At 39.4% G+C, this 72,089-nt stretch overlaps 1 protein-coding gene and 1 non-coding gene across 2 annotated transcripts; one reads left to right on the top strand and one right to left on the bottom strand.

Moving 5' to 3' along the window:
- Nucleotides 1–30,687: 30,687 nt before the first annotated feature.
- LOC145093936 (DNA repair protein XRCC4-like) lies at nt 30,688–32,357 on the bottom strand. The gene is made up of 5 exons (XM_079032185.1): nt 32,070–32,357; nt 31,851–31,993; nt 31,388–31,516; nt 31,174–31,296; nt 30,688–31,050 (listed from the first exon to the last, which is right to left on the bottom strand). The coding sequence occupies exons 1-5, from the start codon at nt 32,203–32,205 to the stop codon at nt 30,811–30,813; spliced, it is 771 nt and encodes a 256-aa protein (XP_078888311.1). The 5' UTR covers nt 32,206–32,357; the 3' UTR covers nt 30,688–30,810.
- Nucleotides 32,358–49,650: 17,293 nt separating this feature from the next.
- Nucleotides 49,651–49,757, top strand: LOC145096666 (small nucleolar RNA R71). Its single transcript, XR_013704038.1, has one exon. It is a non-coding gene; the product is annotated as a small nucleolar RNA R71 (small nucleolar RNA).
- Nucleotides 49,758–72,089: the final 22,332 nt, after the last annotated feature.

Raw genomic sequence — 72,089 nt, 5'->3', positions numbered from 1 at the left:
ATATGTCGGAAGTAGGTATGAATCAAGACTGTCATGATTGGTTGCAGAGGTCTAAGGTGTTGGACAAGGCTACAACAATCATGAGTTCTCATAAGTTCTAAGCATTGGACTCAACCCACGCTCACTGGAATCACTTCATGGAATTCTATCTCGAGTGATCGTGAGACGGTAATATCATATAAGTCTTCAAACCTAGAGATATGATTTGTTACTTACAAGTTGGTTATGCATTGATTGTACGAAAACGCATTGGTAACTCGATGTTATAAAACGTGCTTTTGTGTATAATTCAATGAGTGGTAGAACAAACATATGAGTCGAAGTTTATCTGTTCCTTCTTGGATTAGAAGCTGATATCTAGGCCCCTCGATGATTTTGTTTTGACCTATGTACCGGGCCCAGTCAGAACTAATTTGATGTGTTCAATTAAGTTCTTTGTCAAACAAATCGGAAATCAAGAAACAAACTGTTGGACAATAAGTAAGACATTGTTCCATGTATTTGTCCGGCTGATATCTAGAATAGAGGATTATATGATCACTTATCTTAAATGGCGTATCAACATCTTCTCAGTTCCGAGAGACCTTGAAAGAGCTACGATTGTCGGTCGGTTCCTGAAGTACTGGAGTTATAGTTATTAGACTTATCCAAGTGGGAGACTGTTGGATAAGGTGTCTAAGTCCATAACTATTTCTGGTTAGTACTTAACCCGACCCGGCATGGTCCATTTGGGTTGCATGGCACCATGCAATTGGATAGACTAAATGAGAGGAATAACACTTGGAGATTATTAATATATTATAAGTTCTAATATATTAATAATATTATTTGATTAGTTTGATCAAAGAATTAATTTGGAATTAATTAAGTGATCAAAAGATAACTAATTAAATATATGGGTTGATTATTTAAATCATTCATATCTTGTATAGTGGGCTAAGAGGCTCCATGGATTATCAAGTTGGGTTCTACCCATAGGATGCTCCATGGATGCTCCATGGGAGTTACAAACCCATGGGTCATGGAAATGAAAAGTCATGACACATTAGGGTTTACATGGTGTAACCCTAGATGTGTCAACACTATATAAGAGTCCCATTCTCCACCAAAATCGGCTACACATAAGAGAAACAAGAGGGCTAGGCCGATTTCAAGTAGTGTGTATTCTCTCAAAAGTCTTTCCAAGAGCATTTGGTGTTGTGTGAAGCATTTGAGGCATCACACTTGGGGTGCTAGGCTCACAAGGTTCCAAGGAACATAAGCAACAACAAGGTAAGTTATTCTATCTTTCATTCAAGTTAGAAATTGTTCCCCATGTATGCTAGATAGGAATATAACCTTGGAATTCAACTTTGCATGATAATTAGACAAACATAGATCCAAGGTTATTAAGGTTGCATGTACACTTAGGAAGTGTTAGAATGCTCAAAACCCATCAATAGTTCTGTCAAAATTTTCCCTATATGGTTTGATGTAAGACCTACTATCAGGTCATTATTCTCGAACTCGTTTACATCATTAATACCAGTAATTTTGACAGTTGTCTAATGGACAGTCTCTACTCTTGTGTTTCCCTACTCTATTTTTGTGTCTCTATCTCAAGCATACACTTATTCTAACGTTTGGGCTATGGTGATTTAGTCCATGAATCACTCTCATTGTACTTACAATTGAATTCTTACCATTATGTTCATCTGTTAAACTTATAGTTGAAAGATGCCTCCTCACAAATCCACAAGGCGTAATCCGCCGATCGTTGAAACAACTCCACCACCTCCTCCACTAATCGATACGGCAGCTCTAAATGTTGCAGTAGCTACGGTTGTGGCAACAGCCATGGCTCAATATCACTCTACTAGTACCAGTGCTTCCATGTTGTTTAAGCAGATCACTTCCATTGAGGACAAAACCAAAATCAAATTTAGCTTTCATGGACTGAACTTTGCTTATTCTTAATTTCTTGCCCTCTGGCTGTACAAGGGCCTACCAGTGCTTCCATGTTGTTTAAGCATATCACTTCCATTGACCAATGTACCATCACTGACCAACGTGCTCTGCCTTTTGTAGTCAAGTGAGAACCATAGAACTCATAAGAATTGCCAACTCAACTAGAAGGTGCACAAAAACAAGAATGTTTCAACACGACAAGTTATAAACCTCCGGTTGTGTGCTAGTGATTACTAACAAGTTTATTGTTAATTGACTCTTGAAATTCTTCAAGATCAATAAGACTTCCACTATCTTCTTGACATATAAGTTTCTTTCTTCAAGGAACATTCCTTGACGAACTAAAACAAATATTCAAAAAGTTAGTGTGGATTCTTTTCAAGATAACACTTCATTTAATTGGTCTTAGTGTATCTTTGTGTTAACCAAAACATCGCAACTACCAATTTCAAATGTGCTAGAGTAAGAAAACTTTTCTACTCCACATACCATGAGGTGTTATAAACCTACTTAGATTGAAATAAGCTTCAAGATACGATTTGAAGTTACCAAAGTGTGACTCTAAAACTTGATTTGAAACGAAGTATGACTCATCTCTTGATCAAACCATTCCAACAATATCATATTTCTCTTCTTAGTCAAAGCAATTGCACTAAGATGTTCTTAGAGGATCAATTGTGACATGGTTCCACAATCATGAAGATGATCATAAAACATGATACTAAAGTACTCTCCTTTCCTTTTAGATCGGAGAAACTTTTATCTTTCTGCCTAATAGATTCTTCATATTCGTTCTGCTACTCTTTGAAACTTTTCAAAGAATCAAAATTACACTTAATCTTATAAGCATAACCATATTTACTGAATCATCAGTAAACCATGACAAATAGAATTATGTCCTTTGTGGTGGATCTAAATAGTCCACATCAATGTGTATTAGATCCTTTAGTCCTTCACTTGATTCACATAAACATGTGATCAACGAATTAGTCATGATCTTCCAACGATCAAGGTCCTCATACACCACCCATTTCAAATTGTATGACTCCAAGTTTCTATCCAACTGAAACTTGGGTGATGAGAATTCCTTTTCACTTGGTTGATTATGACATTTCCATAAACGACATAACTAAGAATCAAATCCATATTTAACATTCCTAATAATAGAAATATCATCACCAATTTTCATAAATGTCATTGCAAGGAAATATAAAGTAGCAAAAATTCTCTTTATTGATAAAATGCGGAAAAATTTGTCCTTTCAATGCAAATATAAAAACTATGTTTCTAGACATTTCCTAATCAATCTATTAATCTATCATAACTTAGCAGCAACTCAAAAATTTGATCACCATGCGATCGAAATCCATCTCTCATGATCAGATTCAGCTTACTCTTCTTAAGCTTCCTTCTTTTTCTTAAATCCTGAAAAACATCAAAATGAGACTACCGCATCATGTATTAAAAATATATGAATAGGGACTTAATTTAGTTAGATAGTGGATTTACCTGAAGTAGAGTCATACAACTTGACTTTACTATCTCTATGATCTTTCAGGTAAACATGGCAACATCGAATCCAATGTCCTCTTGCTTTCCTGCATGATCTCTTTCGGTTGCATGATTTCATAACATCGTAATTCTCTTGGCGGCGTTGCCAAGACCATCCCTGGTCCTTCCACTATGCTGAATTTTATTACTCCATGCATTGTCGATGGGACTGCGCCGAATTGGAGTAGGGTCGTCTGTCCTAGGATGATGTTATATTATGTTGGGTGCCTTATCACAACAAAATCTATAAGGATTATCTTCTTCTTCACTTTGTCGTGGCTGGTCAGTGTGAAGGGCAGGTGGATCGTGCCTAAGGGCCACAGGCTGTGCCCTGTGAAGCCTGTTAACCGCCATGTTGTAGGTTTGAGTCTCTCATTCCACTTGTATGGTAGGAGACAGAAACAATGCTCTTATACAATGTCCCCTGAACTGCCAGTATCGATGTATACCCAGTGAATAGTAATATCTTTGATGGACCCTTGAATTATTAGTGGGTCGTCTCCTCGCCAGCCTATCGGCGAAGGGTCTTTCGCTGAAAACGTCAAAGCTTGCATGGATCTGGTGAGGTTGTCTACACCATCGTGTTCCTCCTACTTTCCCCTCTTTGAGCTGATCATTAAGATTTTGCGAGGTTGGTCACACTCCTTAATTGTATGCTTCGCATTCTCGGCATTAAACTTAGCACAGAGACTTCGTTCCACCTCCACGAGGTTCCATTTCAGGTTTTTGTCTTCCATTTCCCTTTTTAACACTGAACAGTTGACGGTATTGTGCGTCTTGCTCTTATGGTACTCACAATACCATCCTTTTCCTCCCTTCACAGATTGCTTTTCAGAGACTGTACCGACGTCTGGTCGCCTGTATCTTTTTTTGTCTCTTTGGAATGGCCTAAAACATCCTTGCGGGTGCTTTCCTTGCCCGAAGTGTCTGCCCCCACCCGGGGGTTCCGGGTGGTGAGATGGTGAGTTGTGGCGCTTTGTGGCTGAGGCGGTCATGACATTTACGTATGCTTGCTTCGTTGCTTCCCCTCCTATTGTCTTAGGTAGCGTTCGACTTTCTCTTTTAGCTCAGCCCTCGTCTGGGGTTTCTTCCCCATGAGTTTCTAGGACATCGGCCCCGGGAGGAGGCCCCACGTGAAGGCGCCTGCTATTAGCCCTTCGTCGTGGCCTGGGACGTATAATGTGGCGTTAGTAAACTTGGTGAAGTATTCTCGCATTGTCTCTCCTTCCTTCTAAATGATCGAGTGTGAATCTCCCTTGTATTCACACAGTTGCATGAAATTCGTCAGGAATGGATACTTTAGCTGGCCGAAATTGTAGATGCTCCCTGGTCACAACGTCTTGAACCATGTTCCTGCTTTACCGTCTAAGGTTGTCGGGAAATACATACACCAGAATCGATCGTCTAGTTTGAGTGAGGTCATCGTCCACTCTTAAATATCAATGTGGCTGTCTGGATCTGTGGTTCCATTGTAAGTCTTGAGGTGTGGCAACTTTGCTGTGTTTGGAATTTCATAGTCTAAGAGCTCTTTGGTGAATGAGTATGTTACACTTCGCGATAGAAAGTCTTGTTTTGGGATGGGGAAGTCACCCTGTGGGTTCTACTGTTGGCTGGTGAGGTAAGGTTGCATTAGCATGCTGTTGTATGCCGGGAGGTGGTCGGGGTTTGGTCCGTAGAAGGTTTGTTGTTGAAACGGGAAGGTTAGCGTTTGGGTGGACAAAAGAGGTTGGTTTTTCACGAGTGATGTTAGACATGAATGGATGATGGTGTGGGATTGTGTTATTGAAAGGCATATTTGCCACAAATGGAGGTGTTCGGAAAGCCATTGTTTGTTCTCTCACCATCTGGTTCAGCGGTGGCGTTTGAAAAACTCTCGGTTGTTCTCCCACCATTTGGTATAGCGGTGGTGTTTGTGAGAAGAATGGTGTGCCGCTGAGACATTGACATTGTCCACCGTTGGTGGTGTTGTACTGCTTGAGATCACTGTCAGCTATGGTGTTTGCACGGAGGTGCTTTGTGCTATTGCGGCGGAGGAGGAAACTGGTCCCTCGACGGTCGACCGTTCGTAATTCGTTTGTTGGAGCAGTGATTATCGTCAAGCCGTCCTGTTGTGATGTTTCACCGGTGGCTGGTGTGAGAACTGGGCAATAGCTGGTTCCAACAACATCATAGGTCTGATGGAGCTTATAGGTGTCCCATCGGTTCTGCCGCTGTCGTCAGATGCCATCTTCAAACACTGATAAGTGTGCTTTTTGGTTTGTTGTTCGTCACACTGCGGATGACGCCAAATGAAGCGACATGGTCATCGGATGTCCACGCCGTATGTCTGGGACGATTCTGATGAGCCTACAAGGTCACAATGAGAGGAAACTATCAGCCGTTCTCCGGGAGGAGGCTCCCAGGAAAACGCTCGGACGGTCAAGTCAATTGATAGACTTGGGTATATTCTTGGGAGAATTGGAGAGAACGACTTACTTTCCAAGGCCCCAGGGATGGCCTTTTATACTGAATCTTTCTGCTAGTTCGTATAGGACAAGGGCGTCAGACCTGACAGGATCAGGGACGATGATTGGATAATCGTGCTCCTTAATCTGTCAGAGCCAACGATTGGTTCAGGTGGTAATGCTCTGAGCATCTGCCTTGTCGCCTAGAGTCGTTACACTTTTGTTGCAGAGCAGAAGGCGGCCCTGGCGGGGTCGGGCCTTCTCTGTGGCCGTCCTGCTCTTAGGGGCGCTAGCAGGCGCTAAGTTCCGTCGGATTCGTTTCGCTAGGCGCGGCATGCCTTAGGGAATTCTTTGGCGCGTCTAAGCACGGCTCTTCGTTCGTGCCAATGACACGTCATCAGTGACCAAATATGTAGAAAGCGAAAAATATATTACCATCTCTTTTTAAGTCATTATCCCACTAAAATTTCAAAGTTGTTTAAACTAGTTGGTTTGCCCCGTGCGTGATATAGCGGAAAGTTTATATATGTGTATTAGGTAAAAGATAATTTAAAAAAAATTAAATTCGTCTTCATTTATACATGGAAACCAAATATGATACATTGGTGTTTTGATTACAAAAGCAATATTTCAACATATATATATATATATATATATATATATATATATATATATATATATATATATATATATATATATATATATATATATATATATATATATATATATATATAAAAGGCGGGATGTCAATTTGTAAGAACATAAGAAAATTTCAAAAAACCATGTAAAAATAAATATGTTGCAAAAAATATACTAAAGAAGTCATTCAATTAAACAAACTAATTTTTATATGCCTAAAAAAAATCAAAGTTATAAAAAAATATTGGAAAATTTTGTAAAATTGATTTTGTAGGAAATCACATTTAATAAAAAAGAGAACCAAAATTGTAAAAATTGATATTAAAAGAAGCTGTAAACTTTTATCGTATCATCAATTGTATAAACATATAGACACCGACATAATATCAACAATGAATAATAATTCATTTATCAGTCAAATCATTCAACAAACGGGTATTAATAATGGGGTGTGAGTAGTTGTTCAAAAAAACTTACAAGTTATATACATTATGACAAGTTACAAGCAAAATCAATCTCACTTGATAAGTATCTTATCCTGTTAACTGAAACGATTACATTAACAACATGAATGATGAATGAGTGAGATATTTAATTTTTTTTTTTCATTAATTCGGCTCGTAGAAAAAAAAATCAACATCTTAGTAATTCGCAACACCAGTACTCCAAAACAAACCAGTGATACCCCCAATAGACAACACAATTAATGTTGATGGGGGGAATGAGAAGGGGTTTGAGGAGAAGTATGGGCATGGATATGGGTTTGTATGTTGATGGGGCTAATTAGATAATTGGTAATAACAAACCATAATAAATATAAAATAAAAAAGTGAATTAGTCATTTTACATAATTAAAGAACATATTTACAATCGCGAGAATTATATACCAAAACGAAAAGAAAATTATACCATAATTACCTACCACTAACCATAAATATCATGATTATCACCTCGTTACAATTGAGATATATCCATTACTCAACATCATATCTCTTTTTTCCACCTTTCTTAAGAATACATTATGGGTATGTGTTGTAAAACTAAAAGGTTGCTTGAAGCTGAAAGTTATAAAATATTTTGTGGATTGTTCGGCATATGTAATTGTAAGATTTTGGAATGCGTTAAAATAAAAAAAAATAAAAAAATAAAAAAAACGCTCCTAATGATTATTTAAAATACTTTCGGGGTGTTTGGCATTGAGTTTTTGAAAACATTTAAGAACTTCTAGTTTTTAGCTTTTGAGAAAATGCTTCAATTTAAAGAAAAAGTTTCGTTTGATAATACGAGCGTTTAACTTTTAATTTAAACAAAACGTTCCAATTCTAAAAGCTACTTTATCTACGTTTAACGAAACACTACTGAACTTTTGAAATTAATTTACATAACTACCCTTAAAAATATATTTATATATTTATTTATTTTTAATCAATTGTCGTTTTATGTAATTTTATATATTTCAAAAGTTTCTGGCTGCTTTTGTCAAACATTCATATAACAAATAAAAGTTACAGCTTCCTGCTACCAGCTACACGCTAAGGTAGTGTTTGTTTTTTGTCTGCAGATCTGCGTGGCCTCTTCTGTCTGCGCCGCGCAGATCACGCGCAGACATTAGCCTTCGCAGATTGTTTGTTTTTTTGAAGACTGCAGACCTAAAAATGTCTGCGCGCCCTCTTCTTGGTGCAGATGTGGACCAAAGTTTTCTAATATCTTCAGACATCTTCTAGCCTAAAAAAACATATATATCTTTATTTTTTTTAAGTTTTTTTTTTTAATTTATATTTTTTCCAATTTTATTAATGATAAACAATTTGAAAAAAAAATTACAAAACTAAAAAAAACGTTTGACAATACAAACATGATATTTTTAACAAATTTATAAATAAAGATTTATTACAATAATAGTCGTTGAAGTTGTTTATATAAATATGAAAAAAATCATAATATATTCTTATATTTTTTTTGCCAAATTTTGTAAAACATTATTTAATACAGTATCTTCAATTTCTCGAAAAAATATTTATGCTACGTTTTTAATGGATTTAATTGAAAAAATTGAAGTTTATTTTCATCCATTTATGTATCAAATTCTTTGATCACTAATTGTAATGTTTAGTTATAACTTTGCAACCAAAGTTATTGGTTTTTATCAAATATATACGTTAATTCATACAATTTTTTTTATTTTTTATACAATAATACATAAAAGTTGATCTAGATTCATTACTTATTTATAACAAAGTCATAAAAATATTAAAAAATCACTTTGAAATTTAAAAAAAATCAGTTTATTTTAGTAGCCCGCGGATGTTAAAAAAACAAACAATCTTCTTTTTTCAGACTGCAGACGTTTGGTCCACCTTTTCTACTGCAGAGATCTACAGATGTGGTCCGCAAACTGCAGACATTTTGTCTCAGAAAAAACAAACAGCACCTAACTGTTTTCGGCTAACAACTACTGTTGCCAAACACACCATTTTTAGATTTTTTGTTTATATTTAAAATAAAAAGTATAAACCCGTACTCCTAATCAAAATAATTTGTTTAGTCCAAAGTTTTTTCTTAAACTAAAAGTTAAAAACTTTTCAAATATCCAACGCATATACATATAAGACAAACACACCAGCCTTAGTCTACTATAAAATTAAGTTTATTACTCTGTTACTTAAATAGTTATGAACAAATAATTAAATTTAACTTAGAATCATACTAAAAAGGTTACGCTTAACGTTTGTTAACAATCCAAAAAATAATTGTTTATCTTTTTATATGAATGAAATACGATTTTGTTTAAGTAGTTGTATGGGAAAGAAATTAAGTGTGCCCAAAATACACTATCCGTCATTGTAATTTTAATTATACACGATGGATACTTAAAGAGAATACCTTTGAACAAAAAATACCACTTTATTGCATGTTTGTCAAAAACAAACTACTTATCGTTTGATAAAAGGTTATTGTCATTGTAGCCCAATAAAGTTACGTATAACGGTATAATGGTTTAAATGGTCCCTCGTGTTTATTTTTTGCGTTTTAAGGGCTTAAACTTCTTATTTCTTGTTTTAAAATGGCAATTTTGGAAAAATGACAGGGTCACCCGGTGACCCCATCTTACCTGGCAAATTTTTTTCCACGTTATATTAAATTAGCTTTCATTGTCATGTGTGCACAATAGTTAATGAGAGATACTGTACGTTTAAACCCCTCAACTGTCCCCTTCTATCACTTTCGTCTTTAACTTCCGCATCGAATTTTGTTGTTGATTTGTTCTTTGGTCTTATCCTTTTCTTCAAGTGTTAGTCACTCAAATCGGGGAACTTTGTTGTTGCTATGGCCGTTTTCATGAAGATTGATCTACATTTTGCTGGAATTTTTACCAGGTACCCTTCTATTACTTACACAGATGGAGCAGAGCAACGGTTTGATGATGTTGATTTTGCTGGAATGGACAAGAAGGAATTTGTCGAGTTCCTTGAAAGATTCGCATGTGAGATATGTGTGAATGTGTACTTTTGCATGCTCGATATTGTTTTTCCTGATGGTTTAAGGTTAATCTCAAACGACATGGATTACATGGAACTAATCGAAGTAGGGTATGCTTCTGATTGTGTAATCGATGTATATATGGACCATCTTGGTGTTAATGTACATCAATGGATTCTTGAAGAGCAAGCAGAAGTTGGCAGTTCTTTAGACCAATTATCTAGTACAAATGAAGATCGTGAAGAAGTTCACAGTCGTATGGATATGGATGATGGTATCGACATGCAAGATTTACATGGTGGAATGGATGATATCCCACGTCCAAACGAGGATTTGCAAGGAGAGCAAGATGATGACATTCACATGGAAGGGGAAAGTTATCATGATGAGTGCATTCCTATGAACAAGACAAAGGAGCATGAGTTTCTGAGTAAGTTGTGCCCAAAGGAGCAAGTCACCCCAGACAGTCCACCTCGTGAAGATACATATGATCCACCAGAAGAAGTTGAGGTAATTTCTACTGACCAGGCTATTTACAATGAGAATGTTCATTGGAAAAAGCAAAAACCTATATTAAGTATGAGATTTGTTAGTCCTAAACAACTGAAACATATGATGTGTAACTATGCTGTAGCAAATAGTTATCAATTGTGTTACAAAAAAATGATAGTAGGAGGCTGTTAGTGAAATGTTGTTCTGGGCAGTGCAAGTTTAGGATGTGAGTTTCTTGGATGAATGAGGAAAAGTCTTTCCAGATAAAAAGTCTTATAAATGAGCATAGTTGTGCAAGAAACTTCAAGTTAGGTTCAATTGTCAGTTATTCATGGATAGGTACCCATTACACAACATAATTCTTACAGAAACAAAAGGTTAGTGTGAGGCTACTTAAGGATGAGGTTAAACAGAAATTTGGTATAAATGTGAGTATGGGACAGTGTAGAAGAGCAAAGAAGTATGCAATTGAACTGATTGAAGGAACACTAGTGGAGCACTATGCAAAGTTTGTGTTCATATGGTGAGGAGATTAGAAGATCAAATCTAGGATCAACAATCAAAATTGATGTGAATTCTATGCCAGATGGTAAGAATTATTTTAGCAAACTTTACTTGTGTTTTGATGGGCTTAAGCAAGGGTGGAGAAGGAGTTGTAGAAGGGTTATAAATTTGGATGGATGTTTCTTAAAGGGCTTATGTAGTGGTGAGCTCATATCTGTTGTAGGAAGAGATGCCAATAATCACATATTTCCAATTGCATGGGTATTTGTCTGTGTAGAGAACAAAGAAAATTGGAAATGGTTTTTGGAAAAACTTAGAGATGAATTGCAACTGAATTATGGTTTTGGTATAACATTAATGTTAGATCAGCATAAGGTTAGTATTTTTACTTCCTAATTTAATAAATTCTAGTTTCATACCCTTTATATAATTTGTTACCATTGTTGCACAGGGGATGTTAGAGTTTGTGAAGGAAATGTTGCTTATTGCTGAACATAGGCAGTGTGCAAGGCATATTGTTGCCAACTTTAGGAAAAGATTCAGTGGTGTGCATTATGAAAACATGTTTTGGAAGGCAAGCAAGGCATCCACTGAGCCTTTATTCAATGCTGCCATGAAAGAGATTGAAGTGCTTAACCCTGCAGCATTTGCTTATCTTATACACACAAACCCCAAATCTTGGAGTAGAGCATTTTTTCAAGAGGGAAAGATGTGTGATGCAGTGGAGAATGGGTTATCTGAGAGCTTCAACAGTGTGATAATCGATGCTAGGAAAAAGCCAATCATCACCATGTTAGAGGAGATTAGATTGTATGTTATGGAGAGAATATACAATTTAAAGATTAAAGGTAGTTCATGGTCTGATTACAAGCCTTGCCCAACAATTACACTCCTTCTGAATCAATTAAAAAAAGCACAAAGGTACTTTCTAATCTCTAAACTCATAAATTAATATAATTACTTATGTTATGTCTACACTAGGTATTGGCAGGTTTTACCAAGTGGTCTAAACCAATTTGACACAAGAAACATGGATGGGTCCTATGATGTTGACCTAGACAAGAAGACTTGCACTTGTAGAGTGTGGCAACTTAATGGGTATGGATGTGTGCATTCAGTTGCAACTATATCATTCCTCAATAGAGATGTTGGTGGTTATGTTGATACAATGATCTATGGAGCAGTCTACAAGAACACCTATAAGTATCTAATTCAGGGGATGAATGGTAGCAACATGTGGCCACCTACTGACTTCATACCACCTCTTCCACCAATAAAGAGAAGAATGCCAGGTAGACCAAAGGTTAAAAGAAGAAGAGATGCATCAGAGAAGTGTCACAACTGGAAATTTTGTGTCATGTAATCTATACACTCAAGTTAATGTAAATCAAAAACATAAGAACATGTGTGACACCTATGATTATGACATCAAAAACTTCAATCAAATACATTATACAAGTACTACAAATAGTCATCAAACAATTGGAAACCCTAGAAGTTCTTATTTAGGTCCACCTTGGACTAGAACTCCCTTATTGGATCCAAATGGACCAATAAGCTTCCAATTTGACTATCATGGGCTTAGAACCCTTAATTGGGCTCTAATTGGACCCACATTAATTTATTTCAACATTTTGGGCCATATTGAGCCTAGAATGAAATGAATTAAAAGCTTTGATCCATGAATAACCTAAACTAGTCCAACAAAAATGTAAAAATCCTACCACATTCTTTTAGGCTTAAAACATACCCAAACAAACTCTAATATTGGGCTTAGGGCAAAAAGCCCAAATTTTTCCTTTTCCCTTCTAAACTCTCGGCCCAAGGCCCAAGTCCAAGAAGAAATGGAAGAGTTGACTATTTGCTTGCCACCTCACTATTAACCAAAGGACTTCCATGCAAGAAACTCATACCTCCATGCAAACATCACCTCAAATATCACTTCTTCTTCCTCTCTCTCTTGCTCTCGGCCATATGCAAACACACACACATTCACAAAAATCTCTCAAACTCCCTCAAGAACACTCCTCCCTCTCCACTCAAAAATCTCGAAAATTTAGGAAGCTTCAAGTGGATCTTTCAAGATAATCATCATCTTAGGTAAGTTTTTACTTATATCCATGATCTAGCTACTTCATTCCATCAAAAATCTCTTCTAAATCTATTCCAACTTGTGATCATGCACCTTAGAAGTCACCAAACTCGAGATCTACCAAGGAAAGGTGCTAGGGCCGAAAATCACTTCATTTCTCTTCCATCTTCTCTCCAAAACCGAAAGCTTCAAACAAGGTGAGCTTCATACCCCCTATTTTCTGTTTTTATGAGTTTTGTGGGGGGGGGGGGAATACAAGTGAAAGTGTAGATCTATATGTGTTTTGTATGCCTTGTATGATTTCCATGCTTATATGTGTGTTTTTTGTGTGTTATAATGTTGGATCTAGCCATAAAACCCCTCAAAACTGAGATATACCTTATGTTAAATGATACTAGCATCAAGTATATTCCTACATACAAAGTGTTCCAAGAAAAATAGCTAAATGGCTTAGTAACATTTTCTTTGGGCTAAAAACTCAATTTTTGGACATAAAATGCTAAAAATATAAAGTTATAGGGCCCAAATTGAAATATTTCGAAATCTGATGGGGTAGATGAGCCAAAACAGTTTCCATAATGTATTTTCTGAAAATATGCTTGTTGGAGGATTAAAAACATAAATTTCAAGCTTAATGGGCTAAAAATGACAATTTCGGCCCAATAAGGCCCATTATGCGAAATTTTCTGTTTTGGAGGGCCAAAACTGTGCTTTTCTTTAAAACAGTGGACTATTAGTGTTCCAAGTCCTTTCCAAAGGTTTGAAATGCTTTTTAAATTTAAAAAGGACCAAAGTTGCAAAAATTTTCCAATTTGGGCCAAAATTGTCAAAATTGCGAAAAAGAGGTGTTATAACCGAGAAAACTGCGTTTTCAGGGACTTAAACTGTTTTCAATGAAAAATATGCTGAAAAATATTAATTTCAATAATTTTTGGTGTTAAAATGTCAAGAAAAATGATTTATGGACCAAACCGGAAAGTTATTTAATTAAAGGGTTGAAAAAGTAAATTTTACAAACAATGAGGGGCTGAAAACAGAAAACTTCCAAGGCTAATTCAATACACACAATTTGATCAAATAATGGCACCGCGACTATCGACGAAATACAATACACAACAATACCAAAAGTCGTTGTTAAACGAATTGGTTCGGTCTCGAACCAATAAAAATCCGAAACTACTAACACGACGATACTACGATTCATACAAGTAACGTTTGGGAATTCAATATACATGCGAGTGTGCACAGACGTCTACGCACCATCTTTGGGCCCCAAAGTGTAAAATATTGCTTGTTGGGCCTAGCTAGCCCACTGACCTGATCTTAAGGCCCGAAGACCTCTACCTTACGAAGTGTTGGGTTTTACCGATCTAACACAACGTAAAAGGACTTTCAATGGCTTGTATACTATTGGTCCCCAAGGGTCCTTTGGTATTGCTAGTAAAGTCGATATTTCATGCGAGGCGGGTCAGGGACCCCTCGTACATTTTTTTTATCCCTAACCGGTTAATGGAGTCATCGGGGTCTTCGTGTCCTCTTTCTCTTCGGATGTGGGATTACACGTAGTCAGGGCGGTTGGATAACGTGATTAGTACGGACGACGCCTACGGGATCGTTAGTATAGCTATAAACTGGTCGTTTGTGTAACGCGTGTTTGTAGCAATTAATCATGCTCAAAAATAATCCAACGTCGCCTGGGATTGATACTACACGCTTTGCAATGGTTTCAATGTAACTTCATGGAATTCAAAGAATTAGGAAAACATCGGGTTTTCCTAGGGTTTTTCAATACATACGGATTCGAAATGTATACAAATTTAATGAACAATTTTTTTTACAAGTATAGAAACAAACAAGCATACCTATGGATCTTCACAAACGTTTTCAAAAGCTTTTCTTTTCAGAAAATATCGGATTTTCTGGTGGTTTGCAAACGATACGAAACATGGTTTTTCAAATACCGCTTATGAACTCACCAACATTTCACATGTTGACGTTTTTCAAAATACTTGTATTCTCAGGTAACCAGTGAATTCAAGGAAAATGTACTCAGTGATGGCTTGCAGTTTACTTATTAACGAACCGAACAATTTATTTTTGGGAATGTAATGTTTAAACAATGTACTTCATGTAAACTTTATTGGTTGTATTATATTAATGCATGGTGACGAATGTTGTTACGTTTCATATATATTCAATGTTATGGTATTCAATTGAGTCACGACAGCTCCCGAACGTTTCCGCCGCCTGGTTCGGGGGTGTGACAGGTTGGTATCAGAGCTTTGTTTATAGTGAACTAGCATGTCGAGCCACACATTGATATGCAACTATAAACCAAAAAGAGGGACTAACATAACTCTGAACAAAACAACTAAATAAAACACGCTTGCTTGCATTAGGAATAAGAACATAACGCCGAATCAAACACAATAATGCTGGTATCTCGGTTAACTTGGGACTGTTCTTAGTGATACCAAGGAGTGAATGTAGCCTGATCAACTACATTCTCTCCAAAGTAAAACTAACACACGTCTTGATGAGATCGGGATAGCTAGGGAACCTAAAACTATACCCTTTATCACTAAAAAGAGAACGCTTGTTTAGTCCGTACAATAGTCATAGCATCCTAGGAATAATGTTAGCATAATTACATACTCGCGCAGACAGCATGGCTGGTTTTCATCACCCTGGAGACCCCTATTTCCCTAATCAGGGAAACAACGGGTGGCTAGAGGAGGAGGAGCCTGAGGAAGAGCAGCAGGGTATCCAGTTTCATCAGGTCCTAGTAGCTCACGGGATGCTTGAGGATGAACTGGGAGAGAATCCAGGGGAAGCGCACGACGTCGGACCCGACGAATACGTAGACACTGACTACGAATTTGGAGAGATCGACGACGACGACGAGGAAGGTCAGGTCGGGGACCAGGACCCCGTCCCGCCATGCGAGAACGAAGCACAACCAGATCACCCCGCTCCACCAGTGAACCCCCCAAGAGAGAACCGTTCCCTCGAAGCTGAGATCGCCGCACTGCAACAACAGCTGTATGCTATGGAAGCTCGGGCAGTGCGAGCAGAGCATGAGAGGGATGAGGTTATTGGAGACATGGCAGAGATGGCGCAGTTACTGGCGCAACATTTCGGCATATGACCTCGGCACCACCTCCCGACGCAGCTCATCACGGTTAGGGATAGACTTATCATAGTAGGTCATTAGGAACTATGCTATGTACTCCGGCTCTATGTGTAACGCCCGTGTTTCTAGGCTAGGCATTAATATTGACATAATGGTCTAGGTTAACCTTTGTAACTCATTTAGAAGAAATGAAAAGAAATTATGTGAATTTTATGTGAATTATGTGTTTTATGCTTAATTATTAGGGTTTAATTAATTAAAAATAAAAATAAGCGTCAAAATTAAAGTGTGAGATAAGCCCGATATCTTTACATAAAGCTGTAGTGGTCGAAACAAGGATTTCGGGGATATAAAGAATACCAAAATCCGAGTTATAGCGAAGAAGTTATGACCTGTCGAAGTTTCGCAACAAAACCGGCACGGTGCTGAATGTCGTAAAAAGTGAGTTTTTGATAAACTACTTTTTAGCCTTAGTAATCTAAACGAAAGTCATAGTATTCGTTAAACCGAGAAGTTCGATAAAAAGAACGCCCAAATCTGACTTCGTATGAGGAAGTTATGATTTTTCAAAGTTTCAGCGTAACAGCAGACAGCTAAAAACTCGAATTTTAGATCGAGCGATTTTTAGCCGACACAACCTAAACGAGAATTGAAGGTCTCGTCATTAGGAGCACAACGGTAAAAAGTCTGACGAAAACGGACGTCGGATGAAGAAGTTATGAATTTTTAACGGATTTCCTGTCCCGGTCTGTTAAAAATAATAATATAAAATTTAAAGTCAAAATTAGCCGACGAAGTCTAAACGGAAGTTGTAGATCGTAATTTTAGCTACGCGTGCATATAAAGAACGTCAAAAACGGAGCTTGTATGCGAAAGTTATGGATTTTAGAAGTTTTGGCGCGAAAACCGAGAAATTTCGCGTAGTCACACTTTGCCACGTCACCCTCGCCTCGCATGTGACACGTGTCCTGCTGAGTCACCGAAGCTGCTGAGTCATCCGAGCACATGGCCCTATCCGAAGTGGTCCAGTGAAGATCCGACGCGTGCCTTCTCCCTCGTGTCCGAGCCCTCGCAGAAGCCACGTGCTTCCTTCATCGGATCCGAACTTCGGTCCAATCACAGGCCGCCAACAGCTCCTTCGCACGCGCAGCCCTCATGCGAGCCTCCCCCTCTGCGAGCCTTCTCAGCCGTCGGATCAGAAGACTCCTGACCGTCCGATCAGAAGGTCTTCCCTATAAATAGAAGGCTGCGAGCCTTCTCGGGTAACTTTGGAAATTTGCCATTTTTCACCCCTTTCTTCATATTTTCTTCACCTTAACATCCCGCAAAGCCCCGGTATCGATTGTAAAGCCCGGAATACTCCACGAAGTGCCCGAGAAGCCCGGAAAATTTATCTTTTCGGTTTCGAAGCCCGACCTTTTGCAGAGCCCGGTTTCTTAATAAAACTCCCGGTTTTATTAAAAACGATCGTTTTAGGAAACGAATTGCTGCCCGATTATCATCAAATCAAGTGAGTGTATATTCACTTTCAATTTACACATAGATATGAAGTATTTACCTTAAAATACGTGTTACGTGTAAATATGTTAATTGTTTATTTGAGGTGACTGTTGTGTTGATATTCTATACAAGTTTTAAACTGTATATATATATTTTTATTTACAAATATGTTGGGTAGAACATGGGTAGTTAGTTGGTGTGTGATAAAATAAAGTGATGAGAGGTATCGATGTTTAAGATGATCTAGTCATCTAACAGAGTATAGACAACGGCCACAGACTATTTTAGATAGTCCAGTGGAACGTTAGTAGACTCGTAATCGGTACATATGTTTGAACTATATGTTCATAAAGTGTTCTTGAACTATATGTTCCTTAGGAGTTTTTGAACTATCTGTTCATCCGTAAATTCTTCTTTTTGACACTATTACGTGTCGGGGTACGGGAGCGTACGGGAGTACTTTATTAGTATTTTCCCTATGCTTTTATTTTGAAGAGATTTGGAGTCTTCGTTTCTTTTGTGAAGTGATCGGACGAGCTTCATGAGTCAGTGTTTTCCTTTTCGATGCCGGATAGGGGTGAGTCTGGGGGTTCAGACCACAGCCTAGGCATTAGTTAGTGTTTTCATTTCCGATGCCGGATAGGGGTGAGTCTGGGGGTTATATACCTTACGATATTCAGACCACAACCTAGGCATTAGTTAGTGTTTCCATTGCCGGATAGGGTGCGTCTGGGGGTTATATATCTCACGATATTTAGACCACAGCCTAGGCAAAGTTCGATGCTGGATAGGGTGCGTCTGGGGGTTATATACCTCACGATATTCAGACCACAGCCTAGGCATTGATAACTACACCCTGACTTAATTGTCTTGTGGTTCTTTCTTTTACGAACAAAGGTTCGTAGTTAAACTTAGTCCATTCATTCAATATCTTTATCGATCCTTGTTTACTGCTAGAGGATTTCTGAAGCAGTTTAGTTAGTTAGTTGTTCATATCGATTCTTTAGGTTAGATCTAGTAAGATCACTGTATAAAGTTAGTATGTGGGGATCGATGTTGTTAGTTCCTATTGAGTAAATCTTGGTGACGATGTGACGTCGTGCCGATTAGATAAATCTTGGCGACAATGTGACTTCGTGCCTATTTGACATAAATTGTTGAAGGAAAACAATGTTGTCACCTCGGTGTTTGTTTTATTTGAGATAAATTGCTGAGAAAGCAATGTTGTCACCCCTAATGAAAATCCTTAGGCTAGGTTCCTTGTGATAGTTGTTTTAGGGACGTAACGTAAGGATAACGGGAATGGGTAATTGGGGTAATTTGGTTGACTGATTGATGTTTAAACATAATAAATTTATGTACTGTGGGTTGAAAACCCTATATGCTCACCAGGCTTCCAAGCCTGACCCACTCAGCTTTTTATGATTACAGGTAGTGGACCCCGAGCATAGTCGGATGATGATGATGAGTGATTTTGGATTATAGGCCATTAGTTATAAATAACTGTTGTAAGGCTTATAATGTCTTGTTTATGCTTTTGATCTGTATCAGAACATGACATCCCGAGGTTTTGTTATGAAATAAAAATATATATTTCTTAAAGCAAGGTTTTGATAAATTTTTATCATGTTTGACTTTGGGAACAAATTCTGCAACACTTTTAATGAAATACTCTGATTTTATTTTAAAAAGCATAAACGAAATCGGTCTTTTCTGGCCGTGAAATTGGGGATGTCACACTATGTTTAAGTGACTACACTACTCATAGAGCCGTTATGCTGTCGAATTAGTGTCAGTTATGTATGCTCTTACGAGCAAATTTTCTTGTATTAAATGCGGATAATATTGATGAACTTTTGTGTGTTTTGCTATGATATTACAAGTTGTTATGTGTTGAGACGTTATGATTGTATGTCCGATGGTAGCAATGTCTAAGTTCGTACCATACACCTAGTTAGTAGGATCACAACCTCACAGAAACCACATACACTCAACATCTTTCCGTTTCATGACAGAAAGATGCCTCGCCGAGCTACTCGCGGAAATCCCGAACCAACCCCGCCCGAAGTTGACACCACTGCTTTCCAGGCAGCCGTGTCTGCTGCGGTCACAGCAGCTATGGCACAACTTCACCAAGGGAACAACGGCGGAGGCAACGCGCAAGGGTCCGGAAGTTTGAACAACGGGACGAATCAAGGACCCACTAAAATGTGCACCTACAAGGACTTCACAAACGCTAAACCACGAACTTTCAACGGCACTGGAAGAGTGATCACTCTGAAGCGATGGATCGAGAAAGTAGAGTCGGTATTCGAGATATGCGATTGCCCAGAGCAGATGAAGGTGAAGTTCGCGGCCTGCACTTTTGAGGACCAAGCACTCACTTGGTGGAACGGACACGTAGAAGCTATGACGCTCCCTGTAGCCAACTCTATGACATGGACAGAAATGAAAGAAATGTTGATGGCTGAGTACTGCCCCCGAGGCGAAATACAGAAGATGGAGCAAGAGCTATGGAATCTCACTGTGCAGAATGCGAACATCGATGCCTACATATCGAGATTTAGCAAACTATCTCTGCTGTGCCCGGGTATGATCACATCCGAAGGAAAGAAGATTGAGCGATTCATCTGGGGACCGACACCTCCCATTCAAGGGAACGTGATAGCTGCGAACCCTGAAACGTTTGACAGTGCGAAGAGATTGGCGAAGAGGTTATATGATCATAACAACAAGAAGGGCGAGAAGCCAGTAGAGGCTGAGAAGAAAAAGGAGGGTGATGGCAGGAAAGGGAAGAACAACAAGAGAAAGGGGCGTCAGGGCCCCGAGACCTCTAAAAAGCAGCAGACAGTGGCAGTTAACGCTGTCACCGCACCGGTTCCAGCCACACCACATGCTCCAGCCTCAGCTGCTTCAAATGCTACAAGACCCTATTCCGGTAATCTTCCCAAATGCAATAAGTGCGGTTTCCACCATCACGGCGAATGCAGGGAATTCCATTGCACCAGTTGTAACCGAAGGGGACACACTGCAAGGTTCTGCAGGGCTTACCCTCCTCAGAACCAAAGTCAGGGAAACAACCACAACAACAACCACCGCAATAACAACAACACCAATGCCGGCGGCAACAATGCAGGGCCTAGCCACACCTGCTTCGGGTGTGGAAGGACGGGGCATTTCCGCCGAGATTGCCCTAACAACAACAATTCAGGAAACAGAGGAGCAGGAAGGATGCTGACTATGGGTCAGAGTGATGCAGTTCAGGACCCCGCAGTTGTGACCGGTACGTTTCTCCTAAACCACACTTATGCATGCATCTTATTTGACACCGGAGCGGAGCGAAGTTTCGTAAGCGAGAAGTTTAAACATTTATTAAAACAACAACCCCAGAAGCTAAATGAAACCTATACAGTGGAAATGGCCAACGGGAAAACCGAATCCACTGGGGAGATCTACACCGGATGTACCCTAACCCTTAACCAACACGTCTTTCGAATAGACCTAATGCCAGTATCAATTAGGAGTTTCGATGTGATTATCGGCATGGATTGGTTAAGCCCCCACCATGCTGAGATTATGTGCCACGAGAAGGCCGTTCGCCTTCGTCTCCCAAATCACGAAACCCTAGTAATTTACGGAGACAAACCCAGCACGAATCTTCGTCTCATCTCGTGCATCAAGGCACAAAAACATCTGCGAAAGAACGAATTGGCGTTCTTGGCTCACATAGTGGACAAGACCAAAGAAGAAAGTAACATCCAAGATATTCCGGTAGCGTGTGAATTTCCAGACGTGTTCCCTGAAGATCTTCCAGGAGTACCCCCAGAGAGACAGGTTGAATTCCGAATCGACCTCGTTCCAGGAGCAACTCCTCTCGCTAAATCACCATATCGGTTGGCTCCTGCTGAAATGCAGGAACTGTCCAGCCAACTCAGTGAGCTTCTGGACAAGGGATTTATCCGACCTAGCTACTCGCCATGGGGAGCTCCGGTGCTCTTTGTCAAAAAGAAGGACGGATCTTTCAGAATGTACATCGATTACAGAGAGTTAAATAAACTCACTGTTAAAAACCGCTACCCACTCCCACGAATTGATGATCTATTCGACCAGCTCCAAGGAGCTAGTTATTTTTTTAAAATAGATCTACGGTCCGGATACCACCAACTCAAAGTCCGGGAAGAGGATATTCCTAAAACCGCTTTCCGAACCCGCTACGGACATTATGAATTTATCGTAATGCCCTTCGGTCTAACAAATGCACCTGCCGCATTTATGGACCTAATGAATCGAATCTGTCGACCGTTCCTTGACAACTTCGTCATTGTGTTTATCGATGACATCCTCGTCTATTCTCGAAGCAAAGAGGAGCATGGCCAACATCTCCGACAAGTCTTAGACACTCTGCGATCGGAAAAGCTTTATGCCAAACTCTCCAAGTGCGAGTTCTGGCTCCGGAGTGTGAATTTCCTAGGCCACGTAGTTAGCCAAGACGGAATTCATGTGGATCCCTCTAAGGTCAAAGCTGTGGAAGGATGGGAAACTCCGACCACGCCCACAGAAATTCGTCAGTTCTTAGGCCTAGCAGGCTACTATAGGAGATTCATCCAAAACTTCTCTAAGATTGCCAAGCCGCTTACCTCACTTACGCAAAAGGTCGTGCCATTCAAATGGACGGACCGACAAGAGATTGTGTTTCGAACTTTGAAGCAAACTCTCTGTAGCGCTCCTGTACTATCTCTACCTGAAGGAACGGAAGATTTTGTGGTCTGCTGTGACGCGTCGAATCAGGGCTTAGGTTGCGTTCTCATGCAACGTGGAAGAGTGATAGCATATGCGTCCCGCCAACTAAAGACGCACGAAGTAAATTACACGACCCATGACCTAGAACTGGGAGCCGTGGTCTTCGCTCTGAAAATTTGGAGGCACTACCTGTACGGTACAAAGTGCACCATCTTCACGGATCACAAGAGCCTCCAGCACATCTTGAATCAGAAGGAGCTGAACATGAGACAACGAAGATGGTTGGAATTGCTAAACGACTACGAATGCGAGATCAAGTACCACCCAGGCAAGGCCAACGTGGTAGCAGATGAATTAAGTCGGAAGGAGTACTCTAATCGCCGTACGAAAACTCTCTCAATAACCATTCAATCTCATCTGGCCACTCAAATTGCATCAGTCCAGTCGGAGGCTATGAAAACGGAAAATAGAGCTAGCGAGGCATTGCGCGGGATGGAAAAGAACCTAGAAGCAAGGGAGAGTGGGGTATACTACTTCATGAACCGTATTTGGGTCCCAAAAATCGGAGGATTTAGGGAGGCCGTTATGAAGGAAGCCCACAAGACACGGTACTCCATTCATCCCGGTTCGGACAAGATGTATTTGGACATTAAACAACACTATTGGTGGCCTAACATGAAGGCGGAAATCGCGACCTATGTTAGTAAGTGCCTTACGTGCGCCAAAGTTAAGGTGGAATACCAGAAACCTTCAGGATTGTTACAGCAACCGGCAATCCCTGAGTGGAAATGGGAGGGGATTTCTATGGATTTCGTAACCAAGCTACCCAAGACGTCGGACGGACTGGACACCATATGGGTAATAATCGACCAACTGACGAAATCTGCCCATTTCCTGCCAATCAAAGAATCCTACAAGATGGAGAGACTGACGCGGTTGTACCTACGAGAAATCGTGAGACTCCATGGAGTGCCAAAATCTATTATCTCGGATAGGGACAGTAGGTTCACATCGCGCTTTTGGCAATCACTCCACAAGGCAATGGGAACTCACCTCGACATGAGCACCGCGTATCACCCACAAACGGACGGTCAAAGTGAACGAACCATTCAAACGCTTGAAGACATGCTTCGTGCATGTGTGATAGACTTTGGGAAGTCTTGGGATACCCACCTACCGTTGATCGAGTTCTCATATAACAATAGTTACCATTCGAGCATCAAGGTGGCTCCTTTCGAAGCACTGTACGGGCGTAAATGTAGATCACCATTATGTTGGGCTGAAGTAGGTGATACCCAGCTAGCAAGAACGCATACGTCGGACAGGGCACTAACGGGACCGGAGATCATTCGCGAAACCACAGAAAAGATCGTCCAGATCAGAGCTCGATTACAAGCATCGCGTGACCGACAAAAGAGCTACGCCGACAAACGACGAAAGCCCTTAGAATTCCAGATCGGTGATCGAGTACTGTTAAAAGTCTCACCCTGGAAAGGGGTTATACGTTTTGGAAAATGGGGAAAGCTGAACCCACGATACATTGGACCTTTCGAAATCGTCGCCCGAATAGGTCCGGTAGCCTACAGACTGCAACTACCCGCAGAACTAAACGGTGTACACCCCGTGTTTCATGTCTCTAACCTGAAGAAGTGCCTATCAGATGAAACCCTTGTCATTCCTCTTGACGAAATCGAAATCAATGAGAATCTCATGTTTGTTGAAGAACCAATCGAAATCATGGATAGGGAGGTGAAGCGTACTAAGCAAAGTCGCATCCCGATCGTGAAGGTACGGTGGAACGCAAAGCGTGGGCCAGAATTCACGTGGGAACGCGAAGATCAAATGAAGCAAAAGTACCCTCACCTATTCTAGCATTCTCAAATCTAGCTTTCAAACAGAATTTCGGGACAAAATTCCCTCTAACAGGGGGATGATGTCACAACTTGAAATTTTGTGTCATGTAATCTATACAATCAAGTTAATGTAAATCAAAAACTTAAGAACATGTGTGACACCTATGATTATGACATCAAAAACTTCAATCAAATACATTATACAAGTACTACAAATAGTCATCAAACAATTGGAAACCCTAGAAGTTCTTATTTAGGTCCACCTTGGACTAGAACTCCCTTATTGGATCCAAATGGACCAATAAGCTTCCAATTTGACTATCATGGGCTTAGAACCCTTAATTGGGCTCTAATTGGACCCACATTAATTTATTTCAACATTTTGGGCCATATTGGGCCTAGAATGAAATGAATTAAAAGCTTTGATCCATGAATAACCTAAACTAGTCCAACAAAAATGTAAAAATCCTACCACATTCTTTTAGGCTTAAAACATACCCAAACAAACTCTAATATTGGGCTTAGGGCAAAAAGCCCAAATTTTTCCTTTTCCCTTCCAAACTCTCGGCCCAAGGCCCAAGTCCAAGAAGAAATGGAAGAGTTGACTATTTGCTTGCCACCTCACTATTAACCAAAGGACTTCCATGCAAGAAACTCATACCTCCATGTAAACATCACCTCAAAGATCACTTCTTCTTCCTCTCTCTCTTGCTCTCGGCCATATGCAAACACACACACATTCACAAAAATCTCTCAAACTCCCTCAAGAACACTCCTCCCTCTCCACTCAAAAATCTCGAAAATTTAGGAAGCTTCAAGTGGATCTTTCAAGATAATCATCATCTTAGGTAAGTTTTTACTTATATCCATGATCTAGCTACTTCATTCCATCAAAAATCTCTTCTAAATCTATTCCAACTTGTGATCATGCACCTTAGAAGTCACCAAACTCGAGATCTACCAAGGAAAGGTGCTAGGGCCGAAAATCACTTCATTTCTCTTCCATCTTCTCTCCAAAACCGAAAGCTTCAAACAAGGTGAGCTTCATACCCCCTATTTTCTGTTTTTATGAGTTTTGTGGGGGGGGGGAATACAAGTGAAAGTGTAGATCTATATGTGTTTTGTATGCCTTGTATGATTTCCATGCTTATATGTGTGTTTTTTGTGTGTTATAATGTTGGATCTAGCCATAAAACCCCTCAAAACCGAGATATACCTTATGTTAAATGATACTAGCATCAAGTATATTCCTACATACAAAGTGTTCCAAGAAAAATAGCTAAATGGCTTAGTAACATTTTCTTTGGGCTAAAAACTCAATTTTTGGACATAAAATGCTAAAAATATAAAGTTATAGGGCCCAAATTGAAATATTTCGAAATCTGATGGGGTAGATGAGCCAAAACAGTTTCCATAATGTATTTTCTGAAAATATGCTTGTTGGAGGATTAAAAACATAAATTTCAAGCTTAATGGGCTAAAAATGACAATTTCGGCCCAATAAGGCCCATTATGCGAAATTTTCTGTTTTGGAGGGCCAAAACTGTGCTTTTCTTTAAAACAGTGGACTATTAGTGTTCCAAGTCCTTTCCAAAGGTTTGAAATGCTTTTTAAATTTAAAAAGGACCAAAGTTGCAAAAATTTTCCAATTTGGGCCAAAATTGTCAAAATTGCGAAAAAGAGGTGTTATAACCGAGAAAACTGCGTTTTCAAGGACTTAAACTGTTTTCAATGAAAAATATGCTGAAAAATATTAATTTCAATAATTTTTGGTGTTAAAATGTCAAGAAAAATGATTTATGGACCAAACCGGAAAGTTATTTAATTAAAGGGTTGAAAAAGTAAATTTTACAAACAATGAGGGGCTGAAAACAGAAAACTTCCAAGGCTAATTCAATACACACAATTTGATCAAATAATGGCACCGCGACTATCGACGAAATACAATACACAACAATACCAAAAGTCGTTGTTAAACGAATTGGTTCGGTCTCGAACCAATAAAAATCCGAAACTACTAACACGACGATACTACGATTCATACAAGTAACGTTTGGGAATTCAATATACATGCGAGTGTGCACAGACGTCTACGCACCATCTTTGGGCCCCAAAGTGTAAAATCTTGCTTGTTGGGCCTAGCTAGCCCACTGACCTGATCTTAAGGCCCGAAGACCTCTACCTTACGAAGTGTTGGGTTTTACCGATCTAACACAACGTAAAAGGACTTTCAATGGCTTGTATACTATTGGTCCCCAAGGGTCCTTTGGTATTGCTAGTAAAGTCGATATTTCATGCGAGGCGGGTCAGGGACCCCTCGTACATTTTTTTTATCCCTAACCGGTTAATGGAGTCATCGGGGTCTTCGTGTCCTCTTTCTCTTCGGATGTGGGATTACACGTAGTCAGGGCGGTTGGATAACGTGATTAGTACGGACGACGCCTACGAGATCGTTAGTATAGCTATAAACTGGTCGTTTGTGTAACGCGTGTTTGTAGCAATTAATCATGCTCAAAAATAATCCAACGTCGCCTGGGATTGATACTACACGCTTTGCAATGGTTTCAATGTAACTTCATGGAATTCAAAGAATTAGGAAAACATCGGGTTTTCCTAGGGTTTTTCAATACATACGGATTCGAAATGTATACAACTTTAATGAACAATTTTTTTTACAAGTATAGAAACAAACAAGCATACCTATGGATCTTCACAAACGTTTTCAAAAGCTTTTCTTTTCAGAAAATATCGGATTTTCTGGTGGTTTGCAAACGATACGAAACATGGTTTTTCAAATACCGCTTATGAACTCACCAACATTTCACATGTTGACGTTTTTCAAAATACTTGTATTCTCAGGTAACCAGTGAATTCAAGGAAAATGTACTCAGTGATGGCTTGCAGTTTACTTATTAACGAACCGAACAATTTATTTTTGGGAATGTAATGTTTAAACAATGTACTTCATGTAAACTTTATTGGTTGTATTATATTAATGCATGGTGACGAATGTTGTTACGTTTCATATATATTCAATGTTATGGTATTCAATTGAGTCACGACAGCTCCCGAACGTTTCCGCCGCCTGGTTCGGGGGTGTGACAAGAAGCTACCAAGGCACACTGTTTCTAAGGCATGGAAAAAAAATATCATGCAGTGTTTGTAAAAATGTGGGGCATAACAAGGTTACATGTCCTCAAGCTGAAAGACCTCAAGTGCAAAAATCTGAAGTTGGTAGGAGGCCTAAACTAAATGTTAAAAACGGAAAACAGGTGTCAATGGAAAAGGTGAAGCAGCAGGAGGGGTCAATGGAAAAGGTGAAGGAGCAGGAGGGAAAAGGTGAAGGAGCAGGAGGTGTCAATGGAAAAGATAAAGGTGAAGGAGCAGGAGGTGTCAATGAAGGGCAAAATGTTCAAGGAGCAAAATCAGTGCACGAAGGGCAAAAGGGTCAAGGAGCAGCAGTTGTTGCTGCTGGAAGGATATCTAAAAGAAAGAAATCAGAGAGAATCATAAAGATGAAACTTGCTAAAAGGGTGAAGGGCAAAGATAGGAATGAAGAAACAAGTGCAAACCTATTGGAGCTTAATGATTATGATCTTTTTTTGTTTTAGTTGTTATCTTTTAACTTGGTTGTGTAGTTTGGTATTGGGATATAGTAGGTTATTAAGTTTGGAATTGGAAAACTTGTTATGTTTAACTTTGTTGTGTTTGGTTGGATTTAAGTGTTAACTTTGTTTAATTTGATTGTTCATATTTCGTACATACAAAACACATCAAACCCCAAATATAACCACTTCAATTAAATAAAGTACATTACAAATTACATAACAACTTAAAGGAAATAAAGTACATTACAAGTTTCAAAAGACATCAAAGTGCATTACAAGATACATAACAAGACAAATGGTCCAACTGGCCTTCATTACAATTTGTAGATGATTAAACAGAAAAAAATACCCAACTACATACTAGGTAAACCTTCAACTTAAAGACCTCATCTTGAAGCTTTTTGTTGGACTTATACAACCCATTTATGATCAAACCTTCATTGTTGCACTCCATTTCATCAACCCAAGCTATAAAACTTGAACGACCATCCTGATTCCAACTAATTGCTTCAATTAATACATCTTAAAAAAAGTAGGGTTAACACCAAATTTTGAATAAATGGTAAATTACCTTTTTCGGGCATGCATAAAAGGGCCTTCCTGGGTTATTGGTAGTACGAGATGTTCTTATTATAGCCTTAGCTTCACATCCACATTCTATGTTCTTCATTATGTACCTTCACAGTGGAGAGTATTTGAAGAAGAAAACAATGTGCTAGAATGAATGCAATAAGGTATATATGAAGGAGCAGTACATAAAAAGACTATATTACCCCCACTGTGTAAAAGACTATATTACCCCCACTATTGCACTTTCAACGGATCCATTCTATCAAAGTTAAGAACTAATTCAAATAAAAAACAATCGACAAAGAACATCAGACAACTTTACAAAACGCCTATCATTTTGATAGGTCTTTCATTAATCATTCGATTTCACTTACAAAATGTTTGTCATTAAGACAGGACTTTTACATATTTCGCCAAAATAAACAGAAATACAAGAAAAAAAATTAAAACACATGAACACTACATACTAATAACCTTCTTAACCACCTTAGCTGCAGATCAACCCATCACCAAAGCTTAACAATGAAATGGAGCACAACAACCAGCAACAAGAGCATCCCCAACATCATGCCACCCAGAGCAACACCGACTTTAAACTTCTGATCATGGTCATCCAGCTTGTGTTGGAGACTGATGTGGTCGATCCTGCAAACGATATACTCTTGTCCTAGCTGCTCCTTCAACCTTTTCATTTCAGTTTGGTTTTCTATAATCTTCGGACCACAATCACAGAAGATTGAGTGGAGCACATTGTAGTTGATGTCCTCAGCAAAATTTAAAGAGTCGGGTGAAGGTGGTGGAGCCGACATTGTTGCTTTTTAAGGGTTCTTCCACAGGATTGTTTGCCCGAAAATGGTAAACAAGTTTCAGATTTGTTTTACTTCAAACCCCACATGTGTATGTCCCCTTATAATTCGAGACAAGTGCCTGAGACTCAATCGAATCGACAATATAAGGTTGTTGGGGGTGTTGGTGGACATTAAAGGCGATAATTACTAATCTGCATGTGACAGCTTATGTGTCATCGACTCAACTCGGTATTGACTTAGTGGGTTACCTCATACATATACATGGCAAGTGACGAGGCAGGTTAACCTGCTAAAATGGGTAAGATGACTTTCCCAATAGGTCATTAACAAGTTTAAGCCCTTAAAACGCAAAAAATAATCATGAGGGACCATTTAAACCATTATACGTAACTTTCTTGGGCTAGAGTGACAAGAACCCTTGATAAAACTATAAAAATAGCTTATTTAGCTTATAAACTAGATTATAAATTAGTTTGAGATAGAGCATTTTTATAAATATTTTAAAACTATAAAAATAGCTTATTTAGCTTATAAAACTTGATTATAAACTAGAAAGGTTACCCCCGCTACGCGAGGGCCAGAAGATTTCAATGTTGTTTCCGAATCGATAAATATGACAGACGTAGAAAGTGCAAGGATGAAAAACCCGAGCTTTGCCACAGACCGTTTTTTTCATGTTTTTATGAAAAAAAAAATATAAAAATTTTGACTGCAAGGACCAAAAGTGTCAAAATGGCTAAAGAATTAAAGGGGTGGGAATTAACAACTTTTTCGAAAAGGGATTAAAGTTATCAAATCATTAAAGTTTTGTGACCAAACTTTAAATATTAAAAGGTTCCTAAAAAATATAAGTTTATTGATTGCAAGAACCAAAAATGTCAAAATGACCAAAGAATGAGAAACAAAGTTGTTAAAAAAATGACAAGTTTAGTATTAATAAGATTCATTTCTTTAATATATATATATATATATATATATATATATATATATATATTAATTAGCTTGAGATACAGCTTTTTCATAAATATTTCAAATATACCTTCAGTTATATCTATTTTTTTCTCTTTTAATTATATATATATAAATGTCTATTTATTATTTTAATTGCAACCTAATTTATAAACTATTTTTACCGAACATTATTAATTCATAAATTAGTTTGTATAAACTATTTTTACCGAATATTATTAATTCATAAACTAGTTTGTCAAACAATATCTAAATCTGTGAAAATTTCTTACTTTTTTTGATGGGTGCTTTTGATCATACTAAAATTATTAGTGGAATTTGGTTCCTTTTAAGTTGAAATTTTTTGGTGAAGAACATTGAGATGATGATGTCAAATTTAACAAAAAACGGGTTAAGAAAAACAGCTACATCATTTTACATCTCGCCTCTAAAATAAAAACATGAGCCAAATATTTATATCTATCTTAAATTGATGTATTTTACTTTCTTTTTCTACCACGTGGCTTGTTTTCTGAAGTGCTGGTGACATTCGTGGCAGTGTCTTCCTCCACGTCATCATCTTCACTATCACCCTCAAAAGTCTCTGTTCTATCACTGGATTCTCCCTCATGCTCTTCTTCTTCTTCTTCTTCATCTGATTTAACATTATTTTCCTGATTTGACATTTTCTCTCTCATCTCTCTTAATTTTGCTTTCTTTGAGTTCAATACACCAAGAAACTACACCATTCAAACCAAAACCAAAACCAAAACAATTTTATCATTACAACTCCATTACATAACATTAAGATACTCGAAACGACGTAGTTTTGGGTAAAAAATAAGTCTTTAATGTGTTAATACCTTAGAATAAATTGTGGTTTCGAACTCTGCTTTTTCATTCTGAAACTTCTCACTTTGTGCTAAACACTTTTCAGCTTCTGTTTTCAGTTTCTCATTTGACTTTGTTTTCATCACAACTTCCTCCTATTTTATTAAAACAGCAGTTATCAAGTAATAATAAAAGAATAGTAGACAAGTTTGAGATATGAATTGAAACGAAATTACACTATCTTACACTTAGGCGTATGTTAGCATCCATCAAGAAGTCGAGTATTCCTGCAGTTATCTTCTTACTATCTTCAGCTGGTTTAAACTTCCATCGCCACTCTAGCTTTGTACCTTCTTTCTTGAATGTCCATGATAACTGGAAAGGATTTAGCACCAAAAGGATATGACATATCAGAAGAGAAAGATTCAAAATTTTGAACCTTCATGTCCTTTTGAAGACATATGGATCAAACTAAAATTTTGCAAAAGAAAATTGGGAGAAAACCCACAAAAACAATTACATAATGGATCGTTAGCTACCAGTATAAGAACTCCCTGATAATTGATCTCTAGAACTTCAAATTTTCATTTTTATGGATACAAAGCAAATTCAGAAAACAAAGAATCCAGTAATTGAAAGGAAAAACGTATGAAAAGTTCGTGCAAAGGTAATTAGAACAAAAAGTTATGAATGATTTAAGAGCTCTTACTCTTTTATTGCCTCCAGCAGCATCAGCAAACCCGTAAATCGAATCAGGCTGTTGAAACCCTAGGTAACGCTCCGACAAATCGATGTACTCCGATGTCGGTTGGTCCCAATTAGAAGCTCTCTCCTTCACTTCCTCTTCTGATGCTGCAAAATACCAATAAATTTCGAAGAAAAGTTGAGATCAATGACGTTACTTTGATAAGATCGGAGTGAGTTATACCGTTGCAAGTCCAAGCGTCAAGGCCATCGGTTATGGAGAGATTGAAGTGAGAAGGAAACCAGGTGCCTTTGATGAAGAATGGATGAGGGTTTTGGGGGATTTGGAGTTTCAAACAGGTGTGTCGGGCTGAATCCATGGCGGATTACGGTGAAGTGGTTTGTGTGTGCGTGGGAAGGAAGAGGGTTTTGTTTCATCCCGCCTCCGGTATTTCAAACGTGTTGATTTTAAAGCATCACGGCGATATTGCTTGACTTGTTTCGAAAGCTTTTGGCAAGGTTGTACGGATCATTTCCAATTAAAGATAACAAAAGTTGACATGATATATTGTCATGATAGGAAATCAAAATAAAACAAAGGAAATTCTAGAGATAATTACTAAAAGTAATATATATATATATATATATATATATATATATATATATATATATATATATATATATATATATATATTTTTTTTTTTTTGATGTATATATATTTGGTCATTTAGGTTTTTTTTACTATATTTTCCCCATCAACTTTTTTAACTATATACATTCAAAGTGCTCGATAGGAAAAATATGAGATCATTACCTCCATGATCACAACCAAAATGAAGGACGGTGAACCCATTACGGCTGATGTGTGATTTAATATGTTTATATTTTATTCAAGTTAATTTTATAAAAATACTTTATTTAACTAGACTATTAAACACACTAGGCAGTGTACCTAATCGTGCAATAGTATAGCTATGGTAAGAACGAGTGTCGATCTCAAGGAACGGTGTTTCAATTAACTTTATTCTACTATTAGCTAATTACTAATTAAATTAGAAAGGTTTTGTTTTCCTAGTTTTGCAAGACTAGATACTTAAATTACCAAATTACTCACAATTCGCTTAATTAAACTAACACTTAGCTTCGGGTTTGTTGTTATTATGGTTGTTTCATAGAAGTGCAATGGACTTAGTTTCTTTGGCTACCGATTCCTAAGATGACCAAATTGGTATTCACCAATTTAATCCTTTAGCAAACTAGCTTATTTATTCGGTGATCAAGCGAACAAACTTACAAGTTCACTAGTGTTCAGTTTGAGTTGCTTAGACTTATAATTAATTGACCAATTAATTTTATTGATTCAATTCTATATATGATTTTTCGTCATATATTGGCTCCTATACTTTTTTACCCACTTTTCTACTTACCCTTAGGTTTTAATCAAAATTGTAGCCCTATGATTTTGCAAGTCACAAGATCATAAGATTCAAATTCAATTAAGAAAAATAGTCATTATATCCTAATCAAATTCAGCAATAAGCAGATTGAAAGCAGTTATCAAAAATACTTGAGGTTCTTTAATAAAAAAAAGTCAACAAATAACCAAATCACTAAATCCTAACTATGAAATCAACCATATTTAGTCAACTCATCCTAGCCAAAACGAAAGTCATAAGTGTTTAGCTCATGATTTCAGCAAACAAAATCATAAAATCGAGATTCAAAAGTAAATACATCATTATTCCTAATGAAAAATCGAAAAGTAGAGTTTAGTTGCCTTCGATCTCCTTCGCCTAATGATTGTAATTGAGTTCCTCGCTTCCAATGCTTAATTCCAGTGCCTTTGCCTTCAAAAAACTTCAAATTCTCCAGAGCCAAAACTCCCCATTCGGAGGTTTATGTGAGATATTTATACTTCTCCCGAAAGCAGGGCACCACGTCGTGGTGATTGCGTTTATCCCGTATTCTACACGTCATCGAATCTGATTGGGAATCTTCAAGACACCACGTCGTGGCAGATATTACCACGACGTGTTAGGCATATTTTCCTTCATTTTAGAGCTCTAGTCCAAACTTTCAACTCCAAGCTTCTTTAATCCAGCTTCCAGCTTCCTTTTTGCTTAAACAAGTCTTTTAATACCTGCAACATAATTCATAGCAAATTAAGTATCTTTTGTTCTATTAAGGGCATAAAGTAATTATAATATTAGGATATGTTGTATAAATATGTGTATAAATATGCACATATCAAAATACCCCACACTTATTCTTTGCTTGCCCCCAAGCAAATTTATTTAAAATTTTACCAGCAAGATACAAAACAATCCATTTCAAACCCATCCATTATCCCAAGACCTCAATACATGTAATTGTGTCTATAATTCCTAATAACTTCCCATTCCTAAATACTCACAATCCCTATGAATCTTCACCCCTTAACTTATATGACATTCATTTTTGCAACCCTCTGAATCAATCCTCAGAAATCTTGCTTTCCCTCAAGGTGTTTTTGGCTAAACAACCAAGCATACATAAATTCTAGAAATTACAACTTTGATACCATAATAGAGCTCTTTTTTTTTCTGAATTCTTCACTTTGTTGTATATTTGATCTTTGATTTACTTGAATTCACCACCTTATTTGTTTGATTTTCTGGTATCTTCAATTTTTGATTTCTTCAGAAATTATGTTCTTTTGATATTCACACTTTGAAAACTCCAAACTTCTTTAATTCTTTAGTAATTTCTCTCTCTTTTTACATATATTCTCATTTTTTTCTCTCAAATCCTACATGCTTAAGCAAGGAGCTTAGCTTCAACCTTTATTGGGTAAGATATTAGTCTAACTACAATGACTACCTAAGCTTTCCTGGATAGATTTCAGGTTTAGGCTGCAAAACGTGTTATGCCATATAAGCTACCAGATTACCTTTCATGCTTCATGACTTTTCACTAGAAAATGGGAAGCCACAAATACACTATAACATGTGTTGGCTCAAGTAAACATTTGGGCTCTCATCGGATCATCTAATATTATACTAGCAAACATTTTAATTGGCTAAGTTTCCTAAATTAGCATATTAAGACTTAAAATTTAAAAATCAAATGCTTTTCCTTATGTTAAATACCCCCTACCCCACACTTATTTCATGCAATGCCCTCATTGCATGGTATGCAAAATATAAACTTAAAAAGAGGGAGAAAAAGGAACAGACTCCCCTGGGATAGAAGATGTGACTTCTAACTCGCTAGAACGTGTGGACACAAAAGTTGAAAGAATAGCAGCCTCCTTGTGGTAATCGGTAGAATTCTTCTTTAAAGCGTGAAAAGAAAATTCAAAGGCATGGGAACAGCTCATCCATACCATGAAAATGAATATGACGCTATGTAACATCCCAAAAACACAGTCTGAAAATTTCGTTTAATTTAATGATAAAACCATAGTCAATAAACCTCATATAGAAATCATAAGCAATGTATCTCAAAATATTATAACAACTGTCAAACATATCAGAGTATAAACATCCCAGGCTGAACAGATGGTGTGTGCATTGCAATCTCCCCGAGCTCCTCTTTTGAAAACTGAGTACCTGAAACCAAAACTGAAAACTGTAAGCACAAGGCTTAGTGAGCTCCCCCAAACTACCACATACCATACAATAACATATAAAGCATCTACTGGGCCTTGCCCACTGCATCGGACCGAAGTCCGGAAACTAACCAGGGCCTTGCCCTCTGCATCGAACCGAAGTCCGGAAACTGCATCGGACCGGAGTCCGGAACTAACCAGGGCCTTGCCCTCTGCATCGGACCGAAGTCCGGAAACTGCATCGGACCGGAGTCCGGAACTAACCAGGGCCTTGCCCTCTGCATCGAACCGAAGTCCGGAACTAACTGCATCGGACCGAAGTCCGGAACTGATTGGGACCTTGTCCCCTGCATCGGACCGAAGTCCGGAACTGACTGAACATAACATAGCATAAACATATCACTAGCATGAATACATATACTGCATACTGCATCGGAACAGAGTCCGGAACACATAACACAAAACATGCTTGAATCACAAAGACATCAAGCACTCTAACTACCGCATCGGACTGAAGTCCAGAACTACTACTGCTAACTAAACGGGCCGGCATTGTGGCCGTAGACCCGTTCCTACTGGAAGGAAACTCACCTCACACTGCTGAAGTCCTGTAGACACAATCCCACACTGCTGAAGTCCCGCAGACTCCACCCCAGCTACTGGTTGACAGGTTCCCGAACTAACAGCGGTGACAGCATCACCGGGAGGCGGCAGTAGCGACGACCAAAATTCGTTGCCGGCGACACAATGATCTTGACATCGAAATCGAAGAGGAGAATGAAGAAATCAAGTGTTGCTGGCATACCGAGAAGTTCCAGATCGCTCATTCGACGATGTTCTCGGCCTCCATCTTTGGTTTTTCGTCGACTCTTACAGTTGCACACAACGAAATCGGCACCAAGGGTTGTTGGGTGGCGTCCGATGGTAAGGTTGCAGGTGGAGGGATGGCAATCGGACCCGAGATCGGCGGTGGCGGCTGGAGGAAAACGCATGGTGATGGCGGCTGGAGCAAAGAAAGGGTCTCTTAGTTTTAGGGTTGAAGGAAATGGAATGGGGAAGGGATACGGGTATATCCCGTATCTCATTTCAAACATATGATATGATTTTTCAACTTCAGCCCCTCCACCCTTATTTGTTTACCTTATAAACCCTAACTTTCAAAACTCTTTACAATGAAGTCCAAAATAACCATTTAACCCTTACTTCTCATAATCTATCCATCTCAAGTCTCGATAATTTACCACGTGGTCCTTACCTTCATAAATATTTATAAGACTAATCCGGAACTGACACTTTTAATCTCCGACTTCTAAAATTCTTCACAAATTATTCTGAGACTTATATTTATTAATTTATTTAAATAAACGGGGCGTTACAACTCTCCCCCACTTAAATTAGATTTCGTCCTCGAAATCATTCATTATCATTCCTTTCACTTCAAACCACTCTAGTAACCCGATCACCATCCTAGGCACACCCTAGCCTTTCTAGGGTAACTGTAACCAACCCTCGCGACAAGATCACATCTATTCTGTCTGATATTTGCTGCCTTGAGATGGTTTGATTCCCTGACAGACCACTCATACAAAATTATTATCGATGGAACCAGCCTGCTTATCTCTCAGCTGACTACTCAACTTCTGCTAGCTCGAAAATACCCACTACAAAATAGGTTCACAAACCTAATTATCCCTGTAGATCATTTATACTTGGCCAATGCTTATCTATTTCCGCTGTGAGTGACTTATCACTTCCCAATAAACCAGCTATCCTGTCTGTACTTGCAACTTGAGGCACAATTACTAACATTGCCCAAGAGCTGTAACTGCCTGAAACACTGAACTGCCACATGGCTGCTTCCCAACATCTACCGAGACCTACCTGGTCTCAATTTCCCGCCAATCATCTGAACTATCAGGTTCCAGCCCAAACTGCAGAGCCAAAGGACTCCCTACTTAGCCGCCTCGCACGACTTCTGAACGAAATCCTTCTATGGATCTAGCTGCTACTAGTTATCTCATCACTGTAGCCCTAACGGCCTTCTGCTCTAACTGATTGGTTCCATGCGTCGAATCCTGACGTCACCAAACCCAAAGCTGAACGTGATTACTACCTCACCAATTGTAGCCTCATGTCACAATTGACCTTAAGCAGTCCACTGTTTCCTTGCTCTCATCTCTATAGTGGCGCTTCTACAATCTTATCATTGGCTTAACCAGGTCTCATCCGTTTGGGGAAATTCCGAAATCCAATCCGTGGATTTCCTTTTCCTCACTACTATACCCGAACTGGTGGGCACTACTGATCTTTCTGCGTCCTAACCACGCACTCACGCTATCTACCAACCTAGTGAAGGCTGTGGCTACACCCACAGACTCACATCACTCTAGTACTATCTGCTAATCTTGTGAATGCTACGGCTACACCCGCAAACTTACAACACTCTAATATTATCTGACTGCTAGTGAATGCTACGGCTACACCCGCAGACTTACAACACTCTAATACTGGATCGAACACGCGCTTGCCCCGCACTCAACTGAACTCATGTCCTGAATGGAATCCCAACCTGATTCCATAAGGCTTACTAGTAACATCACGAGAATGCGATCTCCTTATTGGCACGCTTTTCCGAACTTCCATCTCACACTGTCCTCAAACAATACAACCACTTGGGCTATCTTCCTTCCCAATAAGGATGCGAAACTTATCCTAGTCTCAAAACTGCCTTGCTTCTGAATCCTTGATTCTCCCCCACTTTGGTTCAGCTAATGCCCTACTGCACACAAAACTGGAAGAATTCCCAATCCTTCTCGCCACCCATGACCAATCTGCTAGAAACCACACTTACCATTGCTAGTGTTTCAACACTAGCTAATCCAAAAGATCACACAACTCTAAAAAATTCGAATAAATCTTCGATAATAACCCGCTAAACCCAGGAAACTCCGAATCTCAATTGGAGACCATCGGAATCTCCCACTTTATCACGGCCTCTATCTTGGCCGGATTGACTAGAATATCCTTCCGATTGATGAGGTACCCTAAGAAATTGCACTCCGTGCAACCAGAACTCACGATTAAAGAACCTTGCGAAAATTCTCTTCCTCCTCAAAGTCTCTAGCACTTCCCGCAGGTGCTTCTCGTGTTGCTCCTCAGTCTTGGAATAAGCCAAGATGACACTGTACTTTCCAAACTCCCGCAAGTGTTGCACCAAATATGGTCCTGCTGGTCTCTCGAAAGCTAATCTGAAATCTACGGTCTCCTCCCGAGACCCCTCACTATAAGCAACTGATTTGGTTCCCTCTACCAATATGCTCTAAGTCAATATCCCGCTCTCGAGCTCTAGAAGTCATATCATTCAGGGTCTTGCACCCCGAGATACTCACAATCTCCCTGCTATCCTTCTACAATATGTTTGATAACTTTCCTTTTTCATTTCCTCATCAGCTGCATACTATGGTACCATATAAGCTCTTTCCCGAGTCTTGGCAGTGATCTCTGCCACAGTCTCAGTCTTCTGGTGGAGATCTAACAACTCTTGCGCCAACTGCTGCGTCTCAATCGCCTGGGCACATACTGCTCAGAATCTGGTCTGGAAGTCATCCCATGACATAGCATCGATCACGTCATCACTCAACTCACTACCAACCTCTTCCTATCAATCTCGTGCTCTATCCCTCAGGAAACAGGAAGTAAGTCAGATCTTGTCTCCTTTCGAGACAACGTCTGGTACGAAAAGTGTTGGCAACATCTGCCAACCATCTGCCGCTAACAATGGGGTCCCTAACCCCCATGACAATCTCGAGCCTCACAAACTGTGAATTCCCGAAACATCAACGTACGGGTCTCTATCATGTCTGCTATCTCAGTGCAGAATGCACTCGGCCTCTCATCACAAATCTCCATAATGCCCTCCTTGATCACACTGAGGATCACAGGAGTCTGGTCAGTGATACTGCACAAAATTCTCAAATGATATGAACTCTCTCATCTAATCATCAATCTGCCTGACTCCAGAGTCCGAGCCTGATCCCCTGTCGACACCAGATCTACCATCTGGTCTACCACGTAGCGTCACTATACTCGGCAACATGCCATCACTAACATCACAATACTCACCCAATCTCGAGGGATCTCACACACTACAAGTTCCCTGGATTCATCTCAGCCTTCCTTGATTCGAGTACGGATCCTCTGCTTTCAGTAGTACGGGCCCATACTACCTTCCACATCTATCCGTACTTTCCTCAAGAACCGCCTCGACTCCACCAAGTCACTCTACTGCTACTGATCTCTGCTACTACTTTCCTAGGCTTTCCCTAGGGAACTTATGACTCCACCCAAACCAGTCCTCAGCTACTGAAGGCCTCCTTGTAATGCCAATTAGCCACCACCTGAATACCATCACATGTGACGAGGCTCAGATAATCCTTCAAGTAAAAGACTCGTCCCTACAACGGTTGGACCCAAACAAGAGCTGCGCAATAGGGCCAAATCCAGCACTCTGAGATTATTCAACCCTGATCACATGTGGTGTGACGTATTCACCTAATGGCTAACTCCCATCACTCAGAGTCCCACAAAGCACAAAGCAAGCAGCATTCGGATAAAGGAAACATACTCAGGCAAAATTATTCTCATAACGAGAAACTGTACTAGCATACAATGCTAAGCTCTTACTATCAGGCATAACCTACACAGGCTATCCTACTACTGTCTACTCATTACTAGCATGAAATTTTTATGAAGCTGAAACACACAAAGCAGGCACATAAGGCATCATTCTAGATCCTTAGTCATATTCAAGCATGCTGTTCTACTGAAACTGAAGCTGAAACTGAAACTGAAACTGGAACTGATATTCATAACATAACTTGTATGGGTAATTTGGGAGTACTTACTTGAGCTCGGCTGATTGCATGCACCACACCCTTTTCTCTTTTGAAAACTCTTTTTGGTTTTTTTTCTAAAACTCTTTTCTTTATACTTTTCTAAAATTGTTTTCTTTTCTCAAAATCCTTTTGTAACCATGATTTTTCTTTTGAAAACTCTATACCACTTCCTTAGTTTGAGTCCAGACACACTCTCACGTATGTCTGAATCCCTCAAACCAAGGCTCTGATACCAACTTGTAACATCCCAAAAACACAGTCTGAAAATTTCGTTTAATTTAATGATAAAACCATAGTCAATAAACCTCATATAGAAATCATAAGCAATGTATCTCAAAATATTATAACAACTGTCAAACATATCAGAGTATAAACATCCCAGGCTGAACAGATGGTGTGTGCACTGCAATCTCCCCGAGCTCCTCTTTTGAAAACTGAGTACCTGAAACCAAAACTGAAAACTGTAAGCACAAGGCTTAGTGAGCTCCCCCAAACTACCACATACCATACAATAACATATAAAGCATCTACTGGGCCTTGCCCACTGCATCGGACCGAAGTCCGGAAACTAACCAGGGCCTTGCCCTCTGCATCGAACCGAAGTCCGGAAACTGCATCGGACCGGAGTCCGGAACTAACCAGGGCCTTGCCCTCTGCATCGGACCGAAGTCCGGAAACTGCATCGGACCGGAGTCCGGAACTAACCAGGGCCTTGCCCTCTGCATCGAACCGAAGTCCGGAACTAACTGCATCGGACCGAAGTCCGGAACTGATTGGGACCTTGTCCCCTGCATCGGACCGAAGTCCGGAACTGACTGAACATAACATAGCATAAACATATCACTAGCATGAATACATATACTGCATACTGCATCGGAACAGAGTCCGGAACACATAACACAAAACATGCTTGAATCACAAAGACATCAAGCACTCTAACTACCGCATCGGACTGAAGTCCAGAACTACTACTGCTAACTAAACGGGCCGGCATTGTGGCCGTAGACCCGTTCCTACTGGAAGGAAACTCACCTCACACTGCTGAAGTCCTGTAGACACAATCCCACACTGCTGAAGTCCCGCAGACTCCACCCCAGCTACTGGTTGACAGGTTCCCGAACTAACAGCGGTGACAGCATCACCGGGAGGCGGCAGTAGCGACGACCAAAATTCGTTGCCGGCGACACAATGATCTTGACATCGAAATCGAAGAGGAGAATGAAGAAATCAAGTGTTGCTGGCATACCGAGAAGTTCCAGATCGCTCATTCGACGATGTTCTCGGCCTCCATCTTTGGTTTTTCGTCGACTCTTACAGTTGCACACAACGAAATCGGCACCAAGGGTTGTTGGGTGGCGTCCGATGGTAAGGTTGCAGGTGGAGGGATGGCAATCGGACCCGAGATCGGCGGTGGCGGCTGGAGGAAAACGCATGGTGATGGCGGCTGGAGCAAAGAAAGGGTCTCTTAGTTTTAGGGTTGAAGGAAATGGAATGGGGAAGGGATACGGGTATATCCCGTATCTCATTTCAAACATATGATATGATTTTTCAACTTCAGCCCCTCCACCCTTATTTGTTTACCTTATAAACCCTAACTTTCAAAACTCTTTACAATGAAGTCCAAAATAACCATTTAACCCTTACTTCTCATAATCTATCCATCTCAAGTCTCGATAATTTACCACGTGGTCCTTACCTTCATAAATATTTATAAGACTAATCCGGAACTGACACTTTTAATCTCCGACTTCTAAAATTCTTCACAAATTATTCTGAGACTTATATTTATTAATTTATTTAAATAAACGGGGCGTTACACGCTACCCACATTACGGAGACTACTGGAAATACGAGAGCATGTTCGGAAAACTGACTCGAAAAGCACCACGTCGTGGTGAATATAACCACGTCATGGTAGACCAAACAGAACACTTCTCGGTGATGAAAATTGCGACACCACGTCGTGGTGACAGATACTGCGTCGTGGTGGTGTTGAAAAGTGAAATTTGAAGGGCGAAAAGAGCTGCAACTTGAACTAAAATGACACCATCTCTTCCATACAACTGTAGGACACGGCCCTTTCACTCTATGACTCAATTAGACCTCGAAAAAATGCTCTCAAATCACGGTTCTCTCGACGTTCTCTTATACATTCACTCTAACGAACTTTCTTGTTCCAAATATACCCTTACTTGACTCTTACATATAACCTGAGACTAGGACAAAGGAAACGGTAATAAAAGTAGGAAAAATATCCAAAAAACCAAACCATACAAAAAAAAAACAAAACATAAAGTAAACAAAAGAAAACCGTAATAATAAAAACTAGTCTAGAACAAGACAAAATAAAACCAAAGAAAAGGATAAGAACTCAATCTTCTGCCTCATCACCAGCTCCACCACCACTGCCTCCAGCTCCACCCAACTGCTCTTGCCAAATGTTGCCCCACGTTGGAACATGTGGGTGCGCAGAAGGAAAATGCTCTGGATGAGATATACACATAGAGCTCATAAAATGATCTAGGCTCATGTTGGTGTAATTTGCTGCACTAGACATATAGTCCTCATATCGTCTCCTTGCCACACTGTAGGGATCCATGGGCATCTCATCTTCTTCCAGTACCACTGGCTCATCCGCTTCTGCTTTATTTCCCTGTTGCCTTCCATGGCTTGGAACCCGGTGTCGTGGAGTATCGTTAGGAATGCTAAAACCACCCATTCCATGATCAACAATAATTCAAGGCCTCTTATAAAGAAGAATGGAAAAGGTCTTTTGAGGCTCAACTGTAAGCATAGAAGCCTCCCGCTTCTCAAAAATACCAAAAGATCGCGCGAGATGGGTAATCCACATACCACCATAAAGCGGGGACCCACGCCTGTCCTTGGTTGGCTGGGCTGTAAAGAAATCAGCCAAGAGAAAAGGTAAATCAGCATAAACCTCAGTTGAGGTGAGAACCCATAGAAAGAAAACATCCACAGTAGGACATTCATCCCCCTCCTGACGTTCATTAATGGTATTAGTGATCAGGCGGTGTAAAAGGCAGTGAATTGGCGACCGGATGTCGCTTTCCTGTGCAGTACCCTTGTGGTAAGCCCCATTAGCAATAGAATGCCAATGGTCCTCTGCCTTGAACCCTTCAATGTTCCTAATGGAGGCTGCTATAAATTGTCGGTATAAGGGTGTATGGACTTCAGCTAGAAGGTAGATACCAACCCGTAATGCAAAATCAGCTAGGCTTAAGGAACACCTTTCCCCTCCAAGGCAAAAAATAAGATTATCATCTGCATAAATTCCATCTTTTTTTGTGAAAGATGTTGTGGCAAGAAATTCATACACCAATTCTTTGTAAACCACCTCTTGAATCTCAAAAATTCGCCTCCATCCCAAACACATAAACTGACCTTGAACTCCATTGAATACCTTGTCAAGATAAGGCTCGATATCCTCCATCAAACCCAAACTTCCAATCCAGTGCCAATCAACCTTAGCTGGAACATGCACCTTCCTTTTCTTGAGTAAATCAAGCTTAGCAGTCCATCGCGCACGTGTCTCAGGTGCAACATCTCGTGGAAAAGAATACCATGGAAAATCGTGAGTATCGGGTTGACTTCTTCTAATCCTGCTAGTCATTTCTACATAATAGCCACAAAAGAACAACCAAACAAACCATATGCATTATTATAATCGAAACAGAAGAAGAAAAACTTTGATTCCAGCCACCACGATGAGGACCACGATGAGCTCGTCGCGGCGTCGTGACAGTGACGAGATAAGATCAAATCGCTCCAATGTCAACGCCATATTAACTAAATCCAAGTTCAGGGTTTGTTCAGTGAATGAAATAGAGTAGAATGGTAGCAAAATTAGGGAGCAAAACATCCTAAATTGGGTTCGATTTTTGCAAAAATCGGAACCCTAGTTTCCCAGAATTAGCCCTAAATGTGTTCAAACTAAGAAATAGATGTTCTCTAATAGCCTAATAACTATCAAGAGTAAGAAAATCACAAGAAAATCATACCTTTTGGGGATAAGGAACACGAAATTGATGGAGAGGACAAAGAGTTCTTCATGGAGGCTGACACGACGAGAGAGATGGGGTGGTGTAAAAAGTGAAAATGTTTTAACCTAAGTTCAAAAACCCTTTTATTATAGCAGTTATATTTTTCGCCACGACGTGGTAGAATACAACACGTCGTGGTGTCGAGGCTTTTTTCATAGTAAAATCATGAAAAAGAAATCACGACCTCGTGGTGGGCAAAAAAATTTTGTTTAACAAAAACTCTTAAAAATACACACCCCACACTCGTTTTATGCCACACCCCATGACAAATTCATAGACAAACCAGAAGAATGAGATAATAAAGACCTAGATAAACTAAAAAAACAAATAAAAGTAAAGAAAAGAAAATGCAAACTCAAAACCACAGGTTGCCTCCTGCAAGCGCTTATTTTGAAAGAGTCATGAGCTGGACTCCTTTCCAAGCTACGTTGTTTCCGCTCGTGTGAACTTGACGATTTCACCCTCCCTTTCTTCACTTGGCATTCCGTCCTCGTAATGCTTCACTCGATGCCCATTAACCTTGAAAGGGGTCCCGTCTCTTGAAATAAGCTCGATAGCTCCATGTGGGAAAACTTGTTTGACAACAAATGGCTCGTCCCACCTTGTTTGCAATTTTCCAGGAAACAGTTTCAACCTTGAGTTGAAAAGTAGCACTCTTTGTCCTTCATGGGACTCTTTATTACCTTTAAGCCTCATATCATGCCACTTCTTAGTTTTGTCTTTATATATCAAAGAACTTGTGTAGGCTTCGTTTCTAAGTTCTTTGAGAGCATTCATTTGTATCAACCGGTTGGCACGCAGTTCATTTAACTCAAAATTACATATCTTCAAAGCCCAAAATGCTTTATGCTCTATCTCAACTGGCAAGTGGCAACTCTTCTCATAAACCAACCTATATGGTGTAGTACCAATAGGTGTTTTAAAAGCGGTTCTAAACGCCCATAGTGCATCATCAAGCTTATCCGACCATTCCTTTTTATTACTTCCAACCGATCTTTCTAATATTCTCTTCAATGCCCGATTTGTAACTTCAGTTTGCCCACTTGTTTGAGGATGATATGATGTTGCAAATCTATGGTGAACACCATATTTTTGCAACACCTTAGCTAACTGATCATTTGCGAAGTGGGAGCCTCGATCACTAATTAGAGCCTTAGGAACTCCAAATCTTGAAAATAAATTTTTGAGGAAACGTACTACTACTCGAGCATCATTTGTGGGTAATGTTTGTGCCTCCGCCCATTTGGATACATAACCAACTGCTACCAACATTTATTTATTCCCCTTTGACATTGGGAAAGGTCCCATGAAGTCGATTCCCCAAATATCAATTATTTCACAAACTTGAATGCTATTTTGGGGCATCTCATTTCGTGATGAAACATTTCCCAACCTTTGTCATGAATCACATTCTTTGACAAAATTTGTAGCATCTTTAAATATAGTAGGCCAATAAAAACCCGAATCAAAAACCTTCTTTGCTGTATATTACGCTCCATGATGTCCTCTGGTGGGCCCGCTATGACAATGCTTCAAGATTTCACGACTTTCCTTCCCGAATACACATCTTCTTATCATACCATCAGCACAACTATGAAAGAGGTATGGCTCGTCCCAAAAGTAATACTTAATTTCTGAAAAGAATTTCTTCTTTTGTTGGCGGGTCAAGTCGTTTGGAATGTATTTACTTGCTAAATAGTTAGCTATATATGCAAACCATGGAATCTCTCCTGCTATAACCAATAAATATTCTTCGGGAAACTCGTCTCCAATCTTTTTTCTTCTAACTCCTCCAAGTGCGGGTTTTACAGTCTCGATAGATGATCAGCAGCCACGTTCTCCATCCCCTTTTTATCTCGTATTTCGATGTCAAATTCTTGTAGCAGCAACACCCAAAGAATCAACCTTGGCTTAGCATCTTGTTTGGCAAAAAGATACTTAAGGGCAGAATGGTCAATAAAAACTATGGTTTTAGACAAAACCAAATAAGAGCGAAATTTATCAAATGCAAAAACCACTGCTAGTAGCTCCTTTTCTGTAGTAGTGTAGTTCTCTTGTGTTGGGTTCAAGGTCTTACTTGCATAGTAGATAGGCTGAAAATGCTTGTCAATTCTTTATCCCAAGACAGCTCTCACCACGAAGTCACTGGCATCACACATAAGCTCAAAAGGAAGAGTCCAATCTGGGGCTATCATAATAGGTGTAGTGGTCAATCTTTCCTTCAAAAAATGAAATGCATCTAGACACTCTTTAGAAAAGTTGAAAGGGGCATCCTTCAAGAGAAGTTGAGTCAAGGGCCTTGTGATCTTGGAAAAGTCTTTAATAAAACGCCTATAAAATCCCGCATGTCCTAAAAAGCTTCTTACCCCCTTGACATTTGTTGGAGGTGGTAATTTGGCTATGGTATCAACCTTTGCTCTATCCACCTCTATCCCCATCCTTGAGACCTTGTGACCTAACACAATGCCTTCCTTCACCATAAAATGACACTTCTCCCAATTGAGAACAAGGTTGGTCTTCTCACATCTTGCTAGCATAAGATCCAAGTTGGACAAACAGTCTTCAAAAGAGGACCCGAAAACTGAGAAGTCATCCTTGAAAACCTCCATAAACTTTTCGATCATATCATGAAATATAGCCATTATGCATCTTTGGAAAGTGGCTGGTGCATTGCATAACCCAAAAGGCATGTGTCTATATGCAAATGTTCCACTTGGGCATATAAAAGTGGTTTTCTCTTGATCTTGTGGGTCAATCGGAATTTGAAAGTACCGCAAGAAACCATCAAGGAAACAATAATAAAGATGCCCGGACAAACTCTCTACCATTTGATCGATGAATGGTAGCAGAAAATGATCTTTGCATGTTGCATCATTAAGCCTTCGATAGTCAATACAAACGCGCCACCCGGTAACTGTCCTTGTTGGGATCAACTCGTTAGCTTCATTGGTTACCACTGTCATTCCTCCTTTCTTTGGCACAACATGAACTGGACTTACCCATGTGCTATCAGATATTGAGTAAATGATACCAGCATCTAATAGTTTCACCACCTCTTTTTTTACTAATTCTTACATGTTTGGGTTGAGTCTTCTTTGGCGTTGTACTATTGGTTTAGCTCCTTCTTCTAAATTGATCTTATGAGAACAATAGGCTGGAATAATCCCCTTGATATCCATGATCTTCCATGCAATGGCACCTTTTCTCTTCTGTAGAACTTTAACTAAGCTTTCTTTCTCGTCTTTCGCCAAGTCGGAAGCAATGATTACTCCAGGTGTTCGGGAATGGCTTTCAGCTCGAGTTTGGGGGTTGCGTCAGCTACCACGACGTGGTGATCCTGCCACGTCGTGGTGTTGTGGTTTTTAGTTCCAAATCGAGAAAAAAAACTTTGCCACGTCGTGGTACTCTGACCACGTTGTGTTGTGTCTTCTGTCTCTTGCATTGCTTCATTGTACTCCCCTTCTTCCAGTAACTTCTCTAATTCTTGAAGGTCGAATTCAGGATCAAAATTTCCTTCATCAAGCACCATAAATCCTTCATTTTCTTTTTCTTTCCAACTCACTAATTCTTTTTCCAACATTTCATCCAACACATCAACGGAAAACACCGTATCATCACTCATCCTTGAATGTTTGATCGCCTGATTAACTTTAAAAGTCACCGCTTCCTCTCCAACACGTAATGTAAGATTGGATTCCCTTATATCAACTAAAGCTCGGACAGTGCTCAAAAATGGTCTTCCAAGAATTATCGGGACTTGCTCATCCTCCTCCATATCCAACACAATAAAATCCGGTGGGGGGGGGGGGGGGAACGAACTTGTCTACATTCACTAGTAGGTCTTCACAAATGCCCCTTGGGAAGGTCATAGTCTTATTGGCTAGATGGATAACCATGCAGAATGGTCTCGGTTTGGGAAGATCAAGCTTTTTGAAGAATGAGTATGGCATCAAGTTGACACTTGCTCCTGAGTCGGCTAGAGCATGACTTGTTGCTAGATTCCCGAATTGGCACGGTAAAATTATGCTCCCTGGATCCCCCATCTTCTTTGGTAGCATGTTTAGCATAGCAGCAGAGCAAGTTTCATTTAGTACAACTTTTGATAATCCTTCCATTTTCTTGCGGTCTGTCAATAGGTCTTTCAAAAACTTGGCATACTTGGGCATTTCAACTAAAGCTTCAAGGAATGGAATGTTGATTTCAAGAGATTTTATGTGATCTAAGAATTTCCGGTAATCTTCAGCATGCTTCTATTGAATTGCTCTGCTTGGGAAAGGAAGTGGTGGAAGATATGTCTTCGCCGGCTCGGTATTTTTCTCCTCAAAGACTTGCAACACCATGGCAGATCCACCACGTCGTGGTGATTGCCCAGACTTGTTATGTTTATTTTCTTCTTGTCCTTCCTGTTCTACTTCAGGTTCGTTTCTGTCAATAGGGGTTAAGTGAGTGATAATTTTCCCACTTCTAGTGGTGATGGCTTGGATGTGTGCTCATCTTGGGTTTTGTTCAGTATTTCCCGGAAGTCCTCTCGGTGCTCTTTCATTGAATTGAGTAGCTAGTTGCCCAAGTTGTTTCTCTATATTTAGGATCGAAGCTTGCCGATTTCTCAAGAGTGCTTGCTGGTTTTTCATCATCTCCTGTTGTTCCTTCATCATAAGTTGTTGCTCTTTGATTGCTAATTGTTGCTCTTTAATTGCTGCTTCCGTTACCTCATGCCTTTTTTCAGATACTGCTGCAAATCGAGTGACCATACTCTCAAAATCAGATTTCTTCTCAACCGTTGGTTCTTCTCTTTGATAAATGCCCCTCCCTCTTTGTGCATACTTTTCTTCCTTGGCCTTTTTATACTCATCATTGGGCAACCACTTCTTCTTAGGCTTTCTCCAGTCTTCATCTAGACGATCCCCACTTGAGTAGCAAGCTTGGACCTTCCGGTTTCCATTTTCATCTAGGTCACATTCCTTGGTTAAATGCGGCTCGTTGCAGTTTTCACACCCAACCTAAATAACATGGATTGTTTGGTCCATTTTAGTCATTCTTCTATCCATGCTTTGCAACATTGCCATTACCGCTAACACATCCTCCGAAGCAGCATTTGCCGAACCCCTTGTCACATCATTCCGTGGATTATGGTATTCTCTAGAGTGTTTAGAGAATTCTTCGATAAGTTGCTTAATTTCCGCTGGATTTTTCTTATTAAGAGGGCCTTGAGAGTCAAGAAGTTGGCGGGTGGTGACATTCACCCCATCATAAAAGATCGAGACCTCTTGCTGCACATTTAGGTCATTTTGGAGGCAATTCCTTATTAGACCTTTATAACGTTCCCAAGCTTCATATAATGATTCCCCCAATTGTTGTTCAAAGTTGGCGATGGCCTTTTTGAGCTTAGCCACCTTGGATGGTGGGCAAAATTGTTCCAAAAATAGTTCACGCATCCGTGCCCATGTTGTTACCGTGCCTGGTGGTAATGCCTTCTGCGAATCTTTTGCGGTTCCCTTAAAAGTGACAGGGAGCATTCGTAACAATACAGTTTCTCTTAGCACATTTGGGATGTTAAAGTAATTGGCAATGTCGTTCACTTCATCTAGATGCTTGTAAGCATCTTCATGATCCTTTCTGGTGAAAGGAACCTCCTTTAGTGCGGTAAGTATAAGCCCCTTGAGTTTAAAAGTTGCGGTGGCAGGAATGGTGGGTTGCACGAGGCCCGGTCCGGTGTCGTCTCGAACTCTTTTCTTGTATGCCTCCATTGAGAGGTCCACAATGTTGGCCATGGTGTTGTCAGGTTCTTCGTGATCACTTCCTTCAAAATCAGTAAAACCTTCCTCCTTCTCGGTCTCGTACTCAGTGTCTTCTTTTGTGTTGTTGGACTCCCCCGTCTTCTTTCCTTTATTTTTACCAAAAACCGATTTTAGACTCTTTAAAGGGGACTTCTTCGGAAAGTCTTTGTCGGCCTTGTCCTTCTTCTTTCGAAGAACGGATTCCGGGTCTTCGAGTGGTGGAATCAAAGATGAATTTGATCCACGGGTCATAAACGGTCTGCAAATAAACAAAGAAAACACATGAAAGAAAAAAAACGAAAAATAGAATTCTTACAGTAGCTATACCACGACGTGGTATAAATCACCACGTCGTGGTGAACCTAATTTACGGAAATACTTAAAATTAAAACTAAACTCTAACAGAAAATAGTCCTAACAATAGCAATATAAAGTAATTAAAACTGAGCCGTTCCCCGGCAACGACGCCAAAAACTTGATGTGTGATTTAATATGCTTATATTTTATTCAAGTTAATTTTATAAAAATAATTTACTTAAGTAGACTATTAAACACACTAGGCAGTGTACCTAATCGTGCAATAGTATAGCTATGGTAAGAACGAGTGTCGATCTCAAGGAACGGTGTTTTAATTAACTTTATTCTACTATTAGCTAATTACTAATTAAATTAGAAAGGTTTTGTTTTCCTAGTTTTGCAAGACTAAATACTTAAATTACCAAATTACTCAAAATTCACTTAATTAAATTAACACTAAGCTAAGCAAGCAAACAAGTATGAATTAATCAAGGTGAGAAAGAGACTTTCGTTTAGCTTCGGGTTTGTTGTTATTATGGTTGTTTCATAGAAGTGTAGTGGACTTAGTTTCTTTGGCTACCGATTCCTAAGATGACCAAATTGGTATTCACTAATTTAATCCTTTAGCGAACTAGCTTATTTATTCGGTGATCAAGCGGACAAACTTACAAGTTCACTAGTGTTCAGTTCGAGTTGCTTAGACTTATAATTAATTGACCAATTAATTTTATTGATTCAATTCTATATATGATTTTTCGTCATATATTGGCTCCTATTCTTTTTTACCCACTTTTCTACTTACCCCTAGGTTTTAATCATAAATCTAGTCCTACGATTTTGCAAGTCACAAGATCATAAGATTCAAATTCAATTAAGAAAAATAGTCATTCTATCCTAATCAAATTCAGCAATAAGCAGATTGAAAGCAGTTATCAAAAATACTTGAGGTTCTTTAATAAGAAAAAGTCAACAAATAACCAAATCACTAAATCCTAACTATGAAATCAACCATATTTAGTCAACTCCTCCTAGCCAAATGAAAGTAATTAGTGTTTAGCTCATGATTTCAGCAAACAAAATCATAAAATCGAGATTCAAAAGTAAAGACATCGTTATTCCTAATGAAAAATCGAAAAGTAGAGTTTAGTTGCCTTCGATCTCCTTCACCTAATGATTGTAATTGAGTTCCTCGCTTCCAATGCTTAATTCCAGTGCCTTTGCCTTAAAAAACTTCGAATTCTCCAGAGCCAAAAGTCCCCATTCGGAGGTTTATGTGAGATATTTATACTTCTCCCGAAAGCAGGGCACCACGTCGTGGTGATTGTGTTTATCCCGTATTCTACACGTCATTAAATCTGATCGGGAATCTTCAAGACACCACGTCGTGGCTCATATTACCACGACGTGTTGGGGATATTTTCCTTCATTTTAGAGCTCTAGTCCAAACTTTCAACTCCAAGCTTCTTTAATCCAGCTTCCAGCTTCCTTTTTTGCTTAAACAAGTCTTTTAATACCTGCAACATGATTCATAGCAAATTAAGTATCTTTTGTTCTATTAAGGGCATAAAAGTAATTATAATATTAGGATATGTTGTATAAATATGTGTATAAATATGCACATATCAACGGCCCACTTGCAAAAGATGCAGAGATTCGTGGACTACTTGCTTAAATTATATGTCAATTTTGATCAAGAGTTGGCCATAGATATAATTCTACACTCTTTACCTTCTTGTTATGATCAGTTTCGGATGACCTATCATATGAACAAGGAGGAGGTCAATCTTAGCAAGCTTCAAGGCCTTTTAAGGACTGCAGAAAACAACCCGAAAGGCAATTCGGTTGTGTCTTCTCCTACTACTACTTATGCCCCTGTTCTGGCAATCGGACATGGGAAGGGAAAGAAGAGGAAGGATCCCTACAAGAACTGCAAGGGAAAGTCTCTTGATGGATCCTCTTCAAGTGGCACCAAATTTGGTTATGCTAATCCCTCCTATAATCCGAAGTATGTAGAGTGCTTCCACTGCCATTAAAAAGGGCACTGGAAATGAAGCTCCCCTAGGTACTTGTAGGACATAAATGATGGCAAGATCAACCCTCCTTTGCAGGTATTTACACTATTCAATCTAATAACTCATCACATGCTAGTTCTTGGGTCCTTGATACAGGTTATGGATTTTACATTTGTTTTGATTTGTAGGACTAAAAATAAGTAGGGATGTGGAGCACGTGAAGATAAAATTAATCATGGGAAATATGAAAGTGTCGTTTGTGACCAAGATTAGAGTTTATTCTTTATTGCTTAGTAATGGTTTAGATGCAGATTTGAATAATTGTTGTTACTTGGCTGATATGGTGAGAAATATTATTTCCTTTCACAGTTTGTATAAAAAAGGTTTTAACTTTTCTTTTAATAATGAAATTGGTGGTATCAATGCTTATTATAGTAGTGTATTTTATTTTGAAGCATTACCTTGCAATGGTTTATATGAAACTGTGATGGTTGTAGATAACTTAGGAAATAATGTGTTACACACTGATTCTTCCAATGATTTGGATAAGGCTTGCTTGTGGCATTGTCGTCTTTGACATGTCAACAAGAAGCGCATAGCCCAACTCTAAAAGGATGGAGTTTTGGAGTCATTCGACTTAAATTTTGATGACACTTGCGAATATTGTTTACTTGGAAAGATGACGAAGTCACCCTTCACTAGTACTTGTGAAAGGGGTGAAGGTCTGTTGGATCTCATACACACTGATGTGTGTGGACCATTCAGAACCACCATAAGGGATGCTAACCGCTTCTATGTTACTTTTACTGATGATTACAATAGATATGGCTATATCTACTTAATCAAGCATAAGTCAGAAAAATTTTAAAAGTTTAAAGAGTTTAAGCAAGAAGTGGAGAATCAATTAGGCAGGAAGATAATGATGTTGCAATCCGATTGAGGATGAGAGTATCTTAGTATCGAGTTCCTTGACTATCTTAAGGAATGTGGAATTGTTTCACAATTGATGCCACCTAGGACACCACAGCTTAATGGTGTGGCTGAGAGGCACAATAGAACCTTACTAGACATGGTTCGTTCCATGATGAGTCGAGCTTCATTACCTATCTCATTCTAGGGGTATGCATTAGAGACTGCCGCTCATATCGTTAATCTAGTCCCTACCAAAAAGGCTTCCAAAACACCTCACGAGATGTGGACAAGGAGGGTTCCCTCGTTAGACCACATCAAAGTTTGGAGTTGCGAGTCTTTCGTGAGACGCGATACTCATGACAAGCTCGAACCTTGGAGTGAGCAATGTGTTTTCATCGACGACCCGTAGAAGTCCTTTGGATATCTCTTCTATAGACCGAGTGACAATATTGTCTTCATCGCGAGGAAAGGAGTCTTTCGTGAGAGAGAGCTCGTATGCCATAGGATAGTGGGAGGAAAATTGACCTTGAAGAGCTTCAAGAGTCAAGAGGTGAAAGAACCTCAAACACTAGCACTCAACCTGAGGAGGAAACTTCGGTTGAACCAATTGACGAGTCCGTACCTTTGAGGCGTTCCATTAGAGTTAGTGTTCCACCTGTGTTATATGGTTTTCATATAACAACGGAAGGTGATACATTTATTAGTGATAGCACACTGGTAAATCTGGATGAATCTAATAACTACAAGGAAGCCATGGAATGCCCCGAGTCTGCAAAATGGCAAGAGGCTATGGCTAGCAAGATTGAGTCCATGTATGACAATCAAGTTTGGAACTTGGTTAACAATATACCGGGTCGTAAGACAGTTGGGTGCAAATGGATCTTCAAGAAGAAGGCTGACATGGATGGGAAAGTACACACATATAAGGCACAACTGATTGCGAAGGGCTTTACTCAAACTCATGGAGTTGACTATGATGAGATCTTCTCACCAGTAGTGAAGATTAAATATATAAAGGTTATGCTAGCCTTAGCTGCATTTCATGACTATGAAATATGGAAAATGGATGTCAAAACTGCTTTCCTTAATGGAAAATTGGCTGAAGATGTTTACATAAGTCAGCCAGAGGGTTTTGTCAATGCAAAGTACCCTAATAGAGTGTGTAATCTTGAGAAATCCATCTATGGATTGAAGCAAGCATCTCGCAGATGGAATCTTTGTTTTGATGAGAAAGTCAAAGAGTTTGGATTTTCGAGAAGCGAGGATGAGTCCTGTGTATATGTCAAAGCTAGTAGGAGTATAGTGAGCTTCTTGGTATTGTATGTAGATGACATACTGCTCATAGGAAACAACATCTCAACCTTGCAGGAGGTTAAGTCCTAGCTTGGGAAGTGTTTCGCTATGAAGTACCTTGGGGAAGCTGCTTACATCCTAGGGATAAGGATATTGAGAGACATGAGTAAAAGACTAATAGGACTTAGTCAAAGTACCTACTTGGACAAAGTGTTGAAGCGTTTCAGCATGGAGAACTCCAAGAAAGGTAACCTACCTATCCTAAGCAATACCAGATTGAGTAAGACTCAGATTCCGAGTGCAGAGGATGAGATAGCATAGATTAGTCGAATTCCATATGCTTCTGCAGTTGGCTCGATTATGTATGCTATGACTTGTACTCGCCCTAATGTGGCCTTTACCTTGAGCATGGTCAGCATATATCAAGGGAATCCTGGTAAAGCTCATTGGACTACGGTTAAGAACATTCTCAAGTATCTATGGAGGACTTAGGATTGGGTCCTTATCCTTGGTGGGAGTGATGACTTGAGAGTGACAGGATATAGCGGCACCAGTTTTCAAACCGACGGAGATAATTTCCGCTCTCAGTAGGGTTGGGTGTTTACCCTGAATGGAGGAGCAGTGACACGGAAAAGTTCCAAGCAGGAGACTGTAGTTGATTCAACGTACAAATCAGAGTACATAGCAGCAAGCGAAATATCGAAGGAGGCAATATGGTTGAAAAACTTCATTGGAGACCTTGGAGTCATTCCATCCATAAAGGAGCCTATGAAGATTTTCTATGATAATGAAGGGGCGGTTGCCTTAACCAAGGAACCAAGAGATCATGGTAGATCCTGACATATCGACAGAAAATACCACTTCATAATACATCAAGTAGAAGGACACCTTGTGGTAAAGGGGATATCATCAGAGGATAAACCAACAGATCCACTTATAAAGGGACTGACTAGGGTTAAGCACTAGCAACATACAAGGGGAATTGGGCTAACGGACGATATTAGTTTTAGCGGTTAGATAAATAGAAACTTGTAATAGCTAAATTGTAATTGACATTTGATGATTAAATAAAAGGGTTTATATTTATAAGTAAAGTTACTGTCTTTGCCAATTATTTACTATTGTTTGACTTTGCATGTTTTGACTTCCAGAATAATAAAATTATTCGAACCATCCACAGTCGATCATACATTGGAAGTAAGTATGAAAGAAGACTATCGTGAGTTGGCTTGTAGATTGTCTAAGGTGTTAGGCATAGCAAAAGTTTGCTACACCATTCACGAGTGCTCCTGAAATAAGATTTGAGTATTGGATTCAACCCGTGCTCACCTGAATTACTTCATGGAATTTATCATGAGTAATTGTGAGACGATAATATCATATAGTCTTCAAACCAAGATATATGAGTTATTGGCTATGAGTTGGTTGTGCATTGATGGCACGAAAACGCATCGGTAACTTGATGTTATAAAATGTGTCGTTGTACATGATTTGATGAGTAGTTAGTACAAGCATATAATGTCGATGTTTATCTGTTCCTTTTATCCTGAGAGGATTAAAAGCGATATCTTGGGCCCCTTGATGATTCTGTTTTCACTATGTGTCGGGCCTGGTCAGAACTAAATTGATGTATTCAGTTATGTTCTATGTCAGATGAATCGGAAATCGGGAAACAAATTTCAAGACAATAAGTAAGACTATGTTCCATGTGTTTGTCCACATAGATATCTTGAGAATAGAGGAATATATGATCCCTTATCTGAAGGACGCGTCACTGACTAGGTCAGAGTTCGACAACGGCTTTTGAACGCTTATGATTGATAAGTTGGATCCTGAAGTCGCATCGGCAGTTATAGTTATTAGACTTATCCAAGTGGGAGATTGTTGGATTTGGTGTCTAAGCCCATAATTATAACTAGGATGTACTTGTCCTGATTGTAGCATGGTCCTTTTTGGGTTGCCTTAACCAGTGCAGTTTGATAGGATGGATTTTGAGAATAAGGTTATTTATGGTTTATTAATATATTACAAGTATAATATATTAATATGAAATCATATTATTTAATTAGTATTGATTAAGAATTAATTTGGAATTAATTTTTTGGTCAAAAGAGACTACTTAAATATATGGGGATTGATTATGTAAATCAATGATTCTTGTAGTGTGGACCAATGATCCATGATTATGTAGATGGGCTAAACTAATCCATGGATAGTCCATGGAGGTTAAATCCATGGAGCATGACAATGTGGAAAGTCATGGGTCATTAGGGTTTACAAAGTGTAACCCTAGCATAAGCAACACTATAAATAAGCCCCTCCTAGATCCAAAATCGGTTGCCACTTTCTTTCCAAGAAGGTGAAGTTGATTTTGTGCTAGTAACCTATTCTCTCAAGCCTCCTATTGCATATTGGTGTTTGTTAACCAATAGAGGCATCACACTTGGGGTGCTCAAGCTTCAAAGGCAAAGAACTACAACTCCTTCATAAAGGTATGTCACCAAACTAGTTGTATCATTCAATTGTTCAAATGTATGCTAGTTAGGACATTGCTTTGGAAAAATTGAAAATGCATGTATAATTAGAGAAAACACAGATCAAAAGAATTTAGGGTTACATGTGCACCATAAGAGTGTTATAATGCTCAAAACCTATCAGTGGTTTCAGAGCCAATGATTGTTTTCTATTATATTTGATGCTTACGAGTTTTTCAAAGTTGAAAAAGTCGAAATTTTGGCCTCTGGCTAGTGAACTCACCGAGTCCATGAACAAACTCGATGAGTCCACTCACTAACATAGCAACTCGCCGAGTCCAATTCATGAACTCAACGAGTTAAAGGCTCTGTTTGCATAATTTTCGAGTTTCTTGGCCTGGTTTGGATTGGGAACACTACCACAAACTATTTTTTGATCATTGGAAATGGTTTTTATGATATGGTAGTTCTTGAATTTATCTTGATTATGAGTTTAGTTAGATCATAAATTATGTGATAATTTTAGTTGATAGAAAATGATCTAAATGAATTTTAATGACCTCCAGAACTTGTCCTCAAGTTATGGAAAATGAAAGGTCTCATACATTAAAATCCAATTAAACTCATAAGTTATGAATATGAAGAGTTTTGAAAAGTTTCAAAACTTTCCCTCAAGTTTTGGAATTTGTAAAGCCACACTAATGAAACTTTAATTCCAAACCCTAGAGTTTTAAAAGTTAAAATTCAACCCTTATACTTTATAATATTATAAGTTTAATATATATGTATAAGACAAGTCGGTCTTACTGTTAGTAGGCCTTATTCACGAAGCCGGTCTATAAAGAGCTCACGGAGATTGATGTCACCACTGCTACTCCCGAACAAATCGTTGAACACACTACTCATGAGAGGGATGTGACAAAGGTGTCGTGTCTAATGATTGCTACCATGACTGCTGATCTGTAGAAGTCCTATGAGGACTACTATCCTTTTGAAATGTATCAGTATTTGATGGAAATATACCATCAAGTGCTCGGCAGGAGAGGTATGAGATCATTACCACCATGATTACAACCAAAATGAGGGATGGTGAACCCATCACGGCTCACTTGCAAAAGATGCAGAGATTCGTGGACCACTTGCTTAAATTGAATGTCAAATTTGATGAAGAGTTGGCCATAGAATTAATTCTACACTCTTTACCTTCTTGTTATGATTAGTTTCGTATGACCTATCATACGAAAAAGGAAGAGGTCACTTTTAGCAAGCTTCTAGTCCTTTTAAGGACTACAGAAAGCAACTTGAAAGGCAAGTCGATTGTGTCTTCTCCTACTACTATTTCTGCCCCTGTTCTAGCAATCGGACATGGAATGGCAAGAAGAGGAAGGCGCCCTACAAGAGTCGCAAGGGAAAGTATTTTGATGGATCCTCTTCAATTGGCACCATAGTTGGTTATGCTAATCCTTCCTATAATCTGGAGGATGCAAAGTGCTTCCACTGCCATGAAAAGGGCACTAGAAACGAAGCTACCCCAAGTACTTGTAGAACATAAAGGATGGCAAGATCAAGCCCTCCTTTACATGTATTTACACTATTCAATCTAATAACTCATCACATGCTAGTTCTTGGGTCCTTGATACAGGTTGTGGATTTCATATTTGTTCTGATTTGCAAGGACTAAAAAGAAGTAGGGATGTGGAGCACGAGAAGATAAACTTAATTATGGGAAATAGGAAAGTGTCTCCTGTGACCAAGATTGATGTCTATTCTTTATTGCTTAGTAATGGTTTAGATTTAGATTTGAATAATTTTTGTTACTCGGCCGATATGGCGAGAAATATTATTTCCTTTCATAGTTTGTATAAACAAGGTTTTAACTTTTCTTTTAATAATGAAATTGGAGGTATTAATGCTTATTACAATGGTGTATTTTATTTTGAATAATTACCTAGCAATTGTATATATATGAAATTGTGATGGTTGTAGATAACTTAGGAAATAATGTGTTACACATTGATTCTTCTAATGATTTGGTAAGGCATTCTTGTGGCATTGTTGTCGTGGACATGTCACCAAGAAGCGCATAGCCCAACTCCAAAAGGATGAAGTTTTGGAATCATTCGACTTAAAGTTGTGTAATGCCCCAATTCTCAGGTATTGATTTAAATAATAATTCTTTTGTTTCCAAGGTCTACTCGACGAGTTGGTTGCCCTGATCGTCGAGTAGTAGTGGGTTGGTCCACGTGTTTTAGTGGCCTACTCGCTGAGTTCAAGAAGGGACTCGACGAGTAGGAGCTGTGTCACACCCCCAAACCAGAACGATGGAAACGTTCGGGGGCGAATGGCTTCTTGGGAAGTATCATAACAATGAATATAATAGCGAAGGAAGCAAACACGACCATCATAAATATAATTTAAAAGGTTACATCGTTGTACAAGTTACATGTTTCCAAATAAATTACATCATGATGACAAAATGAGTTTTAAACTTAACGCCTTAGCATCCCGTCTTGAAAAGCAGTTGATTACATGTTCACTGATTTCCTGAGAATACAAGTAGTTTTGAAAAGTGTCAACAATTAAGTTGGTGAATTCATAAGCGTTTTATTTGAGAAAGAAGCTGTTTTCCTTGTAAAAGCGATAGAGTATGGTTCCAAAAAATCCAATATTTTCTTTAAAGTGTGAATTATAATATGAAAGCTGCTGTGAAATAATGTGCCCTAGAAAAACCTATAGTTTCCTTCTATAATCTCCAAGTGTATATAAGTTATATAAAATTAAAGTTAAATAAACCGTCGAACGTAATGGGTCTGCTCTAGGCCCACAACCAAACAAGGAACAGGAAATAAGGCGGGCCCACCAATTCTATGTTAATCGCGACTAAATTTTATATAACTCTAGCATATACACTTAATAATTATATCTGAAAACTAACAATTCTAGATGGAATGTAGTCTTAAAACCAAAGACCGAAAATGTACTTCCATACTATTAATAGTATAAGTAAGTTTAAATGAATGAAATCCCCGTAAATCCTATATTTTGTTAATACTCCATGTGAGTTGTTATAACCATGCTATAACCTAGATGGCCTGTGCCGACGTTCTTTAGGTGTCAGAAATGTTATGACATTTGTCACCCCAGACTTGTCGGTCTAGTTGTTGTATGTAGCTAAGGTGTGGGTTTGTCAGACCCAATATAGTTCTATACACAACTATCACGCTCTCCCTACAAGAGACTCTGGTTACAATATAGGACTTAAATGCGTTACTTGAAAATGAAAAGTACCATGAAGCGATATCTCACAAATTAGTCATTAACAGATTGACTGTAGTGAAATGAAAACCCTTTCTTGTATTGAACTGAAACATAAACTATACCTATTATAGTTTATCAAAATGTTTGTTGTGGTGAAAAACCTTTTTGTGTAAATGTAAATGAAACCTTTAGTACTAAGTTTATAGCGTACATGAATAATAAACTATACATATTATAGTTTGTCAAATAGTGGTAGTGGTATTTGAACATAAACTATACCTATTATAGTTTATCAAAACGTTTAAATGCAATGGATATAACTTTGTTTATTATAGTTAACTACTATATTTGTAAAGGTAAAAACCCTTTTGTTTTCTGATATATACGTTTTACTAAGGTGAAATACATTCTAATGAGTGACTCCGCCTTAAGCCCACAACCAAACAAGGACATTCGAATGAGTAACTCCACCTGAAGCCCACAACCAAACAAGGAACAGGAAGTAAGGCAGAATTATACATTCTAAATCCATATAATCTTAATGATACATGACCATAATGTTTACACTAGCCATCATAGATTCGCTAGTAAAAACCTTGTTTATATATATATATATATATATATATATATATATATATATATATATATATATATATATATATATATATATATACATACGTGATAAGACTTACAAGGGTTTTTCATGTTTTCTAGATCTGTGGTTGGTAAACCTTAAATTGGCACTGGTTTAAGTAAAAAGAGATTTAAAACCTACATGTGGTGGTTAGAAGCACATACCGCTATTCACGGGTGGTTCCGGGGAAATTTCTCCTACGGTGATCATAAGCACCCTTCCACCGTCACCAACATTCCTTGCCCTTGGACAGTCTCTCTTAAAGTGTCCCGTTTCACTGCATTCGTAACAATTTGGGCTTACTCCAATGTCAGGGAACTGGTTGATGGGTCGTGTCGGTGCCTTACAAAAACGGACAGTGTGTCCCTTCATGTTGCAATTTTCGCAATGCACTTCCTAGCAAACCCCAGTGTGATGGAAGCTACACTTGTTGCATTTCGGAAGGGTTCCAGCGTATCGATTCATGGGTGTGGGAGTGGCATGAGTTGTGGCAGCATGAATAACAACAATCTGTTGCTTCTTGGTGGAGTCTTGGGCCAGTGGATTCTTCTTGTTGTCCTAGAACTTCCTTTTTGTTGCTTCTCCGTCCATCTTGCTTAGGGGTGGTTGTTACAGTGTCATGGCTGGCCATATGGTCGATGAGTTGTTGTGCTAACTCCTTGGCGCTGTCGAAGGTAGTTGGTCTCGACGCTAACATGCTATCTTGAATCTGGGGAGATAATCCCTAAACATATCGCTCCAACGTTTTGTCTTCCGGAGTGACCATAGCAGGACATAGGAGTGCTAGATCACAAAATCAGGCGGTATAGGTTGCAAGGTCAGAGCCTGTCATCTTGAGGTTCCACAGTTCTTTCTCCAGCTTTTTCACTTCGCCCCTTGGGTAATACTCTTTCAGCATCATTGCCTTCAAGTCCTCCTAGCTTATCGAGTTAGCCACTGTAAGCGTCAGTGACTTAATGTGGCCATTCCACCAAGTAAGGGCCCGGTCGGAGAAAGTGCAAGCTGCAAATTTAACCTTGCTTGCTTCGGGGCATGCATAAATTTTGAAGACCGATTCTATCTTTTCGAACCATTGCATCACTGTGATGACTCCCCCGCTTCCATTGAAAGAATCGGGTTTGCCACTAGTAAAATCCTTGTATGAACATTCATTCGTACGCCCCGTACTGTCCCCATGATTGGAGTTTGTGGCACCAGATCCAGCACCACCGGTACCATTCGTACCAATTTGTGACATTGCGACAGCCACGACTGCTGTTACGGTAGCTTGGAACATTGCAGGATCAAACTGCGGAGGTGGTGGTGGTGCTGCGCTGCCAGAAGGTCTGGAATTTTTCCTTGGCGGCATAGTTCTGTCATAAGTTTGTAAAGACGAACAGACGGTAAGTCTCCAATAGCAGTGACAAGTCGGATGTTATTGAACTATATTTTTCTGTATTATGTCCCGACTCAAGGGTATTTTGAAAGCAATTCATAATGAAAGTCCATATAGATAAACTTATGAATTTAGTAGTAGTGAGTCGAATGTAATCTTGTGATTTGTTCCATGCCGGATTCCATCCTAAGATCACTTGACATATACCAGTCGTGTATAATTAAGGTCCAATAGGCCGTTGAACTTAATGAGTCGGCCCTAGGCCCACAACCAAACAAGGAACAGGACCCAAGGCGGACTCACCATTTCTAAGTCGATCGTCTCTTAATTACACCTAACCTTGAGGTATACATTAAGAATTCTTAGAGTTAGCATAAGCAAATCGTTTGTAATACCAAATTATGAAATATTTGGTAAACTCCCACTAAAATAAAATGTATGCTAATTTCATTGATATAATCTAGTACATAAAGTTCTGGAAAGTTTGACCTTATAGAAGGTCCATATTACATTAAGGTAAGGGGAAATTTCGACAGTGACACGACCCCTTGAACGGTGTAGTCTCTAAATTTGAAGGGTCGAATTCATGCATGCGAGGGGTAGTGTTTAAACGTATTCTAGTAGTTTGAGTCTTTATCGATTTGTCAGTAGTGTACACATTACTCGTGGAGGGTGATGTTTCGTGGGCCATAGAATGAAGACATGCAAGTCTGCATTGACCTAATCTTTGCCCTGGCTTCTCTCATTTGATGTTCTACTTTTATCACACGTTTTCTCTAACGCTGTTGGACGTTCCCGGTACTCTTTAATCTTGGCTCGAATTACAGTCACTTCGCTCTGAAGGTTTTGATGTGGTTTCTGATCTGTTCATGGCCTCCATCCAGGTGACAAAGGCGAATTGTGGTGATTTGGGTGGTATCGCCAACCTCCATGATTCGGCTGACCGATGCTTGCGTCTGCACCCTCTAGTGAGTGATGCGACGTACTATGACAAAGAGATCCCTGTCTACAAATCCTCCTTTTTTGAGGTCGTAGAAGCCTCATCCATGCCATACGAAAGGTGTTGACCTTGTTCCTAACTCTGTCTCTATAAATCTACGGCTCATCGAGGTGTCAGACCATGGAAGTCTTGTTGGGGTCTTCCTGTATTATTTCTTCAGGATCCTCTTCGAAATCCTCTCTGATCCAACCACCATTTTTTTGGTTAGGAAGAATAGGGTCTCCTGGTAGTTGAGCTCCCGCCATGTTGTTCGTGCAAGAATAGGGGTAGAAGAGATAATTAATAGACGTCTAATCCTATAATTACTTATAGGGGTGATTCTTATTAGTCACTTCTATAATCACATAGTGCATACCAGTTATACATAATCTGAGATAGAATAGACCTTCGAATAAATGACTTTGCTCTAAGTCCACAACCAAACAAGGAACAGGAAGTAGAGAAATAGTCATAGATTCTGATTCTATAATATCTTCAATTATATATAACCTTAGCGTATACAGTGAGTCATTATAGACATACTAATAGGGGTCTTTAGTTTTCACATAAGTTGGTTATAGTATCACAAAATACTCCTATAGTATTTTAAAGGTTTGACTTATGTTCTCAATGTTTCTTGGTAGATATAGTTGGTAAGTTTTTAGACTTGTTGCAACACCACAACCATTCCCGGGCATATGCTAATAACTTCTGGGATAGACATAATTGATCAGGCTATGTCATTCCTAGATCTTACTATACATCCCCAAGCCTACTTGTGTCGTGCAACAATCACTACTTTTGTTTTGTTCTAGTATGATACTGATCTAGTATGTATGCATGTATTGTGTACTTTTAGTAAAATACTTTTTGTATTTAAAAAGTATAACACTTAGTCAAAGTGATTTTGTCCCATTGTATTTATAGTTGTATATCTTATGTGGTTTGATATACTTAGTTCACTATAAACAATTCTCTGATATCAATCTGTCACACCCCCAAACCAGAACGGCAGAAATGTTCGGGGGCGGATGACTTCTTGGGCAGTATCATAACAATGAATATAATAGCGAAAAAAGCAAACACAACCATCATAAATATAATTTAAAAGGTTACATCGTTGTACAAGTTACATGTTTCCAAATAAATTACATCATGATGACAAAATGAGTTTTAAACTTAACGCCTTAGCGTCCCGTTCTCAAAAGCAGTTGATTACCTGTTCACTGATTTCCTGAGAATACAAGTAGTTTTGAAAAGTGTCAATAATTAAGTTGGTGAATTCATAAGCGTTTTATTTGAGAAAGAAGCCGTTTTCCTTGTAAAAGAGATAGAGTATGGTTCCAGAAAATCCAATATTTTCTTTAAAGTGTGAATTGTAATATGAAAGCTCATGTGAAATAATGTGCCCTAGAAAAACCTATAGTTTCCTTCTATAATCTCCAAGTGTATATAAGTTATATAAAATTAAAGTTAAATAAATCGTCGAATGTAATGGGTCTGCCCTAGGTCCACAACCGAACAAGGAACAGGAAATAAGGCAGGCCCACCAATTCTATGTTGATCGCGACTAAATTTTATATAACTCTAGCATATACACTTAGTAATTATATCTGAAAACTAACAATTCTAGATGGAATGTAGTCTTAAAACCAAAGACCGAAATTGTACTAATGTTTTCCATACTATTAATAGTATAAGTAAGTTTAAATGAATGAAATCCCCATAAATCCTATGTTTTGTTAATACTCTATGTGAGTTATTATGACCATGCTATGACCTAGATGGCCTGTGCCGGCGTTCTTCAGGCGTCGGAAATGTTATGACATTTGTCACCCGAGACTTGCCGGTCTAGTTGTTGTATGCAGCTAAGGTGTGGGTTTGTCAGACCCAATATAGATCTATACACAACTATCACGCTCTCCCTACAAGAGACTCTGGTTACAATACAGGACTTAAATGTGTTACTTGAAAATGAAAAGTACCATGACGCGATGTCTCACACATTAGTCATTAACAGATTTACTATAGTGAAATGAAAACCCTTTCTTGTATTGAACTGAAACATAAACTATACCTATTATAGTTTATCTAAATGTTAGTTGTGATAAAAACCCTTTTTGTGTAAATGAAACCTTTAGTACTGAGTTTGTAGTGTAAATGAATCATAAACTACACCTATTATAGTTTATCAAATAGTGGTAGTGGTAGTTGAACATAAACTATACCTATTATAGTTTATCAAAACGTTTAAATGCAATGGATATAACTTTGTTTATTATAGTTAACTACAATATTTGTAAAGGTAAAAACCCTTTTATTTTCTGATATATACCTTTTACTAAGGTGAAATAACATGTAATATAACAACATATATTTACATAAAAAAACACACCTCGCTCAGCAAGTTACAAGGTGTAAATAAATTTGTTAACTATTTCTCTAGTTTTAACTTTTATGTTCTTGTGCTTAGAAAAATTATAGAAAAATCATGAAAAGTCGAAATCAGAATCTGTAAATTCTGAGAGTTTATAAAATGTATCTAGTTTGTTCATAAATTTTATTATGATTTTTAGTGACCACTAACTTGTGTGAAATTTTCCATATTCACAGATTCGTTCGGATTTGTTCTAGAAATAATAGGCAGTTTTGTAAAAATCACCATAAATTGTAGGGAACTCGTATGGAGATGTGCAAGTAGCCATTTTAAATGTATGAACCTGAACTATTTGCACCTAAAACAATTTTTAAAACTAAAATGTTTAAGTTGCCCAAAACAGTCCGTGAATGGAGTTCAACTTTTCTGATGAAAGCTGATGGGTGAGTTTAGTTGTGTTCTTGATGTTTTAACTTGTATTACACCCCTTAAAACTTAAGAAAAACATGAAAAGATAGGGGGTATGAACTCACCTTGAGTTATTTCAGTAGATGGATGATGAAGAAAAGAAGTGTTCAACTCAAGAACACTTGGGAGATGCTTGAAGATTTGAAGATCTAATAGCAAATATGACGATATTTGGGTTAGGAACCCTTGATTTGAGCGAAGAAGTGTAAGGAAAACAAGTGACAGATGAAATATCTTACTAAAGGTGGATGAGAAGCCTTAGAACTCCTGGAGAATTTGAGATTTTGGAGAGAAGAGTGAGAGGGAAAAGTGTCTTTTGCTAAAAGGTGAAGTTTTTGGTGATTTTTAGAAAGGTGTAAGAGTGGTTGACTCTTGGTGTGTGTGTGTGTTAAGGAAGCTTGTGGGGAAAGGTAAAAGGTACAAAGAGTGGGTAATGATTGATGTGAATAGTGGCATAAAGCATGAATAGTGGGTTGGTGGTGCCATAGCTTTATGGGAAAGTCAATACTCCACCCTAATATCTTACCCACTAGATTTTATTCTTGAATAAAGATTTCCCTCAAAATGTGCTTAATTTATGAATATATGGGGTCTTATATGTTAAAATATAAGTTTGGGTGAAAGTCCTATGTTAAAATAATAAAAAAAAACAGGCTTAAAATGGAGTCGGGGTCAAAATCCGGGTGAAAGTGGAAATCTGCGAAGTTCCTCGGATTGGGCCGAAGTTCAGTCCCCAGCAGTCATGGACCGAAGACATTAGAAGCAAAATAGGCCGAAGGAGAAATGACCTGAAAGCGAAATGGGCTGAAAGGAGGTTTGGTCTGAAAGGGGAGGTCTAGGTTCGGTCCAATACAACTTCGGTCCTTCAGCAGTTTGGTCCAGCAGGTTTCGGTTCAACAGGTTCGGTTCTAATAGGGAAGGCTTCGGTTTTAAGAGGGACTTCGGTCCTATAAGGCTGTTTTTTCATAAGAACTTCCTGTTTCAAGCGGTTTTTCACCAAGTTAAGTGTCGGGATGACCCGAATGATTCTAAAAAGTTAAAAGAGATTTTGAGAGAGATTTGGGAGAGATTTAGGAGAGATTAACATTGATAAAGAGAGATTGAAAGAAAATTTGTTTGTGACCTTTTTGAGTGTTTAACTTCGCAATGCGAGGTTTCTAAACCCTGTTAAGCCATGTTTAAGAGTCTTACACACCCCTGATGGGTATGCAATAGAGTTTTATCGTTTTGCCACCTCACTTACCTCGATTTGGGTTTAAGAATTTAAATCATATGAATCTTCCAAATGATAACTTATTATTAAAATAGCGAGTTGTACAGTAATTTAATAATGTAAACCCTAGTATACAAGGGTTAGCTGAGTTGACCGGTTTGACTCGTTGACTTTATTTGGCTTTGACTTGACTAAAAATTGACGGTTGTCACAAGCTGGCAGATGAAACCCTAAATCCCGGGGTTTTGCACCCTATTTAAAGAAGCACAAGCCTCCTTTGGCCTCTCTACAGTCCATTGAGAGTCCAGAAAGGCCCTAACTCGAGTGTGTGTGTGTGTATTCTTTGGAGGTTTAAGCTTGGAGGGAAGTTTTGGTGAAGGAATCACTTGGGAAGCAAGCTAGTTGAAGCAAGGATTTGTGGGTTTCAAGTTCTGCATCAGAAAGGGCTCTCTTGAAGGTATTAGATCGTTTTTCCCTTGGCTCATTTTCTCCTAAACCCTTTTGTGCATGAGTTTAGGAAATGGTTCTTTTGTTTAAGCTAATATCTGAAGTTGTAACTTCAGATGTGGACTCCCCTTGGCTTCTAGATTCATAAAGTCATCAACCTTGTCTAGTATATGCCTTCTCTCAAGGATATGACTTCATTGCACGCTTAGTTGTGCCATTTTAGGGTCTTAAAGCGTTGCATGCATGTAAAGGTTGCAAATTTACATGATAAGCATGCCTATGGAAGTTGGATCTGCAATTTGGGGCCTTGGCATGGCATAAAAAGTGTCTGCATGGTTAAAGGGCTGGAGGGACTCGGCGAGTTGCATAGTCGAATCGGAGAGTCATATGAGGATAGGCATTGAACTTGACGAATTGGATGAACGAATCGATGAGTCTAATGAAGATTGTCGTAGACTCGACGAGTTGGATGAACAACTCGGCGAGTCGGTTAATGTTTCCCCAAATTGATGAATGCGTGTGAACCTGTCGAGTTGCAAGATGGAAAACTCGACGTGTGGCCTTAGGGTTTCGATCACTAACCTTAGGAACTCGACGAGTCACTCCGGGGACTCGGCAAGTGGACGAGTATCTCGAGGAACTTGGCGAGTAGCCGAGGGTACTCGATGAGTAAGGGTCAACATGGATTGTTGACCTTGACTGTTGACTTCGACATTGAACAGGGGTTGACTAGTTGACTTATGGGGTACCTTGAAAGGTTGGAACTTATGAGTATGGTTCTATTATGATAGTGTGTGGCGGAGTTTGTGGCCATGATCTGAGAGTTGGAGTTTAGTATCCGAGACGACATTTTCAAGGTGAGTTATCCTCACTATACTAAGGGGTCTAAGGCACCAAGGCCGACCCATTGAATTTGTTATCCTAGCAGTGTTAGTATGTTGAGTATGAAGTTAATGTTGCATGCTTAGTGGTTATGCCAGTTAGGTAGATCTGTAGGACTACCTTTGTTGATATATGATTATCTGAATGATCAGTGGTTATGCCAGTTAGGTAGATCTGTAGGACTACCTGTGTTATATGATTATCTGCATGCTCAGTGGTTATGTTATATGTTGATATGTCATGTGTGATGGGTTGAGGTGGGACTGCTTCGTGCGGTAACCAACAAACCAGGGAGCATTCCAGTTACGGGCTAAGGGAGACTAGTACTGTGGGCTTGATGGCAAGCCAAATGTGAGTTGTGGGCCCGCAAGGAAATAAAGACTCACACTGTGGGCCCATGGGGTAATGCAGTCCATAAAGCTGTGGAGTCGTTGCATTCTGTTCAGTTTGTTATGTTATGATGTTGCTGACATGGTTATGTGGACTATATGTGTATCGATATTTTGGGGGAACTTACTAAGCTTTTGGGCTTATAGTTTCAGTTTATTGTTTTAGGTACTTCAAGGGATTGGGGCAAGGCAAAGGCGTGATCGTACAACTCCTCACTTTGTATGAAATTGTTTCTGGGATACTCTGATATGATACATTTTGAAAACAAGTTTGTAATGTTTAATGGATTTGAAATGTTTTAAAAGTTTAAATTGGCTTGAAGTTTTATGGGTGTTACAAGTTGGTATCAGAGCCTTGGTTTGAGTGAATTGGAGGAACATTCGTGTGAATCCAATCTCAAATTAGGGAAAGGTTTTCAAATGATTTCTAAAACGGTTTTCAAAATAAGTGAAGGAGGATGCAAGGTGTACGATCAGCCAGAGCTAGTAAGTAGATCCCAAAATACCATACAACTATTTGGTTATGTGATATGTTAGAACAACATGCTAGTACTAGACTAGGGATCTTCAGGAGTTGCATGATAGAATTTCATGATTACATGGTGCCTGCTAGCCTAGGCTTTTCCTTATCTGAGATTGACATCATTACTGTAGTTACTTATGTATGCATCACGGCTGTATATAATCAAGATCTTATAGCCTGAGAATGTTTTATCCGACCTTAGGGTAGGATCAGATATTTGAAAGTCTATAGGGTCCAGCGTTATGTATGGCTAGCATACACTAGCACTGCTGGGTTGATGGATGTTTCATGGATGGCTGGGTAGTGAGAGACCGCGAGGCCAGTCATGCGATAGTTTAGCATTCCTCTAGGAATGAGGGTTGGATACTAGCTATGATATGTATGTTGTTAGGGTGTTGTGGTGATACTTGAGAAAAATATGGGTAGGTGTGGAAGGTAGTATGGGTCCGTACTACTGAAAGCACAGGACCCGTACGCGTAGCAAGGATGTCACAACCCCTAGGGTTTAGTCGGGAGTTGGTCCCCTATTGTTATGCGACCCTCTGATATATGTTGGTGTGTTTTCAACATGGTGATGACGAGACGTCTTGTGACTGCATCCGGGTCGGGATCAGGATCAGGGGACGGAGGCCAGGAGGTGCCGGTAGCACCTGATCCTGTGGTACAGATGGGGACGGATGAGCTAGACGCCGGGATTCGAGAGGTCTTGCATGATGAGGTTGCCACTTTGTTCTGGGCATAGCTACCGAAGATGTTTGGGTCTATTAAGACCTCTATGGTTGAGTACTTTGACGAGCGTTACGCAGCTCTTGCAGAGACGGCTGCTGCCGTAGCTGCATCAGCTGTAACAGCGACAGGAGGAGGTGGAGCTGGACGGGGTTTCCAGTACCGAGACTTCGATAACATGAAGCCTCTGACGTTTGATGGTATACAGGATGCGATTAGAGCTATGAGGTGGTTGTCTGACGTGGAGGGTTGTTTCTTCACGTATTCATGCCCTACTGACCAGAAGGTCAGATGTGCCCTGAACCTGCTGAGGCTAGGGTCCAAGGATTGGTGGAGACTGACGACCGGATTATACACTGATGATCAGAGAGCTGTTGTTACTTGGGAACAGTTCAGGGAGTTGTTCTGCGCCCGCTATGTTCCACGGGTGGAGCGGGAGCGGTTGGCTCATGCGTTTTTGAGTTTGAGATATGATGGAGAGTCGGTGATGGAGATCACCCGTATATTCACAGTGAGGGCAATGTTTTTCCCAGAGTTTGCTTCCGAGCAGGCTCAGATGACTCGTTATCTAAGCATGCTCAAGAATGACATCCGTCAGTTTGTGTCTACCCAGCGATGTCATACTTTGTTGGAATTGCAGGAAGCCGCTAGGCGGCGTGATTTAGAGATCGTGCTGCAGTTGAGGGAGCAGCGTCCGACCTTGGCACAATATCAGCCGGCGCCGAAGCGGTCTAAGACCACTGATTTTAGGGCTGGGGGTCAGCAGAGTCGCACATGTGAGAAGTGAGGTAAGAGTCATTCTCGAGTGTGTCGAGCGGGTAGCGGGTGCCACAGGTGTGGCAAGGAGGGGCATTATGTGAAGGATTGCTGCCAGGGCGCCCCAGTTTCGGGTATGAAGTTATGCTGCCACTGTGATCAGGTTGTCCATGTGAAGGCCAACTGCCCATTGCTAGCCGCCAAGCCGACGTAGGTTCCAGCGCCAGCTGCCTTGCGGATTGCGGATGGGAGGCCTATTAAGGTCGATCCCCTGAAGGCTCAGGGGCGTTCTTTCCAGCTTACGGCGGAGGAGGCTAGAGCAGCACCGGATGTGGTTGTTGGTATCTTTCTCTCCTTTACCTATTTTATTATATTTGTGTTATGCTTATATGTGGTACCTATGGTTAGGTACATTTTTAGTGAACTCCTTGCCTTCTTTGGTATTATTTGACTCGGGGGCGAGTTGGTCTTTCGTTTCTCAGACGTTTAGTAGGGGGTTTGGTGTGCCAGTTGACGAGCTAGAGTGTCCGTTGCGAGTTTCCATTTCCAACGAACATGGAGTTTCCGCTTCTTCGGTCTACCGAGGATGCCGGTTGGAGATCTTCGGAGTGATCTTTCCGATAGATTTGATTCTAATTCCCATGGGGGAAGTATGCGTGATTGTGGGTATGGATTGGCTTAGTCGTTTCTGTGCCATGATATATTGTGAGGGCCAGAGAGTGGTAATTCGAACCCCAAGTGGGGGAGAACTGATTGTATATGGCGAGGGCACCAGAGTGGGGTCAGAGTTCTGTTCAGCCGCCAGAGCTCGACAGTATATTCAGCACGGATGTGCGGGTTACTTAGCGTACGTGGTGGATATGCGAGTTGGAGACTAAACTTCAGTTTCAGAGGTTCCAATGGTCAGGGATTTTGACAACGTGTTTC

Source organism: Lactuca serriola, chromosome 3 (genome assembly GCF_051521515.1).
Source record: "Lactuca serriola cultivar US96UC23 chromosome 3, Lser_US96UC23_V15, whole genome shotgun sequence".
NCBI classification, from domain to species: Eukaryota; Viridiplantae; Streptophyta; class Magnoliopsida; order Asterales; family Asteraceae; genus Lactuca; species Lactuca serriola.
This window is presented reverse-complemented; position numbering and strand designations above follow the sequence as displayed.

What these genes read in the sequence shown, in the direction of transcription:
- LOC145093936 (XM_079032185.1), bottom strand. Translation starts at nt 32,205, where the DNA reads ATGGATTCAGCCCGACACACCTGTTTGAAACTCCAAATCCCCCAAAAC. An exon ending in CTGCTGGAGGCAATAAAAGA is followed by an intron (nt 31,517 to 31,850) that starts GTAAGAGCTCTT and finishes AATCCTTTCCAG; the next exon opens with TTATCATGGACATTCAAGAA. An exon ending in ATGCTAACATACGCCTAAGT is followed by an intron (nt 31,297 to 31,387) that starts GTAAGATAGTGT and finishes TTAATAAAATAG; the next exon opens with GAGGAAGTTGTGATGAAAAC.